This window comes from Microtus oregoni, unplaced genomic scaffold (genome assembly GCF_018167655.1).
Source record: "Microtus oregoni isolate MIOR12 unplaced genomic scaffold, Mior012 000054F_ref0000373, whole genome shotgun sequence".
Taxonomy (NCBI): Eukaryota; Metazoa; Chordata; class Mammalia; order Rodentia; family Cricetidae; genus Microtus; species Microtus oregoni.
The window spans coordinates 489,533-561,621 of NW_024543830.1; the positions used below are offsets into that span (position 1 = coordinate 489,533).

The following is a 72,089-nucleotide window of genomic DNA, read 5'->3' on the forward strand; positions in this document are numbered from 1 at the left end:
AGTTACTTGTCTGCTTCACCACTGAATTACAAAGCAGGAAAATCAGCTTCTATTATGCCAAGGAACCCGAGAGAATATTGACCTGGAAAAATTCTAACCCCAAAAGAGCACCTCCCAGAAGATGACTACAGCTCCTGTAGGAAATCATTTAACCACAAATTCCAACTCCCCTTCACTCCTACAGCCTCAGTCACACATCTCAAAGGGCTGATCCCTTGAATCGTGACAACCTGACCCACATCAGCAACCCAGAGGCCATATGGCAACATATGTCTTTCCAGTCTACTGGATAGGGAAAGGGAGGGACAACCAATTGAATGATTGTATTGAAATCCTATAATTTATGATTTGTCAATAACACTTGCCTTTTGGAGAGTTCTCTTCACCCTTGACAAATTCTAGCAGCTAAAATATATAACTATAGTATAGCCACCTAAGACACCTCTAAAACCATTCTTTGCAGTGAAGAACAGGGACCGTCTGGGGAAAGGGGCAACCTCTATATTAAAGACTTCAAAGGGAAAAATACTTTGGTTCTTAGATTAAAAAGCTAGCTAGTAAATGGGATCAACTACACTGGAATGAACTGGGGCAGAAGTTGAAATTCAAGTACTTTTTGATCAGATCACAAAGTGACATTATTACTCCTGCAGTCATTAAACCACACTGACCAAATAACATCTGAGTTTTGATAAATCAAGTCAGAGAAAAATACTTTCTTGAAACACAGAAAAAATAGCTCTCGTGGTGAAACTGGGTTTTATCAAACATGTACCCAAATTCCTGCATTTAACTTCCTCAAAACCATCTCTGTCTTAGGCTCATTTCTGAGCAAGTGATGCATCCTGGCTCAGTGTAAAGAGGAGGTAGGATGAAAGTCCGGAGTTGCAGATCAGGGTCTTTACTATTGTATTTAGCAGTCACACAACACTAGAACTCCTGGTCTTCACCCACAGTGTGAAAGAACTAGACTACCTCATGGCCAAGAAAGGTCTCACCTAATTCAAGTCACCTAAGTGATAAGGAACTACCATCTCCAAAAATAATTGCTGTAACATTTGAACAATTCAGATGTTGAAAAAAAAATCTTAGACAAAGTTCTCTCTCATGTTCTTGAATTCTACCTACCCTAGCACTATGCACCTTGAGCAAAACTTTTTTTTTTCTGACAGCCACTCACATAACTGAAGACAGATACTGTGCCTCTCATTCATGGTCCAACCATACACCAATCCATCTAAGCCTATTCTCTTTACTACGTCCACCTAATCATGGCATCTGTTTCCTTAGAACACATATCAAGTTGTTCATAGCCTTACTGAAATGTCATCACCAGAAGTTAAAAAAATGTGATAAGCTCCAAATAAAGAGGAACTGGTTAATCTGCTCCTTTTAAAGTAGTCTACCATTGCACTGGCTGCCAGCTGCCATATCATTGCTACCGTCACAATAAAACTTCTTTATTTGTAAATCTGCAATATCCTTGTGGAACTTAACTTAGGACCAAAGTCAGATTTTTACTTTTGTTTCTGTAAAGTTCATTTTATAACATTTCAACCCCTGGTACTTCATGCCAAAAATCTTCTTGGATCTTTACTTTTAAAATATCTGCCATCTTTTTACATATTCATCCAAGTTATTGATGAAACATACTAACTATAACACAGTTTTAAAAGTCAGTCCTGGAACATACCACCAGAGATTCCCCTTCATAGTGATATGAATCTACAAGATTTGGGTCTTCTGGCCACTAAAATCCTATGTCATTGAATGCCTGTTCTTATCACTCTTTTATTTACCTTGCTTTCTTATCCACAATGATCTAATCTTCCAGTTGCATTTGTAATGATTTCCATAAATAAGTTTGCTCAGGACCTGGGGGAACTTATTGAAAAAAATGTGAACTCTACAGCTGGGAAAAGAGGAAGGAAACTCCAAGCAGCATGAGGTGGTGGAAATAGGAGCCTAGGTGACCTGGGTTTAAGTTCTCCTTGCTCACCTTATCACTATCAGTTCTCTCATCTCTGAAACAGGGATGGTAATAATGACCTCACAGTGTTGCTCTGAGGCAGAGAAGTAATGCATTGAAAATCTTAGCACATTCTTATCACACAGCGAGCACACAATAGAGATCAGTCTTATGATTATGATTAGCATGGTTACACCATGCTAAGACACAATAGCTGCTGACACACAAAGACAATTACACCCAAAATTTAAAAAGAAGACCTATGTTCTATGAGTGCTAACTGCTGTTCAAAATGAAAGAGCCAGGGATTTACTGAAATTAGGAATGAAAGCATTGAAATATTGTACTTTTTAACCTAAACAATATTGGCAATCCCCTTGTTTGCTCTTCTTTGCTCATGTTTCAGACATGGTTAACAGGACCCAAGGAGATAAAAGAGGATTCAGAAATAGTCAATGCCAAAATAAAACAGAAACGGAAAATTGAGAATAGGACACAGACACATAAATAAATAAAAATATAGTTTTGTAAGTGGTAAACCGGAGATGGCAAATAAGGTTCTATGCACAAAGTGATGGTTCAGGAGGGTCCTAGAGGAGACTGAAGCTAAAGCTAAGAGACTCTAAACAGTGAGGATAGCATGCATAGACTTCCAGCAGGATTGAGTTCTCTAACATGACTTTTCCACAATACTCGAGGAATAAAAGAGGAGCTTGAAGAATATGAATGCACGCATAATTGTGAAGGGACTTTTATGTCAAGTACAGGACTTCAGAATCCATCAGGCAAAGAGCCAGCACAGAGAATGACATTATAGGCTGAGAGATGAATAACAGAAATGGATGAGTCTGATATTTACTACAAATACCAGATTGACAGATGTTACAGTCCAGAACCCAAACTGTCACATAGGAGATGGAGAATAGGCCTGCATAAAGAATATAAGTCTAAAATAATACACATTATATGGCTAAGCATGGGAGATAGGAAGAAGAAAATATAACCAGTGTGCAGATTTCTGGAAGAGAGGGCCTTGTGGTAGGGGATCAATAGTGAGATGGTTTTCAACAATATGGACTGCGATGACTGTGATCATGACTGATCCACATGGAAGTACAGGTGGTTTAGCTACTAGCATAAAGATCAAAAGAGAGATCCAGGATAGGAGTCTCCTGTAGTTTTCAGGAATAATAGTTTACCCCGTCTTCCACACCTCTTAACAAGCTCCACTTGTGGGTTACACAGAAGGATGCCTCTGCAATAACCTTGAAAACATAACAAACTAATGAATTTTGACCAACAAACATATTTCTAGTGATCACGACTTTGAATTCAAGAGCCCAAATTCTTGCTCCATTTTGAAAAATCAAAATTAATGTGACTGTCTTCTCTCCAGTTATTATAGAATCAATATTTGTCTCATAGTAAGTTCTCTCATGGTTAAAAGAGGCATGAAGGTAGGCATTGAACTTGTAATTAATTTTATATACATGCATGTAGATGCACACATTTATAGAAACAAGAAAGGATCAGTGTACACTTACCAGGTCAAATCGGGAGCTACAAAAACCTAAGTATGGGCATGCATACATGAAACTTTAGTAAAGTCTCTTTCAGAAAATCACCAATACCACAGTATGGTAGGAGGCCACTTGTTTGTTCCTAGGTGCTCAGCCCCGAAATAATCACACTGAAACCATATTATTTGCAATACTGTTTGGCCAATAACTTAATCGTATTTCTGGCTAACTCATATCTTAAATTAACCCATCTCCATTAATCTGTGTATTGCCACGAGACTGTGGCTTACTGGGTAAAGTATGTAAATCCAGATTTGGAGCTTGCTACAACAAGTACACATGAGTACGTGAGGAAGCTGGGAAGTAAACACATGTCATTGGAGAAACAGAGGTGGAGATATGGGTGGTTCTGGGTTTGGTTAAGAATGAATCAGACCATCCCACAGAAGGTGGCTCCTCCCTGGATGGACTTACTGTATAAAAAGGCCATTCACTCAGACTGCAGTACCCAGCAAGCTCCTTCAGCTGTGTTCTATCCACTCTTCCTCCAAACAAGGTAAGTGGGAATGCATTTAATTTGCCAGATTAATACTAAGACAAGTGGACACCTGTATAAATATGCATATCATCAGCCTTAATTTTTTGTTCTCATTCAAACTTCTTGAGAACTATGTTTAAGTTATTGATTTTTTTGTCCTCTCTTTTAATAAAAAACTACATTCATTCTAGCTCCACTTGGCATGGAGTTAATAAATCCAACCAGCTTTGTTAGAATAACTCAACCTATTACATAGATGCTAAAATATATTAGTATCACCATTTTATTATATCAATACACACTAAAATTTCCTTGTATATTTATTCATTTAATTATTTTTCATTCTTTTCTGCTTCTCTGTGTTCCCAAGTAGAATTAGCCTTTAATTTTTCAATTCCAGTATCTACCTCATGATGAGTTTCTTTCCAGTTTGAATATAAACCAGGATAAACTGTCATGATCTTTATGGTTCTGCAGTAACACACTCATACACACACACACACACACACACACACACGCATACACACACACCAGCTATCACTGTTCTCAAAAGAGGGGTTAATCTAAAACAATCAAATAAACTATTGTACAAAGTAAGATTTTAGTAAACAATCAATTTAATCATTTTCTGATTAAAAATTAATAATCTATCACATGTAGAGTGAAATGCATCAGTATTGACCATTTAAAGGTCATCCTACCTGACTCACCTCTATCTCTCACATTAACCTGCATGAATCATGGATTTTATTTCCCCTTCATTTTGAACACTTCAGAAGATTTAAATTCAGTTCTTTCAGGGGATAAAAAATAATCTTGCAAAACTATCTATTCAAATAAATCACAACAAAAGTCAGCAAGCACATTTCATTTTGTCCAAAACTCCAAGGTCCATAATTCTTTAGGTCAGATTACTTAGTCATATCTGACAAATTTATGTTACCTACAGTATTTTTGTTCTGCCTGCTATGTAAGTCTAAAAGTCATCATTGCAATGCCTCTATACAAAACATACTTATGTCATTAATTGATATGCCTACTATTGTCCAGTCACTGAAAAGATAAGCACCTGAGCTTTTTATCCCCCTTCCAGGAAGAACAGTCAGTTCACAAAGAGTAACTACGATGCACAGAGCACACGGAGGTCTAGGAGATTTGTAATCTACTATTGGGAATGAATTTAAAACTCCAAAACAGGCAGTGTCCGATACCAAAAAAAATTACTCAATGTTTTTACTTTGCAGAGAGTAGGGAGAAGTTGTTCATGATCAAGTTTCATTTCAAAAGTGTATTTCTTAAAGAAAGCTACAGGTTTAAAATATAAATAATCATTACAGTAATAAATACAACCTACAACATAAAAATGAACTTTGTTTCATCTTTCTAGGTACATATATACCATTGAAAGATGTCCACTCTCCTGGAAAACATCACTTCCATGATTGACATATTCCAGCAATACTCAAACAATGATAAGGAAACAGAAACACTGAGCAAAAAGGAGCTGAAGGAACTTCTGGAAATAGAATTACGGGCAGTTCTGAAGGTAAGCAAAAACAACCAAGAAAATCAGACTTTCTGTTCCTCCCCAATAATCTAAGCTAAGATTGTATAAAACATTATTTAATTGCATTATGTAATTAAAGAGCCATGACTAAGAAGAGAGAAATGTTATTTAGCTGTCTTTAAATATGTACATATATATTATTCATGTAGTGCTAGCATATGTAAAAAATGAATAATAACAATATTTAATTACAAAATATGAGTGTAAATTAACTTTTCACAAAAGGTTTCCCAACATCAAGAAATGTAAAAGGGGCCTGGCGGTGGTGGCGCACGCCTGTAATCCCAGCACTCAGGAGGCAGAGTCAGGTGGATATCTGTGAGTTTGAGACCAGCCTGGTCTACAAGAGCTAGTCCCAGGACAGGCTCCAAAACAACAGAGAAACCCTGTCTCGAAAAAAACAAAAAAAAAAAAGAAAAGAAAAGAAAAGAAATGTAAAAGGGTTTACTGAGAAGGAAATTAAGTGATAGAGTGAATAAAATTCAGATTCACAAAGTGAGAAAAAGAGTAATTGACCTCAGAAAATGAGAGATGATTCCTAGCTGATCTTTAAACATTAATTTATACATTACCAATATATGTGAGACAAGAATGAAAGATTATAAAAGCACTACAAATGAAAAAATCTAAATGACATAGCACAAATGATGGTACAAAACATAAATTAAAATAGCAATTGAACTATAAAGTTGAAATTAGTTGGTATGAAGTCTACATAGCAAATAATGTAATGGAGTGTCAACAATTCTTACAGAATCCAGATGATGAAGATATTGCAGATGTCTTCATGCAAATCCTGGATGTAGACCATAATGAGAAAATAGATTTCACTGAGTATTTACTGCTGGTGTTGAAGTTAGCTCAAGCATATTATGAATCATCTCGCAACAAAAGTTTGCAAACGGGATCCAAGAGAAGAAGAAAAGAACATTATAAACAAGTAGAGGAGGATGGAGAAGAAGAAGAAGAAGAAAGAAGACAAAGACACAGAAGAACTGACGGAAAGCAAAATAAAGAAAGATCGAAAAGTCCCAGAGGAAGAGGGAAAGAAAGACATGGATCAAGCAGTAGAAAACAGGAGAGGGACACAAATAACCATGGAGAAACAGAAAAACATGGGAAACATCACAGTTCAAATAGAAAGCATCGGGGAGGTTCTAATTCGACGGAAAGAAGAGACAGCAAAGGAAAGCAAAATAGAAGAACAAAGAAAACAAACGAAAAAAAATATGATGTTGTGAAAGATGAAAATACAAATTATGAAGAAAGGGTTAAAAACAGAGGAGATTATTACTACGAAAAAGAGAATGTCCAAGAAGAACAAGAAAATGAAAGAAGCTCAAACAGGCAAAAAACTGGACATCAAGTCTCTACAGACAGGTCCAGGCAGTCCGGCCACAGAGAAACAGCAAGAGGCCATGCAAGTGGACACGAACAGTCTACAGACAGGTCCAGGCAGTCCGGCTCCCGGCAGAGAAGCGAGTCCTCCCAAAGACATGCTGACTCTCCCAGGGGCACCACCAGAACAGGCTCCCGAGGGAGACAGGAGTCCCCAGCTGGCCACCAGTCACCAGATGGACCCAGGCATTCCACATCAAGGAGGGAGAGACACCAGAGGGACAGCACCAGCCAGGACAGTGACAGCGAAAGCCATTCTGAAGGCTCAGAAGGCCAGGCAGTGGGAGCCCGTGGTCACTCCGGGGCCAGACAAAGGCACGAGCAGACATCCTCCCGTGGGGAGAAAGGAACTGGACCCTACAGGGTGTACTACTACTCTGAGGAGGAACACGGCCACTCCGAGTCCGGCCACACACAGCAGCGGTCCAGTGGCAGAGCTCCCCAGGGCGCCCAGCAAGAACAAGGACGGGACAGCGCCAGGACTGGAGGTTCTCACCAAGGACAGACTTCCTCTGGCCACCAGGCAGGGTCCTCCCGTGGACAGACCAGAGACAGTGCTAGAGAGGGTCAGGGGTCCCACCGCGAGGCCGCGAGGGACAGCTCTGAGCACCACCAGTCCAGAAGGGACCAGGCCACCACCCAGGCAACTTCCGGATCTAGCACCAGAAGGGGCCACGAAGACCGCCATGATGGCGCTGGACGCTCAGGATCCAGGCAAGGCCAGAGAGCCTCCCACACTGATAGTGATTCCTCCCAGGGTCAAGTAGGCCACAGGGCCACAGCAGGCAGGCAGCCAACTGGTCGCGAACAGTCTACAGACAGGTCCAGGCAGTCCGGCCACAGAGAAACAGCAAGAGGCCATGCAAGTGGACACGAACAGTCTACAGACAGGTCCAGGCAGTCTGGCTCCCGGCAGAGAAGCGAGTCCTCCCAAAGACATGCTGACTCTCCCAGGGGCACCACCAGAACAGGCTCCCGAGGGAGACAGGAGTCCCCAGCTGGCCACCAGTCACCAGATGGACCCAGGCATTCCACATCAAGGAGGGAGAGACACCAGAGGGACAGCACCAGCCAGGCCAGTGACAGCGAAAGCCATTCTGAAGGCTCAGAAGGCCAGGCAGTGGGAGCCCGTGGTCACTCCGGGGCCAGACAAAGGCACGAGCAGACATCCTCCCGTGGGGAGAAAGGAACTGGACCCTACAGGGTGTACTACTACTCTGAGGAGGAACACGGCCACTCCGAGTCCGGCCACACACAGCAGCGGTCCAGTGGCAGAGCTCCCCAGGGCGCCCAGCAAGAACAAGGACGGGACAGCGCCAGGACTGGAGGTTCTCACCAAGGACAGACTTCCTCTGGCCACCAGGCAGGGTCCTCCCGTGGACAGACCAGAGACAGTGCTAGAGAGGGTCAGGGGTCCCACCGCGAGGCCGCGAGGGACAGCTCTGAGCACCACCAGTCCAGAAGGGACCAGGCCACCACCCAGGCAACTTCCGGATCTAGCACCAGAAGGGGCCACGAAGACCGCCATGATGGTGCTGGACGCTCAGGATCCAGGCAAGGCCAGAGAGCCTCCCACACTGAAAGTGATTCCTCCCAGGGTCAAGTAGGCCACAGGGCCTACTTGGCAGGCAGGCAGCCAACTGGTCGCGAACAGTCTACAGACAGGTCCAGGCAGTCCGGCCACAGAGAAACAGCAAGAGGCCATGCAAGTGGACACGAACAGTCTACAGACAGGTCCAGGCAGTCCGGCTCCCGGCAGAGAAGCGAGTCCTCCCAAAGACATGCTGACTCTCCCAGGGGCACCACCAGAACAGGCTCCCGAGGGAGACAGGAGTCCCCAGCTGGCCACCAGTCACCAGATGGACCCAGGCATTCCACATCAAGGAGGGAGAGACACCAGAGGGACAGCACCAGCCAGGCCAGTGACAGCGAAAGCCATTCTGAAGGCTCAGAAGGCCAGGCAGTGGGAGCCCGTGGTCACTCCGGGGCCAGACAAAGGCACGAGCAGACATCCTCCCGTGGGGAGAAAGGAACTGGACCCTACAGGGTGTACTACTACTCTGAGGAGGAACACGGCCACTCCGAGTCCGGCCACACACAGCAGCAGTCCAGTGGCAGAGCTCCCCAGGGCGCCCAGCAAGAACAAGGACGGGACAGCGCCAGGACTGGAGGTTCTCACCAAGGACAGACTTCCTCTGGCCACCAGGCAGGGTCCTCCCGTGGACAGACCAGAGACAGTGCTAGAGAGGGTCAGGGGTCCCACCGCGAGGCCGCGAGGGACAGCTCTGAGCACCACCAGTCCAGAAGGGACCAGGCCACCACCCAGGCAACTTCCGGATCTAGCACCAGAAGGGGCCACGAAGACCGCCATGATGGCGCTGGACGCTCAGGATCCAGGCAAGGCCAGAGAGCCTCCCACACTGATAGTGATTCCTCCCAGGGTCAAGTAGGCCACAGGGCCACAGCAGGCAGGCAGCCAACTGGTCGCGAACAGTCTACAGACAGGTCCAGGCAGTCCGGCCACAGAGAAACAGCAAGAGGCCATGCAAGTGGACACGAACAGTCTACAGACAGGTCCAGGCAGTCCGGCTCCCGGCAGAGAAGCGAGTCCTCCCAAAGACATGCTGACTCTCCCAGGGGCACCACCAGAACAGGCTCCCGAGGGAGACAGGAGTCCCCAGCTGGCCACCAGTCACCAGATGGACCCAGGCATTCCACATCAAGGAGGGAGAGACACCAGAGGGACAGCACCAGCCAGGCCAGTGACAGCGAAAGCCATTCTGAAGGCTCAGAAGGCCAGGCAGTGGGAGCCCGTGGTCACTCCGGGGCCAGACAAAGGCACGAGCAGACATCCTCCCGTGGGGAGAAAGGAACTGGACCCTACAGGGTGTACTACTACTCTGAGGAGGAACACGGCCACTCCGAGTCCGGCCACACACAGCAGCAGTCCAGTGGCAGAGCTCCCCAGGGCGCCCAGCAAGAACAAGGACGGGACAGCGCCAGGACTGGAGGTTCTCACCAAGGACAGACTTCCTCTGGCCACCAGGCAGGGTCCTCCCGTGGACAGACCAGAGACAGTGCTAGAGAGGGTCAGGGGTCCCACCGCGAGGCCGCGAGGGACAGCTCTGAGCACCACCAGTCCAGAAGGGACCAGGCCACCACCCAGGCAACTTCCGGATCTAGCACCAGAAGGGGCCACGAAGACCTCCATGATGGCGCTGGACGCTCAGGATCCAGGCAAGGCCAGAGAGCCTCCCACACTGATAGTGATTCCTCCCAGGGTCAAGTAGGCCACAGGGCCACAGCAGGCAGGCAGCCAACTGGTCGCGAACAGTCTACAGACAGGTCCAGGCAGTCCGGCCACAGAGAAACAGCAAGAGGCCATGCAAGTGGACACGAACAGTCTACAGACAGGTCCAGGCAGTCCGGCTCCCGGCAGAGAAGCGAGTCCTCCCAAAGACATGCTGACTCTCCCAGGGGCACCACCAGAACAGGCTCCCGAGGGAGACAGGAGTCCCCAGCTGGCCACCAGTCACCAGATGGACCCAGGCATTCCACATCAAGGAGGGAGAGACACCAGAGGGACAGCACCAGCCAGGCCAGTGACAGCGAAAGCCATTCTGAAGGCTCAGAAGGCCAGGCAGTGGGAGCCCGTGGTCACTCCGGGGCCAGACAAAGGCACGAGCAGACATCCTCCCGTGGGGAGAAAGGAACTGGACCCTACAGGGTGTACTACTACTCTGAGGAGGAACACGGCCACTCCGAGTCCGGCCACACACAGCAGCGGTCCAGTGGCAGAGCTCCCCAGGGCGCCCAGCAAGAACAAGGACGGGACAGCGCCAGGACTGGAGGTTCTCACCAAGGACAGACTTCCTCTGGCCACCAGGCAGGGTCCTCCCGTGGACAGACCAGAGACAGTGCTAGAGAGGGTCAGGGGTCCCACCGCGAGGCCGCGAGGGACAGCTCTGAGCACCACCAGTCCAGAAGGGACCAGGCCACCACCCAGGCAACTTCCGGATCTAGCACCAGAAGGGGCCACGAAGACCGCCATGATAGCGCTGGACGCTCAGGATCCAGGCAAGGCCAGAGAGCCTCCCACACTGATAGTGATTCCTCCCAGGGTCAAGTAGGCCACAGGGCCACAGCAGGCAGGCAGCCAACTGGTCGCGAACAGTCTACAGACAGGTCCAGGCAGTCCGGCCACAGAGAAACAGCAAGAGGCCATGCAAGTGGACACGAACAGTCTACAGACAGGTCCAGGCAGTCTGGCTCCCGGCAGAGAAGCGAGTCCTCCCAAAGACATGCTGACTCTCCCAGGGGCACCACCAGAACAGGCTCCCGAGGGAGACAGGAGTCCCCAGCTGGCCACCAGTCACCAGATGGACCCAGGCATTCCACATCAAGGAGGGAGAGACACCAGAGGGACAGCACCAGCCAGGCCAGTGACAGCGAAAGCCATTCTGAAGGCTCAGAAGGCCAGGCAGTGGGAGCCCGTGGTCACTCCGGGGCCAGACAAAGGCACGAGCAGACATCCTCCCGTGGGGAGAAAGGAACTGGACCCTACAGGGTGTACTACTACTCTGAGGAGGAACACGGCCACTCCGAGTCCGGCCACACACAGCAGCGGTCCAGTGGCAGAGCTCCCCAGGGCGCCCAGCAAGAACAAGGACGGGACAGCGCCAGGACTGGAGGTTCTCACCAAGGACAGACTTCCTCTGGCCACCAGGCAGGGTCCTCCCGTGGACAGACCAGAGACAGTGCTAGAGAGGGTCAGGGGTCCCACCGCGAGGCCGCGAGGGACAGCTCTGAGCACCACCAGTCCAGAAGGGACCAGGCCACCACCCAGGCAACTTCCGGATCTAGCACCAGAAGGGGCCACGAAGACCGCCATGATGGTGCTGGACGCTCAGGATCCAGGCAAGGCCAGAGAGCCTCCCACACTGAAAGTGATTCCTCCCAGGGTCAAGTAGGCCACAGGGCCTACTTGGCAGGCAGGCAGCCAACTGGTCGCGAACAGTCTACAGACAGGTCCAGGCAGTCCGGCCACAGAGAAACAGCAAGAGGCCATGCAAGTGGACACGAACAGTCTACAGACAGGTCCAGGCAGTCCGGCTCCCGGCAGAGAAGCGAGTCCTCCCAAAGACATGCTGACTCTCCCAGGGGCACCACCAGAACAGGCTCCCGAGGGAGACAGGAGTCCCCAGCTGGCCACCAGTCACCAGATGGACCCAGGCATTCCACATCAAGGAGGGAGAGACACCAGAGGGACAGCACCAGCCAGGCCAGTGACAGCGAAAGCCATTCTGAAGGCTCAGAAGGCCAGGCAGTGGGAGCCCGTGGTCACTCCGGGGCCAGACAAAGGCACGAGCAGACATCCTCCCGTGGGGAGAAAGGAACTGGACCCTACAGGGTGTACTACTACTCTGAGGAGGAACACGGCCACTCCGAGTCCGGCCACACACAGCAGCGGTCCAGTGGCAGAGCTCCCCAGGGCGCCCAGCAAGAACAAGGACGGGACAGCGCCAGGACTGGAGGTTCTCACCAAGGACAGACTTCCTCTGACCACCAGGCAGGGTCGTCCCGTGGACAGACCAGAGACAGTGCTAGAGAGGGTCAGGGGTCCCACCGCGAGGCCGCGAGGGACAGCTCTGAGCACCACCAGTCCAGAAGGGACCAGGCCACCACCCAGGCAACTTCCGGATCTAGCACCAGAAGGGGCCACGAAGACCGCCATGATGGTGCTGGACGCTCAGGATCCAGGCAAGGCCAGAGAGCCTCCCACACTGAAAGTGATTCCTCCCAGGGTCAAGTAGGCCACAGGGCCACAGCAGGCAGGCAGCCAACTGGTCGCGAACAGTCTACAGACAGGTCCAGGCAGTCCGGCCACAGAGAAACAGCAAGAGGCCATGCAAGTGGACACGAACAGTCTACAGACAGGTCCAGGCAGTCTGGCTCCCGGCAGAGAAGCGAGTCCTCCCAAAGACATGCTGACTCTCCCAGGGGCACCACCAGAACAGGCTCCCGAGGGAGACAGGAGTCCCCAGCTGGCCACCAGTCACCAGATGGACCCAGGCATTCCACATCAAGGAGGGAGAGACACCAGAGGGACAGCACCAGCCAGGCCAGTGACAGCGAAAGCCATTCTGAAGGCTCAGAAGGCCAGGCAGTGGGAGCCCGTGGTCACTCCGGGGCCAGACAAAGGCACGAGCAGACATCCTCCCGTGGGGAGAAAGGAACTGGACCCTACAGGGTGTACTACTACTCTGAGGAGGAACACGGCCACTCCGAGTCCGGCCACACACAGCAGCGGTCCAGTGGCAGAGCTCCCCAGGGCGCCCAGCAAGAACAAGGACGGGACAGCGCCAGGACTGGAGGTTCTCACCAAGGACAGACTTCCTCTGGCCACCAGGCAGGGTCCTCCCGTGGACAGACCAGAGACAGTGCTAGAGAGGGTCAGGGGTCCCACCGCGAGGCCGCGAGGGACCGCTCTGAGCACCACCAGTCCAGAAGGGACCAGGCCACCACCCAGGCAACTTCCGGATCTAGCACCAGAAGGGGCCACGAAGACCGCCATGATGGCGCTGGACGCTCAGGATCCAGGCAAGGCCAGAGAGCCTCCCACACTGATAGTGATTCCTCCCAGGGTCAAGTAGGCCACAGGGCCACAGCAGGCAGGCAGCCAACTGGTCGCGAACAGTCTACAGACAGGTCCAGGCAGTCCGGCCACAGAGAAACAGCAAGAGGCCATGCAAGTGGACACGAACAGTCTACAGACAGGTCCAGGCAGTCCGGCTCCCGGCAGAGAAGCGAGTCCTCCCAAAGACATGCTGACTCTCCCAGGGGCACCACCAGAACAGGCTCCCGAGGGAGACAGGAGTCCCCAGCTGGCCACCAGTCACCAGATGGACCCAGGCATTCCACATCAAGGAGGGAGAGACACCAGAGGGACAGCACCAGCCAGGCCAGTGACAGCGAAAGCCATTCTGAAGGCTCAGAAGGCCAGGCAGTGGGAGCCCGTGGTCACTCCGGGGCCAGACAAAGGCACGAGCAGACATCCTCCCGTGGGGAGAAAGGAACTGGACCCTACAGGGTGTACTACTACTCTGAGGAGGAACACGGCCACTCCGAGTCCGGCCACACACAGCAGCGGTCCAGTGGCAGAGCTCCCCAGGGCGCCCAGCAAGAACAAGGACGGGACAGCACCAGGACTGGAGGTTCTCACCAAGGACAGACTTCCTCTGACCACCAGGCAGGATCCTCCCGTGGACAGACCAGAGACAGTGCTAGAGAGGGTCAGGGGTCCCACCGCGAGGCCGCGAGGGACAGCTCTGAGCACCACCAGTCCAGAAGGGACCAGGCCACCACCCAGGCAACTTCCGGATCTAGCACCAGAAGGGGCCACGAAGACCGCCATGATGGTGCTGGACGCTCAGGATCCAGGCAAGGGCAGAGAGCCTCCCGCACTGAAAGTGATTCCTCCCAGGGTCAAGTAGGCCACAGGGCCACAGCAGGCAGGCAGCCAACTGGTCGCGAACAGTCTACAGACAGGTCCAGGCAGTCCGGCCACAGAGAAACAGCAAGAGGCCATGCAAGTGGACACGAACAGTCTACAGACAGGTCCAGGCAGTCCGGCTCCCGGCAGAGAAGCGAGTCCTCCCAAAGACATGCTGACTCTCCCAGGGGCACCACCAGGACAGGCTCCCGAGGGAGACAGGAGTCCCCAGCTGGCCACCAGTCACCAGATGGACCCAGGCATTCCACATCAAGGAGGGAGAGACACCAGAGGGACAGCACCAGCCAGGCCAGTGACAGCGAAAGCCATTCTGAAGGCTCAGAAGGCCAGGCAGTGGGAGCCCGTGGTCACTCCGGGGCCAGACAAAGGCACGAGCAGACATCCTCCCGTGGGGAGAAAGGAACTGGACCCTACAGGGTGTACTACTACTCTGAGGAGGAACACGGCCACTCCGAGTCCGGCCACACACAGCAGCGGTCCAGTGGCAGAGCTCCCCAGGGCGCCCAGCAAGAACAAGGACGGGACAGCGCCAGGACTGGAGGTTCTCACCAAGGACAGACTTCCTCTGGCCACCAGGCAGGGTCCTCCCGTGGACAGACCAGAGACAGTGCTAGAGAGGGTCAGGGGTCCCACCGCGAGGCCGCGAGGGACAGCTCTGAGCACCACCAGTCCAGAAGGGACCAGGCCACCACCCAGGCAACTTCCGGATCTAGCACCAGAAGGGGCCACGAAGACCACCATGATGGCGCTGGACGCTCAGGATCCAGGCAAGGCCAGAGAGCCTCCCACACTGATAGTGATTCCTCCCAGGGTCAAGTAGGCCACAGGGCCACAGCAGGCAGGCAGCCAACTGGTCGCGAACAGTCTACAGACAGGTCCAGGCAGTCCGGCCACAGAGAAACAGCAAGAGGCCATGCAAGTGGACACGAACAGTCTACAGACAGGTCCAGGCAGTCTGGCTCCCGGCAGAGAAGCGAGTCCTCCCAAAGACATGCTGACTCTCCCAGGGGCACCACCAGAACAGGCTCCCGAGGGAGACAGGAGTCCCCAGCTGGCCACCAGTCACCAGATGGACCCAGGCATTCCACATCAAGGAGGGAGAGACACCAGAGGGACAGCACCAGCCAGGCCAGTGACAGCGAAAGCCATTCTGAAGGCTCAGAAGGCCAGGCAGTGGGAGCCCGTGGTCACTCCGGGGCCAGACAAAGGCACGAGCAGACATCCTCCCGTGGGGAGAAAGGAACTGGACCCTACAGGGTGTACTACTACTCTGAGGAGGAACACGGCCACTCCGAGTCTGGCCACACACAGCAGCGGTCCAGTGGCAGAGCTCCCCAGGGCGCCCAGCAAGAACAAGGACGGGACAGCGCCAGGACTGGAGGTTCTCACCAAGGACAGACTTCCTCTGGCCACCAGGCAGGGTCCTCCCGTGGACAGACCAGAGACAGTGCTAGAGAGGGTCAGGGGTCCCACCGCGAGGCCACGAGGGACCGCTCTGAGCACCACCAGTCCAGAAGGGACCAGGCCACCACCCAGGCAACTTCCGGATCTAGCACCAGAAGGGGCCACGAAGACCGCCATGATGGCGCTGGACGCTCAGGATCCAGGCAAGGCCAGAGAGCCTCCCACACTGATAGTGATTCCTCCCAGGGTCAAGTAGGCCACAGGGCCACAGCAGGCAGGCAGCCAACTGGTCGCGAACAGTCTACAGACAGGTCCAGGCAGTCCGGCCACAGAGAAACAGCAAGAGGCCATGCAAGTGGACACGAACAGTCTACAGACAGGTCCAGGCAGTCCGGCTCCCGGCAGAGAAGCGAGTCCTCCCAAAGACATGCTGACTCTCCCAGGGGCACCACCAGGACAGGCTCCCGAGGGAGACAGGAGTCCCCAGCTGGCCACCAGTCACCAGATGGACCCAGGCATTCCACATCAAGGAGGGAGAGACACCAGAGGGACAGCACCAGCCAGGCCAGTGACAGCGAAAGCCATTCTGAAGGCTCAGAAGGCCAGGCAGTGGGAGCCCGTGGTCACTCCGGGGCCAGACAAAGGCACGAGCAGACATCCTCCCGTGGGGAGAAAGGAACTGGACCCTACAGGGTGTACTACTACTCTGAGGAGGAACACGGCCACTCCGAGTCCGGCCACACACAGCAGCGGTCCAGTGGCAGAGCTCCCCAGGGCGCCCAGCAAGAACAAGGACGGGACAGCGCCAGGACTGGAGGTTCTCACCAAGGACAGACTTCCTCTGGCCACCAGGCAGGGTCCTCCCGTGGACAGACCAGAGACAGTGCTAGAGAGGGTCAGGGGTCCCACCGCGAGGCCGCGAGGGACAGCTCTGAGCACCACCAGTCCAGAAGGGACCAGGCCACCACCCAGGCAACTTCCGGATCTAGCACCAGAAGGGGCCACGAAGACCGCCATGATGGCGCTGGACGCTCAGGATCCAGGCAAGGCCAGAGAGCCTCCCACACTGATAGTGATTCCTCCCAGGGTCAAGTAGGCCACAGGGCCACAGCAGGCAGGCAGCCAACTGGTCGCGAACAGTCTACAGACAGGTCCAGGCAGTCCGGCCACAGAGAAACAGCAAGAGGCCATGCAAGTGGACACGAACAGTCTACAGACAGGTCCAGGCAGTCTGGCTCCCGGCAGAGAAGCGAGTCCTCCCAAAGACATGCTGACTCTCCCAGGGGCACCACCAGAACAGGCTCCCGAGGGAGACAGGAGTCCCCAGCTGGCCACCAGTCACCAGATGGACCCAGGCATTCCACATCAAGGAGGGAGAGACACCAGAGGGACAGCACCAGCCAGGCCAGTGACAGCGAAAGCCATTCTGAAGGCTCAGAAGGCCAGGCAGTGGGAGCCCGTGGTCACTCCGGGGCCAGACAAAGGCACGAGCAGACATCCTCCCGTGGGGAGAAAGGAACTGGACCCTACAGGGTGTACTACTACTCTGAGGAGGAACACGGCCACTCCGAGTCCGGCCACACACAGCAGCGGTCCAGTGGCAGAGCTCCCCAGGGCGCCCAGCAAGAACAAGGACGGGACAGCGCCAGGACTGGAGGTTCTCACCAAGGACAGACTTCCTCTGGCCACCAGGCAGGGTCCTCCCGTGGACAGACCAGAGACAGTGCTAGAGAGGGTCAGGGGTCCCACCGCGAGGCCGCGAGGGACAGCTCTGAGCACCACCAGTCCAGAAGGGACCAGGCCACCACCCAGGCAACTTCCGGATCTAGCACCAGAAGGGGCCACGAAGACCGCCATGATGGCGCTGGACGCTCAGGATCCAGGCAAGGCCAGAGAGCCTCCCACACTGAAAGTGATTCCTCCCAGGGTCAAGTAGGCCACAGGGCCTACTTGGCAGGCAGGCAGCCAACTGGTCGCGAACAGTCTACAGACAGGTCCAGGCAGTCCGGCCACAGAGAAACAGCAAGAGGCCATGCAAGTGGACACGAACAGTCTACAGACAGGTCCAGGCAGTCCGGCTCCCGGCAGAGAAGCGAGTCCTCCCAAAGACATGCTGACTCTCCCAGGGGCACCACCAGAACAGGCTCCCGAGGGAGACAGGAGTCCCCAGCTGGCCACCAGTCACCAGATGGACCCAGGCATTCCACATCAAGGAGGGAGAGACACCAGAGGGACAGCACCAGCCAGGCCAGTGACAGCGAAAGCCATTCTGAAGGCTCAGAAGGCCAGGCAGTGGGAGCCCGTGGTCACTCCGGGGCCAGACAAAGGCACGAGCAGACATCCTCCCGTGGGGAGAAAGGAACTGGACCCTACAGGGTGTACTACTACTCTGAGGAGGAACACGGCCACTCCGAGTCCGGCCACACACAGCAGCGGTCCAGTGGCAGAGCTCCCCAGGGCGCCCAGCAAGAACAAGGACGGGACAGCGCCAGGACTGGAGGTTCTCACCACGGACAGACTTCCTCTGACCACCAGGCAGGATCCTCCCGTGGACAGACCAGAGACAGTGCTAGAGAGGGTCAGGGGTCCCACCGCGAGGCCGCGAGGGACAGCTCTGAGCACCACCAGTCCAGAAGGGACCAGGCCACCACCCAGGCAACTTCCGGATCTAGCACCAGAAGGGGCCACGAAGACCGCCATGATGGTGCTGGACGCTCAGGATCCAGGCAAGGCCAGAGAGCCTCCCACACTGAAAGTGATTCCTCCCAGGGTCAAGTAGGCCACAGGGCCACAGCAGGCAGGCAGCCAACTGGTCGCGAACAGTCTACAGACAGGTCCAGGCAGTCCGGCCACAGAGAAACAGCAAGAGGCCATGCAAGTGGACACGAACAGTCTACAGACAGGTCCAGGCAGTCCGGCTCCCGGCAGAGAAGCGAGTCCTCCCAAAGACATGCTGACTCTCCCAGGGGCACCACCAGAACAGGCTCCCGAAGAAGACAGGAGTCTCCAGTTGGACACCAGTCACCAGATGGCAACAATCATTCCACATCAAGGACAGGGAGATACCATGGAGACAGCGCCAGCCAGGACAGTGACAGCGAAGGCCCTTCAGAAGTCACAGTTGGGCACAGGTATGCTTCTGCGAAACAGGGGAGTACCAGATCTAATTCAGGTAGTCATAGGGAATCCTTAGAGTACGACCAAGCTGGAGACAATTCAGGTCTTTCCTCAAAACGTCTTGAGTTTACTTATTCACAGAGGTATTATCACTACCACTAAAGATCCAATGTCGTGGAATCAACGGAACAAAAGTATAAAATCACCTCATTTTTGAATAGCTGTCTCTTTCGTAGTTTTGCGTTAATTCTTTCCTTTTTTCTTTTTCATTTTTCTTACTTTTTTTGTTGCTTGGTTTATTGGTTGATTTGGTTTGGTTGGTTACAGGGTTTTTGGTTTATACATTTAGAATTTTTAATCCATGCTTTTTTCTTTTCATTTCGCGAGTATTTTGAAATGTAGTTCAGGTTTTATTATTTAGAAAATTTATGGTATGGGGAATTTAATTTTAGTAGTATGAATATTTGGTGCAAGATTAAGTTTATTTACCTTAAAATATTTTATTTTAAATCCTTTAAATCTGGATATTAATTTTTGCCCATAACTTGAAAAATATAACAAAACCTGAGAGCAGTCTATTTGAGGCCCTAATCCTCTGCCTGCAATCAGAATTTAGAATATCTACCCATTTGAATTTGCCTTTTCTTAAGCAATTGTTTAAATTACATTGGACGTATTGATTAACACAGTAACCTCTATGATAAATGAAAAATAAATAATTGGCCATCTAATATACTTTGCCTCTTTCATTCTTTCATGAATTTGAAGACTTCTCTCTGTGTGTCATAACTACATCTTTTCATCTTTATAGAAAAAGTTGGATAACCATATAGAAATATCTATGTTGCAATGGTGAAATAAAAAATTTAAATGTACCCATGTATTACCCCATGGAATCACTACTCCTTTGGTGTTTACCACCTTACCATGCAAAATAGCTTTGTTAAGAGTAGGAAATCATTTATCCATATAATTATTATCTATGTCAAACCAAAATCACAGGAATCTTTGAAGTAAGAACAAGGTTATTCCTTCCAAAGAACATGGCAGACACCCAATGGGAGTAGAGACAGGGTCCTGGTGTTCAGTTCCAGAGGGAAGGAAGAGAACAAGGGCTCTCTGCCCTGGTAGGAAATATGGTCATGTTTGTTATCAGGATATGGGTCAGGGGAGAGTAAAGAACTGGGTAAGATATGCACAACATTCTTTCATGAAAAACTACATCTTTCCATCAAAACTGGAGTGGGATTTTTATCCCCAAATAACAAACTGGAGACATCTATAGGCACACCTCCTCAATTTGCAGATGAGTTTGTCACACAAATAACTTCTTTCAAGACAATATGCAGACATCAAGTCTCCAAGTTCTGAGTCTGGTGGTTTTATAAACAGTATACATAAAAACTACCTTTCTTGCACTTTTACTGAAATGAGTCATGCTGAAGTGAGAGTGACTGTCGAAACTGAAATGATCTTTAGTGGAGACAGGTACTGAATCAAAGGCAGCAAGCAGCTCCGTATTCTATTTAGTCTTGCTTCATGTTCTATTGGATCCGCAAAGACAGGAATGTTGTCCACATATAAAACTATAAAACTGCATATTCCTTAAGTTGCCAGACCTGATAACTTAGCAATGATACCACAGAAAGATCAAGTTTATCCAGTTCCTTCAGGCAGCCCTTCTATACATTTAGTTAGGCCTACATACGGGGCTGGAAGTAAAAACTATGAGCTAACAGTACAGACCTGGACTGCCCAAGGTAGATGTGTTGATGGACAATATAAGAGAGACACAGAGATATGTGTTCTATACAAAAATGAACTCTAACTTTTCTGACACAGCCACAGTCAACTGAAATTGCTTTCTTCTGTATTCCTGCCCACTCAAAGGATTACATTGCCAGAATATCCTTTTTTTCCGTTGACATAAAATCAGTTTGCCGAAAAGGATGAAACAAGGTTCACCAGAAGCATAAGTTCTATCCTCTTGTCTTCATGAAACATTGTCCCTCTTCTTAGTTGACTAACTCTTCAAAGAAAATGATCAGGATCACAAAGACCTAGTATGTGCATGGAAAACAGTCAGAATTGGGCCTGGTATTCAATAACTGTTATTTGTGTTAACGTTTTGGTCATGAGTTAAATAAGATGAAGAATAAAATATTGAGAAAATAGGCTGCCCATAGTTAAATAACAAGCATATGGTAGGTACAAGATTTGAAACCTGGAAACATGGAGTTCAGTAGGAGTTCTAATATGTAGAAACCCTGACTTTAATCCCCAGTACAGGAAACAAAAGCAAAACCAAAGAAAATATGCATTTATCTGAAGACGATATCTTTGTGCTAAGCACAGTGGTGTTTGCCTGGAACTCCAGCACTTTGGAGGCAGTAGCAAAGACAGTGTGTTCAAGGTGAGTCTGGACTATATTTCAAAGCTCCAAACCATCAGGGATATACATGAATAATACCTTGCCTCAAATTAAAAAGAATAATAATACAAAGACGTCCAAACCTAATTTTGTATTTCAAGTCATAGTTCTATCACTAAGAAGTATTATCAACATTCAAAGAGACCAGAAAAATCAAATGAAGAGAAAAATGAAATATAGCCATTGCTTTGGTATCTTGAAATCTATCATACTAGGAAGAGGTATTTCTATAGAGAGGCAGGATACACGGAAATTATTGGAAAGGTTAGGAATGAATGGCTGCCAATGAACCAGATACAATGAATATAAATGACTCCTGTGAGAAAGCAAAAAAAAAAGCTACTACCTAAGCAAATCATTCAGGTTTCTCACATCTACCACAGTGCTAGCCTGTGTGAATCTGTAGTGTGAATCCACATCCATCAGAGTGCTGGCCTGTATGGAGCTGTGGTGTGAGTCCACATCCATCAGAGTGCTGGCCTGTGTGAATCTGTAGTGTGAGTCTACATCCATCAGAGTGCTAGCCTGTGTGAATCTGTAGTGTGAATCCACATCCATCAGAGTGCTGGCCTGTGTGGAGCTGTGGTGTGAGTCCACATCCATCAGAGTGCTGGCCTGTATGGATCTGTGGTGTGAGTCCACTTCCATCAGAGTGTTGCCTTGTGTGTGGAGCTGTGGGGTGAATTCACATCCATCAGAATGCTTCCCTAGTGGATATGTGGGATGAGGATAGGGTAGATAGTTTTCAAGAACTACCTTCTGAGAATTAGCAAGAGGCCAGATGATGGGAAGCCAAAATTCAAGGCTAGACCTCCCTTCTCCAGATTTCTAAAGAATAAATAGCAAATTAAAATAACATGTTTTGAGTATATCATTCAATGTTTTGATATGTGTATCCAATGTGAAATAATCACTACACCTAGCTAAGTTTAATAGATCAATTACCTCACATAGTTAACTCTTCTGGATGTGTATGTGGTGACATTGAGATCTAGCCTCTAAAGAAGTTTCAAAACACAACACATAATTATTAACTATAGCTAACACATTGTACATTGCATTGTCTCCAGTAATCACTCCTCTGGCAAGAGAAGGATTTAATCTTTTGTTCAACGGATTTTTTTCCCTACACTCTCAACCCTGGTAGCACTATTCTACTCACTTTGTTTTCATGAGTTTGACTTTTTTTTAGATTCCACATATGTGAATCATGCAATATTTATCTCTCTGTGTCTGACTTAGAATTATGCCCTCTAGGTTCACCTATATTGTGGCAAATCACAAACCACCCTTAATATTAAGGTTGACTAATATTTCATTGAGTATACAATCAGGAATCCATTAACAACAAGATATATTTTGAAAAATTTCTCATTAAGAAATGCTGCCATTGCATGAACATCTCAGAGTACATAACAAACCTAAAAGGTAGAGATCAACCACTTGACATGGCCTGTTGAGGCAATCAAGTAAACATGAAATGTATAAGGTGTTGCCAACATTGTGTGCCATACTGTTTTACACTAACAATGAAAATGTGATAGGTGAAATATATACACTAGAAATACAGTCACTTATTATCATTATAAGGTATTATATACTGTACATGATTGCATGTGCTTTTTGGAGGTATGGTATACACGCAGGCTTATGTAGATATATGCACATGCATATATGAACTCATGTGCACATGTATGTGTGGGCCAAAGGTAGTTGAGTGTATTCCTCAGTGACTAGTTTTTGAGATAGCTAGAGCTCACCAACTAACTAGACTTTCTGTCTAATGAGCCCCAGGAATCCACCTGTGTCCACTTCCCTGAGCTATAACAAATCCACACTGCCATGGTCAGCTTTTACATGGTTGTTTGGATCCAAATCAAGATCCTCATGTTTGTGCAACAGGCCTTTTACTCCCTTGTGCTATACCTTTGCATAACTGGCCAGAACAGTAAGCTCGTTTGTACTAGTACAATCACAGGCACACGAATGATTCATTGTGCTACAAAATTATGATTGCTCCAATGTCACTGGGTGACAGGAAATTTTCAGTTCTATTATAATCTGACATGATCACCACCATATATGTAATTTATGGGTGTAAATAAAGGAATGATAACCACTTACAAATAAGATGTACATATTCAAGCAAGTAGAGGACATGGGAACAAAATGAATAAATTACAGTCGTGCTGTACACTATTATCAGAGTGTTTCTAATATTAGAAAGAAGTTAGTGGCTTATAAGTTAACAAATAATTTACATATATAACTTCATAAGAAAATAAACAAAATCATCCTTAGCACTTTGTGAAGCTAACTTTCCATTGGTTTCTGTTGCTCTCAAGAACTAATAGCTTCTTCCCAGTACATTTCCAGCCTACCATAGAGGAAGAGGATGGACAAGACACAGTAACTGATGTTCAGGAGCAGGGAGTCTAGTCAGTGTGTAAAGGCCGTTGTGCCACTATCTCACCATTACCAGAGGTTCTCGCCTTATCCTACATTATCTCCCTACCATGGACACTGGCTATATGTCAGACACACCCCACACATCTTCTATTAGAAAGCTAAGGATGTGGATTATATTGGCCAGACTCTAGGCAATGTGGTTGTTGTATGGTTCACCATATAACATGTTTCATCCTATTCTTTAGAAGAACATTATTAAGCATTTAATAACTTTATTCTATTCTAGATATTGTAGTCATAAAATTGGAGAGAGAGACGGTTCTTTCAAGGGCTTGCCGAACAGACCATTCTTGGTGGTATAAAGTATAGTGTGACCAGTTGATCATATTATTGGTAGGAAACAATAGTCCAGACCACTTCCTCTGAACTTGGAAGACATAGTCTAAACCTTACAACTTTAGGAAGCATGTGGTCAGTCTCTAGAAATGTCTGGAAATGTGTTAACTTGGGGAGGAGAGTATCCAAGAGGTTTGCTTAGACATCTTGTATAAAATCCCAAAGACAAGAAAGACGAAAGTGACAAGAAACTGTTAGTAATCCCTTCCAGCCAGCATGTAAGATGCGTGTGAGTGACGTAGGCCAAGATAGCTCCGAATAACCAGAAACCAGATCAAAATCAGCTCTGAAAATGACTCCCCAGAGTTTGGTCTCTATTATCCCATACAAAGAAACAACAAGGTGTTTTGGTAGAGATGTGACATGATCAGATTTGAATTTTTAAAATATTAGTTGGTGAAAGGCAGAAAAGGGATGTGACCAAGTGGTAAGATGGCTGGAAAGGTAGCCCTTGTACTACCTAGCCAAACTCTGGACACCGTAATCACACAAGTTAAAAAAGTCTTAGATGATCTCTCCAATCTCTGGTTAGCATTTCTAAGTATATAAATCATGTATAAAATATATAAATACCTTAATAAATTAATATGCTTTACTGGAACTTTATGAGAAGTCTAAAGTTGAACCAATGGTTCACAGGCTTCAACACATGGTAAATTAACGCATCCATAAGAACAAATCTAGACTACAGATTGCTTTTTTATGTAAATTGGCATGTTATAATGAATGTTGCAGATATGGTCTAATTGGATAACTTCATATGAAACTCAGAAAACTGATTATCTTCAAAACTGTAAGACATCAGGGAATAGTCTCCTGAAGACAGACCATCAAGTAACACTGCCACCTACAGGCTGAACAGATAAGGATCTGTTCCTTTGGTCCTGACAGTCTTCTCCAAGCACATAAGAAAAGTGCCTTACTTGTTTAGAACATCTACCTGCCTGTTTCCCTTAGGCATGTGGCTAAATGCCACCTCCCATCATTGTGGGAATAATGTACTAAATAAATATACTGAAGTTCCCCTCATCACTACTAATGCTCACTTCACCCTGCAGTCAGTCAGAAGAGCTTGAAGTTAGTGACATTACTGTGAAGGTCCACAAACATCAGTCCAAGGCTTAGGAGTGTACATAGGCACAAAAAACACAAATGCGTTATAGAAGGATGGGGTGGGATGGGAAGGGGACTTAGTGTGAGAAGGCTTAGAAAAAGAAAGTTAAGGAGATGGGAAGAGAAGGAAAGAAAAGAAAAGAGGAGAGGGAAAGGATGGGAGAGGAGAAAAAAGGGAGTAGGAGGAAATATGAAAGAAGGGGAAAGGAAGGGGATGGAAGAAGAACTCTGTGTGGGGAAAAGTGAAATTTCCCTTCAGCTCTAGAGAATAAATTTAATGAGGGTGTGAATTTTAATGCAGGTTTCCACAGCACATACTTTACATTTGAAGCCACACAGAGAACACTAGCATGGCTCCTGCCCAAGGATGACATGAGAATTCATGAATCATTCCATATTTTTAACTAAGCTGCAAATGGACCAACGTCCTCAACACAAAAGCTGACTAATTTTTGAGACAGGGTCTCTCTGTCTAGCCTTGTAAATGTTAACTCGATTCATGAAATAACCAGGCCAACTTGAAGATAAACAATTATATTTTTACTTATTATAAGGGAAAACTCACGCCATGAAAATGGGAAGTCCAAGCTTGCTGGGTCCCGCAGGAATCACCCAGAGAGAGTGAGCACCTTGTCCATCCCAGTTTTTCTTCCTGGGCTCCAGGTAGCCACGCCTTAATAAGGTTCCACTTCTTAGAGGTGATTGGTTAACAAAGCTTCCCCCATCACCTCCCCCTTCTGTCTAAACAAGATCGACCCAAACTCAATACAATATATACAATAGGAACAGATACAAAATATAAAATTACAAACAATATAAGCAATATTAAGCCAAGTAACATATAACAAAAGTTTTAATAAACATTCTATTGCATTGGAAATAACCTTGGCTAAATCACGAGAAAGGTAACCACGACTATCTAATCTTCAACCCCATCGAAGATCTAAGAAGGGAAACAACATTACTTGAGTGCAGGAAGTGCAATTAAGCAGCTTCCAAAATGTGCAACAAATGACAGAGACAATTGGCTACCTGGACAATCACCCAAAGTCTCATTTGCAATGTTGAAGCAACCCACTTTGGCTAAGGCCTAAAATGACTGACAGACCATTTTCAAAGGCAAGAAACTTCAAAACTGTCTTACCTGGTCTTGGCAGGATTTGACAGTCCTGTTTTATCAATTTATGGACACTATGTATCTTTGTCAGTGGTTGAGGTATGGGCATTTCTTTGCCCAAAAGCCAGTTCTGCCAAGAAGAAAGCAAGTTCCAGGTGGAGTGCCTTCGGTGCTCAACATTCTTCAGTGCTGCTAGGAGCAATTATGTCTCACTTCAACAGAACACTAAGTTATTTAAATGCCATTTTCTGCAGCTCTTTTAAGTGGTTGAAGATTATCTATCTATGCAGAATATAATCTCTGTGTATCTAAAGAACCTGATAAGTTTAACTATAAGTATGACAAACATAGATGACTATTGGTCTATAATTCTTAATACCTATATAACTTAAGACAATAAACAACTTGCAATAAATGAGGATAATGACCTCCAAATGTAAATAATGTATAATATCTTGATCAGCGGTATAAATGTACACTGCAATATTGTAAATATATATATCAATATATTAAAAATGTTTTAAACAGAGTTAGAAGCATGCATGTATACAATATTCAATATAATTTAACTTTTATCAATATACAAGAATCTATACCAATATAATTGTCTATAAATAATAATTCAAAAGTTTTCACTCCCTTATTTACTATTATTATTAGTGTGAGTAAACTCATACCAATCTATTATCCCATCCAATTTTCCCTTTTTTTAAGGAATCCCTGAGTCTATAAAATTCCTCCCCGAACCCTCAACCATATACCAATTATAATCAACCCTTAAATGAAGTCCCTAACCCTGGGGATAAACTTTGTTGGGAGAGGGGATGTCATCTTCTAGAATTACTTCGAGCTCATGGGGGCAACGTTCTTTCTACAGGATCCTATGAAAGTAAAATGATGGTTAAGTTTCAGGATTAATGTCTGGTATGATTGCAAATAGTCTCTGAGTATTTTGTGAAGGTCTGGTCAGAATGTTGTAAAAGTGTGCACCATTTCAGCTAACCAAGTTGGAACCATATTGTGCAGCTGGTATCCAAAACAGGTCTTGTAGTAGTGCTCTCAGTATCATGACGTCATATAAACCAGGTGGAGTTGTTGTTGTGGGGCCCCATCTTCTTCCTGGAAAGTTCAAAAATTACTGCAGGAAAATTCATTGTTCATTGTGGAAAACTTAAGCATTATTTATATAGACTATATATTGTATTGTCTATATACAATATATAGTCTATATATACAGACATATATCGTCAATGAAAGGTATGATAAAGGCAAAAATAGACATGAAGAAAAGTGAAGATTTTTTCTAATTCTTTTTTCTTTCTGTCCCATATCATGGCTTCTGACACGAGACAGAAACTCTGGGCTTTTCTCTTAACAACAGGCTTGGAATTAAAGAGGTACCAAGCCAGTGTCCAACTCCAAAACCAGCTCTATATATTTATAAATATAAATACATACATTATATATGTATATATAAATGCATATTCTCAACATCTATACTTATGGAACATATTCAGTTTTCTTGATGATCCTTATTGGATAGTTATTTTTCCAACTGTTAGTAATCAAACATTCAGGGTCCCTTGAATTTTTTGAAGATGAGTGTTTTCCTGCAAAGACAAGAACAGAACACTGTCCCCATCCTATATGTTTTTCTTACCACCTGTATGGTTACCACCATTGTGGATGAGCTGCCATTTCTCCTTTTCAAGAGGTTTCTCCTCTTCAAACCGAATCTTTATTAATTTTGATGGTGTGCATAATTTTTTCTTTTCCTATGGAAACAAAAGCAAAACTCCTTCCCCAATGCAGCACCTCTCCTGGCTTTCATTGTGAGGTCAGCACACCCTTGAAATAAACTGGTTGATTTAATTCAGAAGACTTTTCCATTATCCATGACTTTCTGCTGCTGGACTTCCCATTCTCATGGCATGAGTTTCCCCTTATAATAAGTAAAAATATAATTGTTTATCATCAAGCTGGCCTGGCTATTTCATGAACCGAGTTAACATTTACAGTTGGCAGCCCAGAATGGCCAACTAACTCCATGTAAAACCTAAGAGGGGATATACTCCCAGCATACTGCTCTCTCTTCCTACCCTACCCAGCTTGCATCCAGAACCCTCCCCCCCCCCTTTCTGCCTCCCCTCCCTCTTGGGGCGCTGGAGCCGAACTCCCGAAATCCCGAGGGCAACCTAGCGGGCAGGAGCTCCTTTGTTTCAATAGCCTGCCTGCAGCAAGCAAGGTAGGCGCTTTGTTTATGAGCTACCCAACCAGCACAGAGATCTGATCTCGGCACCAGGGGAACCATCACTGGGGTGAGTTTGGGACCTGCGGCAGCAGCCCGGGACAGGGAACTCAGACTTTCCTCATCCTGCCTATACTTCCTGGGCTTCCTCTCTTAAGGAGGGAGGAGGAGGGTGAGTGCGGGAGGGGAATGGAAGGAGGGGAGGAAGTGTAAATTTTTGAGTAGAAAAAAATTTTAAAAAAGTATAAGTCACCGACCCAGGCCAGCTGGCCTTGGTGAGTTCCCGATAGAACATCCTCATTGCTGAACATAGTGGACAATGAGGACTACTGAGAACTCAAGAACAATGGCACTGAGTTTTTGATCCTACTGCATGTACTGGCTTTGTGGGAGCCTAGGCAGTTTGGATGCTCACCTTACTAGACCTGGATGGAGGTGGGTGGTCCTTGGACTTCCCACAGGGCAGGGAACCCTGATTGCTCTTTGGGCTGATGAGGGAGGGGGACTTGATTGGGGGAGGGGGAGGGAAATGGGAGGCGGTGGCGGAGAGGAGGCAGAAATCTTTAATAAATAAATAAATAAATAAATAAAGTATAAGTCTCATTTTATTTTTCCAAGATTTGTTATTCTGTCTTTATGAAATTGCCTCTTTGCACGGACTTTGGTACAGGTCGTGGTGCAGCACCAGCAGGTCTAAATTATGCTTGGGGTGTTTGATCCTTTCAGGCTTCATGAGATCGATTCCGGACTACCTTGCTATGACTAGCACAACTCACACAGTAATGCAGCTTGACAGGGTGTTTGGGAAGCACAAAAGTGTCGGAGACCCTTGCTTCGGATATGTGTCTGACAACAGCAGCCCCTACAATGTTCCAAAGGATGAACGTCTTAATGGCATTGTCCTTGGTCACACAGTGGGTGCAATTCATGCAGCAAATTAGCTGCACATGGTTGCAGCCCCTTTTGGCATGACTGTTGTTTCATTTTTTTTTATTTTCTTGTTATCTTGGAGCCAAGACCTTAAAGAGAAATTGTAGGGTTTTTTTCCTCCCTTGAGAAAACTCCATAGTTTTCTATTGATTTCCAAAGTAACTGCACTAGCTTACAGCTCCAAGCAGGGGTTCTTGTTTTCTTACCTGTAGACTAGCATTTGCATGCTTGTTTGTTTGTATTCTTGATGTTGGGCATTCTGATTGGGGAGAGATAAAATCTTAATTTTAACTTGCATTTCCTTCATAACTAAGATGTTGAGCACATATAATAAATTTCCTAACCATTTTTATTTCTTAAGTCTCCAATTAGTTCAATAGCCCATTTTAAAAATCAGGCTGTTAGTTTTCTTGATGTTTAGTTTCAGTTATACATTCTAGATAGTAATCCACTATCAAATGATAACTGCCAAAGGTTTTCTCCTGTTCTGTGGGTCACCTTTTCACTTGGTTGACATTCTTATTTGCCGTATAAAAACTTTTACTGTTTTTTGAGATCCTCTTTGTTAACTTTTGGTTTTATTCCATGCATTGCTGGAGTCCTATTTGGAAAGAAAGCCTGCTGACAGTGGTGGTGCACCTAGTGGCACACAACTTTAATCCAGCACTTGGGAGGCAGAGGAAGGCAGATCTCTGTGATTTAGAGGCCTCTGGGCTATAGAGTGAGTTCCTATAGAGGACAGCTAAGGCTATGTTACAAAAAGAGGGTCACTTGTTTTTCCTGGCCTCTCAGCTAGCTTACACTCAAAATAACCACACAGAAACTGTATTCATTAAAACACTGCTTGGCCCATTAGCACTAGTGTCTTGTTGGCTAACTCTTACATATTAGTTTAACCCATCTCCATTAATCTTGTATAACCCACATGGCTGTGGCTTACTGGAGATTCTAACCAGAGTCCTTCTCAGCCAAAAGATCCATGAGTTATCTCACTCTGCCCTTATTCCCAGCATTCAATTCTGCCTTCACCTACCTAAGTTCTGCCCTATCAGGCCCAAAGCAGTTTCTTTATTCATTAACCAATGAAAGCAACACATGAACAGGAGAACCTCCTACAACATTTCCCCTTTTCTGTTTAAATAAAAAGGAAGGCTTTAACTTTAACATAGTAAAATTACATATAACAAAACAGGTATCAAATAAGAATTACAGTTTTAATACTTATATTTACTTTATCTTTTATTATAACTAGGGAGAACTATAACTATAAATTCTTCAACTCCATCAAAGACTCCAAAGGATATAATATTACCTAAGTAAACAGAAAGTGCTTTGTAAGCAACTTCTAAAATTCTAGAAATGACAGAGACATCTTGTTCCTTGGACAGTTACCCCAAATTCTTCTATGCCATTGGGGCATCCATCTTCAGCCTTCAGGCCCACAGTATCCAGAAGACTTTTCCATGAAGCAGGAAATTTCAAAGACAGTTCTGCCTATATTAGCAGTTTTCAGTTATGCTCTTCCATGTCCTACAGATTGTCTCACAGACTCTTTCATGAAGCAGGAACCCTAAAGGAATATCTCACCTTTAGGCAAGTTCAGCAGTCATCTCTCTGTGGGAACTTCATGTCCAGTGAAGCAGTCCAGGCAAGAGCAGTTTCTTGCCCAAATAGCTAGCAAACTCCATAAGAAGCCTCTTCAATGCCCATCTTCCTCTTGAAGTAGCTGGTGCTGCCAGGAGCAGATGTGTCTCATTGTCATGAAAAGTCCTAAATTATTAAAACATTTAAATGGCATACTCTGAATGTCTCTGAAAGACTTGAAGAATACCTATCTAACTGAAATATATCTATGCACATCTAGAAAATCTTACTAACATGACTACAAGCTTGACTATTATACATGATATCCATTAACCTATATTTTAATTATACATTACAATTTTAAATGAGCTCCATAAATATGACACCTTAATAAAGAGCAGAAATACATATACATATAACAAAATTGACCTTAAATTTGTATCAATAGATCAAGATTCATACCAATGCAAATTATTCATATCTATATCATATCCCCCATTAAATGTAAACGAACATTTCTAAACAATATTAGGGATAATGGGCAGTTTTTTCTCTCCAAACTGATTCATGCTCTATGGGGGCACTGTTAATCAGGTCTTTCATGGTGTATCCTGTATGCTAGGTTCATCTCAGTCAGCAGTTGAGTGAAGTAAGTTTTTGAGGGTGTTGATAGCAACCTTTCAGGAAGCCTTGGTTCATGAAACCATATTTTCCTGGAGGCAACCAACAGGTTCTCATCGTCTGTGAAAAGAAAAGAAGAACCTCTTTTCCAAAGCACCATGTTCTTAGATCCAAATTTGGAAGTCATGATACCTTTATAATATACATGCTGGTTTAGCTTAGCAGCCCATACAATGAAATGTCTCTCTGTACTTAGCTCCTTAGAGTGAAAAAACTCAAAGAAAACACAATAATATACATAATCCAGACTCTCTGTGAATTTTCCATCCTTACATGGCTTATTTTTTTACTCCCTTTAATCTATGATTATCTGTACTCTGTCCCTTTAAAGACATTACCTTTTTTTAAAAAAAAAGCATTAACTTTATTTTATGACTCTTTATACTCTTTTTCTTCTCTCTCCAAAGCATACGTACATTTATCCAATACTGTGACCCATTTAGAGGACTTTTATATTTGAATCTGTCCTATTGTGTATGTGTAATTATTTATGGTCCAGGAGCACTTCTTAAAATGCTAAACACATCTTAAAAACTTAAGTTGTGCCATTAGTAGGGGTATTATGGTAACCTGTTTGCCTGCCCAGTCTGAAACTTAAGTTGCACTGTTATTATGGTAAATACGGTAGTTCCTGTTAGCTCTGCATAGTCCAGCATGGCAGAGCTGTTCACATCTCTGAGCTGGGCACAGTGACCAACTTCCAGGCACACATCTGGTCCAAGTTGCTATCAAGAAAGCCACATGCAGCATGATGCTCACAACCGCCATCCAAGTGCTTGGTCTCCTGAAAGAGCCAAAGGTTGCACTGGCAGCATAGCCCAGAAAGCCAGGATTTCAAAACTGCTGCAGCTTTTGTACTGCTATGGCTGAATCAGGAAAATCTCTCTAGGAGCTGTGGCAAGGAGCCAGCAAATAGCAAGAAGTTGTGTTAAACTCTGTATTTTTTTTCTAGAATTCATTTTTAAGCCCTCTTAGTTTTTTTAAATTTTTTTTATTGAGAAAAGGAAAAAAAAAGTTTCTGCCTCCTCCCAGCCTCCCATTTCCTTCCCCCTCCTCCCACCCTTCTCCCCCATGCCATTGTCCTTGGCTTCTCATCAGCCCTCATTGTTCGCCATGTTCAGAGAGTCCGGTTTTATCCCATGCTTTTTCAGTCACAGTCCAGCTGGCCTTGGTGAGCTCCCAATAGATCAGCTCCACTGTCTCAGTGGGTGGGTGCACCCCTCATGGTCCAGACTTCCTTGCTCATCTTCTCCCTCCTTCCGCTCCTCATTGGGACCTTGGGAGCTCAGTCCAGTGCTTCAGTGTAGATCTCTGTCTCTATCTCCATCCATCAACAGATGAAGGTTCTATGATGATATGCAAGATATTCGTCAGTATTGCTATAGAATAGGGTCATTTCAGGTACCCTATCCCCAGCTGCCCAAGGAATTAACTGGGGACCTTGGCTTGGGCACCTGGGAGCCACTCTAGGTTCAAGTCTCTTGCCAACCCTAAGGTGGCTCCCTTAACTAAGAATTGTGCTTCCGTGCTCCCCTATCCAACCTTCCTTTATCCCAATCCTCCTTTTTCCCCAAGTTCCCCCCTTCCTCCCCTTCTCCCGTTTCTCTCCCCATCTCCCCTTACCCCTATCCCACCCCATCCTCAAGATCTCAATTTTCTCCCCGGCAACTTTGTCTACTTCCCATAGCCAAGAGGATAACTATATGTTTTTCCTTTGGTTCACCTTCTTACTTAGCTTCTTTAGGATCACCAATTGTAGGCTCCGTGTCCCTTATTTATGGCTAGAAACCAATTATGAGTGAGTACATCCCATATTCATCTTTTTGGGTCTGGGTTACCTCACTCAGGATAGTGTTTTCTATTTCCATCCATTTGCATGCAAAATTCGAGAAGTCATTGTTTTTTACCACAGCGTAGTACTCTAATGTGTATATATTCCACACTTTCTTCATCCATTCTTCCATTGAAGGACATCTAGGTTGTTTCCAGGTTCTGGCTATTACAAATAATGCTGCTATGAACATAGTTGAACAAATGCTTTTGTCATATGTTAGGGCATCTCTTGGGTATATTCCCAAGAGTGGTATTGCTGGGTCCAGGGGTAGGTTGATCCCGAATTTCCTGAGAAACCGCCACACTGATTTCTAAAGTGGTTGCACAAGATTGCATTCCCACCAGCAATGGATGAGTGTACCCCTTCCTCCACAGCCTCTCCACCATAGGCGATCATTGGTGTTTTTGATTTTAGTTATTCTGACAGGTGTAAGAAAGTATCTCAAAGTTGTTTTGATTTGCATTTCCCTGATTGCTAAGGAGGTTAAACATGACCTTAAGAGTCTTTTGGCCATTTGAACTTCTTCTGTTGAGAATTCTCTGTTCAGTTCAGTACCCAATTTTTTAATTGGGTTAATTAGAATTTTAATGTCCAGTTTCTTGAGTTCTTTATATATTTTGGAGATCAGACCTTTGTCTGATGTGGGGTTGATGAAGATCTTCTCCCATTAAGTAGGATGCCTTTTTGTCTTAATGACAATGTTCTTTGCTTTACAGAAGCTTCTCAGTTTCAGGAGGTCCCGTTTATTCATTGTTGCTCTTATTGTCTGTGCTACTGGGGTTATACGTAGGAAGTGGTCTCCTGTGCCCATGTGTTGTAGACTACTTCCCACTTTCTCTTCTATCAGGTTCAGTCTGGTCAGATTTATATTGAGGTCATTAATCCATTTGAACTTTTGTGCATGGTGATAGATATGGATCTATTTTCATTCTTCTACAGGTTGACATCCAATTATGCCAGCACCATTTGTTGAGGATGCTTTCTTTCTTCCATTTTATACTTTTAGCTCCTTTGTCGAAAATCAGGTGTTCATAGGCTTCTAGGTTAATATCTGGGTCTTCGCTTCAATTCCATTGGTCAATATCTCTGTTTTTATGCCAATACCAAGCTGTTTTCATTACTGTAGCTCTGTAATAGTTTGAAGTCAGGGATGGTAATGCCTCCGGAAGTTCCTTTATTGTATAGGATTGTTTTGGCTATTCTGGGTTTTTTGTTTTTCCATATAAAGTTGAACATTGTTCTCTCAAGGTCTGTGAAGATTTTTGTTGGGATTTTGGTGGAGATTGTGTTGAATTTATAGATTGCCTTTGGTAAAATTGCCGTTTTTACTATCTTAATCCTACCCATCCAAGAGCATGGGAAATCCTTCCCTTTTCTAGTGTCCTCTTCAATTTCTTTCTTCAAAGCCTTGAAGTTCTTGTCAAATAGATCTTTCACATTCTTTGATTGTGTTACCCCAAGATACTTTATGCTATTTGTGGCTATCATGAAAGGTAACGTTTCTTTGATTACCCTTTCTGCTTCTCTATCCTTTGTGTATAGCAGGGCTACTAATTTTTTTGAGTTGATCTTGTATCCTGCCACATCACTGAAGGTATTTATGAGCTGTAACAGTTCTCTGGTACAGTTTTTGGGGTCACTGATGTATACAATCATATCATATGCAAATATTGAAAGTCTGACTTTTTCCTTTCCAATTGGATTTTTTTTGATCTTCTTATGTTGTCTTATAGCTATTGCTAGAAATTCAAGCACTATGTTGAAGAGATATTTTGAGAGTGGACAGCCTTGTCTTGTTCCTGATTTTAGTGGCATGGCTTTGAGTTTCTCTATTTAATTTGATATTAGCTGTTGGTTTGCTGTATATTGCTTTTATTATATTTAGATACAATCCTTGTATCCCTAACCTCTTCAAGACCTTTATCATAAAGGGGGGTTTAATTTTGTCAATTGTTTTTTCAGCATCTAATGAAATGATCATATGGTTTTTTTCTTTCAGTTTATTTATATGATGTATTACATTGATAGATTTTGTATGTTGAACCAGTCCTGTATCTCTGGAATGAAGCCTACTTGATCATAATGAATTATTTTTTTGATGTGTTCTTGAATTCAGTTTGCCAATATTTTATTGAGAATTTTTGAATCAATGTTCATGAACGAGATTGGTCCGTAATTCTCTATCTTGGTTGAGTCTTTGTGTGGTTTTGGTATCAGGGTAACTGTAGCTTCATAAAAAGAGTTTGGCAATGACTCTTCTGTTTCTATTATGTGAAACACCTTAAGGAGTATAGGTATCAGCTCTTCTTGGAAGTTCTGGTAAATTCTGATTTAAAACCATTTGGTCCTGGGCTTTTTTTGGTTGGGAGGTTTTTTTATGACAGCTTCTATTTCCTCACGACTTATAGGTTTATTTACATTGTTCACCTGATCTTAATTTAATTTTGGTATATGGTATTTATCTAAAAACAAGTCCATTTCTTTTACAATTTCCAACTTTTTGGCATATAGGCCTTTGTAGTAAGACCTAAAGATTCTCTGAATTTCCTGTGTCTGTTGTTATGACCCCCTTTTGATTTCTGATCTTGTTAATTTGTGTGTTCTCTCTCTACCTTTTGATTAGTTTGGATAGGGGCTTGTCAATCTTGTTGATTTTCTCAAAAAAACAGCTCTTTGTTTCACTGATTCTTTGGATTGTTTTCTGTGTTTCTATTTTGTTGATTTAGGCCCTCAGTTTGATTATTTCCAGTCTTCTACTCCTCCTGGGTGAGTCTATTTCTTTTTTTTTTCTAGAGATTTCAGCTGTGCTGTAAAGTCTCTAATGTGAACTTTCTCCCTTTTTTTAATGTGGGCACTTAGTGCTATAAACTTTCCTCTTAGCATTATTTTCATAGTGTCCCATTGGTTTGGGTATGTTGTGTCTTTATTTTCATTGAATTCAAGGATGACTTTAATTTCTTTCTTTATTTCTTCCCTGACCCGGGGGTGGTTCAGTAGTTGACTGTTCAGTTTCCATGAGTTTGTAGGCTTTCTGGGGGTAGAATTGTTGTTAAATTCTAACTTTATTCCATGGTGCTCTGATAAGACACAGGTGGTTACTAATTTTTTTTTGTATCTGTGGAAGTATGCTTTGTTACTGAGTATGTGATCAATTTTTGAGAAGGTTCCATAAGATGCTGAGAAGATGTAACCGCAACAGCTCAGACATTAAGGGCAACATTGAATAAATGGGACCTACTAAAACTGAGAAGCTTCTGTAAAGCAAAGGACACTGTCACCAAGACAAAAAGGCAACCTACTGACTGGGAGAAGATCTTCACCAACCCCACAACAGACAAAGGTCTGATCTCCAAAATATATAAAGAACTCAGGAAACTAGACTTTAAAATGCTAATTAACCCAATTAAAAAAAATGGGGCACTGAACTGAACAGAGAATTCTCAGCAGAGGAAGTTCAAATGGTCAAAAGACACTTAAGGTCATGCTCAACCTCCTTAGCAATCAGGGAAATGCAAATCAAAACAACTTTGAGATATCATCTTACACCTGTCAGAATGGCTAAAATAAAAAACACCAATGATAGCCTTTGCTGGAGAGGTTGTGGAGAAAGGGGTACCCTCACCCATTGCTGGTGGGAATGCAAACTTGTGCAACCACTCTGGAAAGCAGTGTTTCAGTTTCTCAGGAAATTCGGGATCAACCTACCCCTGGACCCAGCAATACCACTCCTGGGAATATACCCAAGAGATGCCCTATCATATGACAAGAGCATTTGTTCAACTATGTTCATAGCAGCATTATTTGTAATAGCCAGAACCTGGAAACAACCTAGATGCCCTTCAATGGAAGAATGGATGAAGAAAGTGTGGAATATCTACACATTAGAGTACTATGCTGCAGGAAAAAACAATGACTTCTCGAATTTTGCATGCAAATGGATGGAAATAGAAAACACTATCCTGAGTGAGGTAACCCAGACCCAAAAAGATGAATATGGGATGTACTCACTCATAATTGGTTTCTAGCCATAAATAAGGGACACGGAGCCTACAATTGGTGATCCTAAAGAAGCTAAGTAAGAAGGTGAACCAAAGGAAAAACATATAGTTATCCTCTTGGCTATGGGAAGTAGACAAAGTTGCCGGGGAGAAAATTGAGATCTTGAGGATGGGGTGGGATAGGGGTAAGGGGAGATGGGGAGAGAAACGGGAGAAGGGGAGGAAGGGGGGAACTTGGGGAAAAAGGAGGATTGGGATAAAGGAAGGTTGGATAGGGGAGCACGGAAGCACAATTCTTAGTTAAGGGAGCCACCTTAGGGTTGGCAAGAGACTTGAACCTAGAGTGGCTCCCAGGTGCCCAAGCCAAGGTCCCCAGTTAATTCCTTGGGCAGCTGGGGATAGGGTACCTGAAATGACCCTATTCTATAGCAATACTGACGAATATCTTGCATATCATCATAGAACCTTCATCTGGTGATGGAAGATAAAGAGACAGAGATCCACACTGGAGCACTGGACTGAGCTCCCAAGGTCCTAATGAGGAGCAGAAGGAGGGAGAACATGAGCAAAGAAGTCGGGACCACGAGGGGTGCGCCCACCCACTGAGACAGTGGAGCTGATCTATTGGGAGCTCACCAAGGCCAGCTGGACTGTGACTGAAAAAGCATGGGATAAAACCGGACTCTCTGAACATGGCGAACAATGAGAGCTGATGAGAAGCCAAGGACAATGGCAAGGGGTTTTGAGCCTACGTAATGTGCTGGCTTTGCGGGAGCCTAGCCAGTTTGGATATTCACCTTCCTAGATATGGTCGGAGGAGGGAGGACCTAGGACTTACCACAGGGCAGGGAACCCTGACTGCTCTTTGGACTGGAGAGGGAGAGGGAAAGGAGTGGGGGGAGGGGGAGAAAGGTGGGAGGACGGGGAGAAGGGTGGGAGGAGGGGGAGGGAAATGGGAGGCTGGGAGGAGGTGGAAACTTGTTTTTTTTTTCTCATTTTCTCAATAAAAAATATTTAAACAAAAAAAAAGATGCTGAGAAGAAGGTATATTCTTTCTTATTTGGGTGGGATATTCTACAGATGTCTGTTAAGTTCATTTGATTCATTACCTCCATTAGTTCTCTTATTTTTCTGTTAGGTTTCTGTCTGCTTGACCTGTCCATTGGTGAGAGAGGTATGTTGAAGTCTCCTACTATTAGTGTGTGGGGTTTGATATGTGCTTTGAGTTCTAGTAATGTTTCTTTTATATATGTGAGTGCTTTTATATTAGGGGCATAGATATTTAGGATTGAGACTTCATCCTGATGAATTGTTCCTGTTATGAGTATAAGTGTCCATCTCCATCTCTTCTGATTGATTTTAGTTTGAAGTCAATTTTGTTAGATATTAGTATAGCCACACCCGCTTGTTTCTTAGATCCATTTGATTGAAAAACCTTTTCCCAACCCTTTACTCTGAGTAAATGTCTGTCTTTGTGGTTGAGGTGTGTTACTTGTAAACGACAGAATGTTGGATCCTGTTTTCATATCCATTCTCTTAACCTGTGCCTTTTTATAGATGAATTGAGACCATTGATATTAAATGATATTAATGACCAGTGGTTGTTAACTCCGGTTATTTTTTTTTTTTTTTTGGTGATAGAGTTTGTGTGTTTCCCTTCTTTGAGTTGTGCTGGTGGAGGGTTGTTAGATGCTTGTGTTATTATAGGTGTTGTTGGATTCCTTGGGTTGTGATTTTCCTTCTATTACTTTCTGTAAGGCTGGGTTTGTAGCTACGTATTGTTTAAATTTGTTTTTATCCTGGAATATCTTATTTTCTCCATTGATGGTGAAAGAAAGCTTGGCTGGGTATAGTTGTCTGAGCTTGCATCCATGGTCTCTTAGTTTCTTCAGCACATCTATCCAAGACCTTCTGGCTTTATGGTTTCCATAGAGAAGTCAGGTGTAATTCTGATAGGTTTACCTTTATATGTTACTTGACCTTTTTCCTTTGCAGCTCTTAATATTCTTTCTTTATTCTGTATGTTTTGTGTTTTGATTATTATATGGCAAGGGGATTTTTTTTTGATCCAGTCTATTTGGTGTTTTACTTCAGCACTTTGAGGATTACTTCAACACTTTGAGGATTCTCTGTAATTTTTTATGTTGTTTTTATATCAGTTTGTAATCACACCAACAGTGAAGGAGGGTTCTCTTTCCCTTCTACTGCCTCTGGGTTTGTTGTGTATTGTTTTCTGATCTTTGCCTCTGATTGCAGTAAGAGGAAATCTCCACGTGTTTTCAATGTATCTCTTCAACTTGTAGGAAGGATGAACATTTTTTTTTGAGTTATTTCTCATCAATTTTTTATTTCTCTCTTTTAAATATTTTTTTTGTCTTTTTGAGAACTCTCTGTTTAGGCCTAAAGTCCATTTTCAAATTGGTCATATTGATTTTCATTTTTTGTGTGTGAGTTATTTATTTTGGATCACAATCCTCTGTAAGATGTATAGCATTCAAAGATTCTTTCTATCCTATGGGCTTTCTCTTCAGCTTTGTGAAATCCCAATTGTCAATTGTTGACCTTAATTATTGGGCAAATTGAGTGCTATTCAGTAAGTCTTTTCTACACTTTTATCATGTATTGGCATCTTCATGGCAAGCTAAATCCACTTAAAACCTGAGAGAGTTTGAAAAGGAATTCTGAACACAAAAATATAAAGTTTAACACAGCTTCTGACTGTTTGCTGGTGGCGTGCCATAGCTCCTTTTGGGAAGTTTTTTTCTGATTCAGACTTAGCAGAAAAAGAGCTGTGTGGTTTTAAAACGCACCTTATTGGTCCATGCCACCAGTGCAAACTCAGGCTATAGAGTCTTTCAATGGCATTGGTGGTTCTGGGTGTTTGTGTACACACCCCAGGTCAGGAGGAAAGTAGCTGAGACCATGCCCATGGCTCAGTGCTCCCTGCTTCAGCAGGCTGTGGGATCAGGACTGCTAGGCATGCACAAGCAGGAGAGCATGGTGGATTCCTGCTGCAATACACAGAGATATTTCCAGGCCACGCAGTGTGCTGCGTGACGGATTTAGCTTTTACTCAGAAAAAAAGGGTTTATATGCTGCATGATGCTATCCAGAGTTTAGGTGGTGAGGATGGCTCCCACCCAGCTGACCTAGAGGTGAGGTGAACTACCTCCTCCATATTTAAAGCCTGAGAGAGGTGAGAAGTGGATCCAGAACCGAGGGCCACTGAGACCAAGATGCTTAGCATTTTAAGATATGCTTCTTATCAGAAAATTATTATAGATACACAATAAAGACAAATTCAGATGAAAAAGACCTATAAATGATTTATAGTGTTAGATAAATATACATAGGCTTGGGAGAGAGAAGAAAAAAGAGTATAGCGAGTCATAAAATAAAGTTAATGTTTTAAAAAGAAAGTCTTTAAAGAGACAGAGACAGTCATAGATTAAAATGAGTAAAAAAATAAGCCATGTAAAAATGGAAAATTTAAGGGCTGGAGAGATGGCTCAGTGGTTAAGAGCATTACCTGCTCTTCCAAAGGTCCTGAGTTCAATTCCCAGCAACCACATGGTGGCTCACAACCATCTGTAAAGAGGTCTGGTGCCCTCTTCTGGCCTGCAGGCATACACATAGACAGAATATTGTATACATAATAAATAAATAAAATAAATATTTTTAAAAAATGGAAAATTTACAGAGAGTCTAGATTATATATATTATTGTGTTTTCTTTGAATTTTTTGACTGTGAAGGAGTTAAGTACAGAGAGACATTTCATTGTATGGACTCCTAATCTAAACCAGCATGTATATTATATAGGACTCTTGACTTCAAACTTGGGTCTAAGGATATGGTGCTTTGAAAAAGAGTTTTTTTTTTCATAGAAGATGAGAACCTGAGGATTGCTTCTAGATCAATTAGGTTTGATAGACCACGCCCCATGAAAGGTTGCTGTGAACACCCTCAAAAAATTACTTTGCCCAACTGCTGACAAAGATGAACCTAGCACACAGGAAAAAAAAAACTGCTCTTGCCTGGACTTCTTTTTTTTTTTTTTTTTTTTTTGGTTTTTTGAGTCAGGGTTTCTCTGTGGTTTTGGAGCCTGTCCTGGAACTAGCTCTTGTAGACCAGGCTGGTCTCGAACTCACAGAGATCCGCCTGCCTCTGCCTCCCAAGTGCTGGGATTAAAGGCGTGCGCCACCACTACCCGGCTTGCCTGGACTTCTTAACTGGACATGCAGTACCCACAGAGAAATGACTGCTGAACTTTCCTAAAGATGAGATGATCCTTTGGAGTTCCTGCTTCGTGAAAGGGACTGCAAGACACTCTGCAGGATACAGAAGAAAGTGACTGGCAAACTGCCAATATAGGCAGACTTGTCTTTGAAATTTCCTACTTCATATAAAAGTCTGCTGGATACTATAGGCCTGTAAACTGAAGATGAATGCCACAACAGTATGGAAGAACTTTGAGTAACAGTCAAGGAAGCTAGATGTCTCTGTCAATTCTAGTGTTTTGGAAATTGCTTACAATGCACTTCAGTTTACATAGGTAATATTATATCCCTCTGGAGTCTTTGATGGAGTTGAAGAATATATAGTTATAATTATAGTTTTCCTTAGTTATGATAAAAGATAAAGTAGATATGAATATTGTAACTGTAACTCTAGCTTGATAACTTGATATGCAATTTTACTATGTTATAGTTAAAGCCTTCCTTTTTGTTTAAGCAGAAAAGAAGAAATGGTGTAGGAGGTCCTTCTGTCTTTGTGTTGCTTTCATTGGTTAATAAAAAAATTGCTTTCATACTGTTGATAGGGCAGACTTAGGTAGGCAGGGAAGACATAACTGAATTCTGGAAAACGCCATGGATCCACCAGAGACAGATGCTGGGAATTTTACCTGGTAAACCACTGCCACATGGTGATACACAGAATAATAGAAAATGGGTTAAATTAAGATGTAAGAATTAGCCAATAAGAAACTAGAGCTAATGGGCCAAGCAGTGATTTAATTAATACAGTTTCTGTGTGATTATTTTCAGGCTAAGCTAGCTGGGTGGCCTGGATGAACAAGTGCTCCTCCTCCTATACTGTACGTGTTTTCTTCTTCATTTTTTCAGTGTTTCGTGTTTGATCTAGAGTTCATTTTCTGCAAGGTGATAGATGCGGGTCTAGTTTTATTTTTCTTGCAGTTGTTTTCTTTCCTCCTGCTTATGTGCATCTGTGTTAAATGTTAAATGCCGAAGTTAGGTATACTCATGTTTGAATATGAAGGGTCTAAGAACAAGAATATAAAAATGTAGATTCCAGAAACAGGAATGTAGAAATAAAGAAATATAAAGTTGTAAGCCTAGGAGAATGAGCACAGACTGTCAGCAGCTTTCTCAGCAGCTTGAGGATTAAGTATTAACAGTGTGATATTTTGCTTTACAATCAATAACTCTATTTATAAGGCCAAAGCATCTCTCTGCAAACTGAGAGCTAGCCTACAGATATGAGATGAATCAACTTTTAGGAAATAACTAAATGACCTCTGGGTTAGGCATTATCCCTGCTGTGTGAAACTGGTAGCATCAAAGGGGAGAGCACAGGGCTTCAGTAAACACTGCCTGGAAGTACCAAGAAAGACAACAGATTACTAGTTTAAATTAAAAAAAACTCTGTTATTAGAGATTATAAAATAAGACAATCTTTATCTGAGTACTTCCCTAAATGAAAAAATAATTCCTTTGTTCAGACCTAACACTTGGTGCCCCTACTATAAAAAGATGTGATCAGAAACTGGTCTTTGCTACAGCCTTACAATCACCGTCTTTGGTTGTGGTCTCAGCTAGCTAATAATCAGTTTTGGCCCATGGATTTTTTTATTTTATTTTCATTATTATTTCTGATTTCTGGTTTTTGATTTCTGGAATAAAGTTTGCTTCTGGTTTATTAGACATTTGTGGTCTGTCCCCATCTTTGAGCAATCCCCCTGGACCCAACAGAATTCTCTGTTTTACTCCATTGTTGTATGTTTCTGTTGTTGTGTCAATTCAGTGTCTCCTTATTACTATGAGTCTGTTGTCTGAAGATCTGGAATGGTAAGCTACTCAGCATTTTCTTTTGGTCTTTTCTGTAGGGGTCTTTTGTGGTTCCCTATGAATTCTATGTTACTATGTTTTTTTTAAAAAAAAAAAACTATTTTCATTGAAATTAGACACAGGCTTTGATTGAGTTTGCTTTGATTCTATTAAAAGCTTTTGTTAAAATGATCATTTTTACTATATTAATTTTGTCAGTCTATGAGCATGGGAAGAAATGGAATTGAAAATTGGGAGGGAGACAGTGAACAAAAGGGTCACAGAGAGGACATATATACAAGTAATTAAGTAGAAGCTTCTCATATATATAAAGGAATCTAAATGGAATCACCCAATAATGGAGAAGACAAAATCCCAACAAGACATCTTGAGCTAACAGTGCCGGGAATGGGCTGAACATAATTGATTTATTTGGGTTACAAGCCCTATGGAACTCCCAAGCAATTCAGTTGTTTGCTAAGATTATCTGTTGCTTGTTGTCTACAAACTGATGACAAAGCTCTGTTGCCAAAGACAATACCTTCATATCTCATCGAACATGGAGAAATCATGCTGGTGCCTAACTGGAGCCTTCACGGCTCCTGAATAGTGTTCATGGTATTGGAATGTAATCTGCAAGGTACAGAGGAAAAGATAAATACCATCCAGTGATGTATCCTCTAATCTGCCAGGGTGATCTGCTTATAAAATACGCTGGCAGAATAGTAGTAGCACAAAGGTTGTGGAAATATCCAATGACTATTTCACTGAATTTAAGGCCTAGTCCATGAGATAGATCCGATGCATGACCCTGCTTTGTTGGCCATGGGCCTGAGACTAAACAGGCCATGGAACTAGAGAGAATCAAATGCTACTGTATTACTAAAGGAACACTGCAACTAAATGACCCCCAAAGACATTCTTGAGTCTCCATAGATCAGTGTCTCAGTTACCCAGCATTGGAGAAAGTTCATCATGCAGAGACCCATACAGGACAAGTCACTGAGATTCCTCAATGAGATGCCTTTATCAAGCCCCTTCCTCCAGGGTTCAGGGAGCTATGCTGAAGACGACATGGAAAGAGTCCATGAGCCAGTGAGGACAGAAGATGCAAAAGAAACAATCCACTCCAGACTCAACAGCACTGAAGCTCATATGAATTCAGAGACACAATGGTAATAGACACAAGGCCTGCACAGGGTAAAGACAGATGGTTTCCAGCATAGAAAAGGAACATAGACACTACTATGGGCCTGTAAGTTGAAGATGGATGCCCCAACGATACAGAAGAACTTTTCTTGTCTGTCCAGGCAGCCAGATGTCTCTATCAATTCTAGAGTTTTAGAAGTTGTGTATAATGCACTTTCTGTTTACTTAGGTAATATTATATCCTTCTGCAGTCTTTGATGGAGCTGAAGAATTTATAGTTATAGTTTTGCTTAGTTAAGATAAAGTAGATATAAGTATTGTAACTTCAATTCTTGGTTGATAACTGTTTTGTTATGTGTAATTTTACTATGTTAAAGCCTTCCTTTTCATTTAAACAGAAAAGGGGAAATGGTATAGGATGTCCTTCTAGTCATGTGTTGTTTTCATTGTTTAATGAATAAAGAAACTGCCTTGGCCTAGTTGATAGCTCATAACTTAGGTTGGTAGGGAAGACAGAACTGAATGCTGGGAGGAAGAAAGGCAGAATAGGAAAGAGACACCATGGTTCTGCCAGAGACAAACATGCCAAATCTTTCCCAGTAAGCCAATGCCACATGGTGATAAACAGAAATGGGTTAAACTAAGATGTCAGAGTTAGCCAATAAGAAGTTAGAGCTAATGGGTCAAGCCATGTTTTAATTAATACAGTGTCTGTGTGGTTATTTCAGGTAGAAGCTGGCGGGGCAGCCGGGACAAACAAGCAGACCCCTCCTTGTAACACATGCCTCTAAAACAACGTTGTATTTTTTCAATTCTACTTCTCAAGTGCAAAGAAAAGACCATTTTCATTTGGATTCCTTTAGAGCTCTTAATGATTTCTTATATTCCAGAAGATGGGGAAAGTGCCATTAAAAAGCAGAAACATCTAGTATTCTTAGCCCTCAAAATGCCAACAGTTTGCTAGTCATGATATGCACATTGTCTTGAGGCGGTTGAGTCAGTCTCCAGAGGTCACATTCAAGGCTATGTTACTGTTCCAGCTAGCATTACACACACACACACACACACACACACACACACACACACAACTATGCACAGGAGGTGAGTAGACGACCTGGGTGTTGTCCCACACAGAGGCAGAAGTGTGGACTAGCTGGCATCGCAGCCACACAACCCTTGAATCCTAAGGTGAGCTATGTGGAAACCATTGGGAAATCAGGTATCTTGTCCTGACCTCTCCCAATTGCTAAGCCTTCTGGAACAACTGAGGAGGAGACTAAAATAAAATCATGTGAGACAGGGAAAAATTTCACAAGGTCACGTGGACACTCATACCTCAATTTTGCCTCAGACTTCAGGTTCCAATGGGATGAACCAAGGTTAGAAGTATCTGTTTCTTAACTTACATAATCAATGAAGATGTGAGTGAGAGGATTAAACATCACCAAGTAGCTACAGGATGAATGTGTTAAAATACTGCAGATAAAAACAAAAACTCTAAGAAAGGTTGTTAAGGATTTCATTGTGACTACATTAAACATCGTGGATAAAAAATCAAAATGTGGAACTAAGCTGCATTATCACAGAAGTTAAAGTTTGTGGCTTATAATTTAGAGAAAATCATAATCAAAGAACAAAAATTGACATTATTCACCTAAGAACAAATTTGAAAGCAGCTGGGAAAAGCTTCAGACAAAGTAACACTAAGGGCTCCACATTGTAAGATTCTCCTTGTGTTAACTGGTATACAGTCCTGAACAAGTCTTAGCTGCCGACTCTGTGGTAGTTATCATTGGGAGGGTTAGGGTCTTCTATGCTTCTGATGCTGCAACACAGCAAATGGAAGATCAAGGGGCTTTAGGGGCTGTATTTTGAGTTAGAACTTTGAGAATTTATAAATACTAGATGTATTTGAAAGAGAATATGATATTCAAACATGTAGGCAGAATATAGATACACATAATTAGATGATATGAGGTAGAGAAGCACACATCTCTCTATATGAAACTATACATAAATAAATACTCATATTACTCTATTGTATTTTATTTGTGCTCAACATGCTCATGTGTCTCAGGTGCATTTTATTTCCAAGGACTGAGACTTCCAGAGCCCACCAGCATTTAAGAAGAGATTTTGCCAATTTAGTCTGTATTTTCTTCGTATTGACGCTTTTATCTCTTTGAATTTGCTTAATCTCAATGATTCTCTAGAAACATATTATTACATAATGAATAACAACTATTTTTATTAAATACTGAAAATAAAAATATTCAAAATAATCGTTCCTCTATAGTCTATAGACATGTAGAATATGAATGAAAATCAGAGGCACACAGAGAAGACAGAGTGCTAATGACCACAGAAACACATTTTTGTGAACTACTAATCAATGATTTTATTTAAAATAACCCACCTTCTTTAAGTCAGGGGCATAGCCTTCTAATGCTTTAACTCACACGAAGATGTAGACTAATTCTGTTTTTCTATTTCTAATAGGTGAAGAACATGATTCCCTCTACGTCATGTGAACCCTTTTCCTGATTTTCTTCTTAATAACAAGCCATCTGACCTCTCTAGTAACAGCACACTGGTTCCTAGAGAGGGATATGCTGGCTGCTAAAGAGTTTCCAGAAACTGTGAAATGGTAAAGACAAGAGTAGCACATTCCTAAAGCAGGATTACTTGTAAATTCAAGAACTATCCAATATAAAGTTATATGCCAAACAAATTAAAAAACAGACCAAGTGAGGACACCCACTTTCTCTGGTCACAACAATTGAATTTTTATAATTAATGAATAATATATTTCAAGTCTTGGATTTACTTGGGAAATTTTTATACATATCATTAATTGTACATCCCTATATACTTTGTTTTAAAAGATTACATTTTTATTTTTAAGGATGTGCATGTGTGTGTATGTTTGTGTGCGTGTGTGTGTGTGCGAGCGCGCATCTGTCTTTGTACCTTGGAGGTAAGAAGAGGGTGTTAGAGGCCCTCAAGATAGAGTTCCAGGGGCTGTGAGCAGTCCAGTGTAGATGTTGGGAACCAAACTCGGATCCTGTACAAGAGCAGTGTGCATTCTTCACTGAGGAGCATCTCTCCATTTCTGTCTCTAGAGCAGTATACTCACCCTGTATTTAGCAATTTGAACATATGTCTGCTGTAAGCTATGTACCATGATGCTCTATTTCAGTGAGCCACATTTTTACTGATCCAATATTTCATTCATTTTTATAATATTCTATAAATATTCTTCTTAACATTCCACTGTAATAGTTCAATGGAAAATGAAGCAGGAAAGGTAGACTTTCAGAACAATACCTCAGCATAACTTGATACTGAACCAGATGCATTATGCACCTTTTAATAATGTTGGCATCTAAATTGTACCCATACAGGCACAGTTGGGAACTACATGAATGGAAGCTGACATTCAAGGTTTTATTATGTCAATTAGGATATTAGCTGCAGATATCACATGAAGAACCAGGAGAAAAGGAGGAAGCGAGAGGTATGACTGGTTCCCAATGCAGGTACTCTGTGGGTGTGCCAGGTTTAAGGATCCAGGAATCTACTTCCTCCCTTCATGCCTAAACCATGTCCTAAGATAGATGCGGCATGCCTTGGCCCCATGGAGGAAGGCTGTTGGGATCATTTGGTCATCACCAGTCACATAACAATGTGGGTGTCACGAGGCAGAGCCACCCCTATTCACACACTCTCTGACAGGCTGAGACAGAGCCCAGGATCAGAATAAAAGGGCTGAGGAATAGGGTACTTCCATCACTCACCTCCTGAGATACCCACAGACCGTGAGCTGCCTCTCAACTTGGTAAGTGTCCATGGGAGGCAAAAGCAGAGACTTTTCCAGAGGGGTTGCCAGACTAGAGTTGGACAGGAGTCTGGGAGGGGTCTCCACACCTAGAGGACATTGATAGATCATAAAACATAGTGAAGAGTGATGGGCGAGGAAATGGGGTCATGAACACACACAAGCTACAGCTCTGAAAGACTGCAATTCTTGGATCATTCTGACTCTGGAGAGGATGATGTACCTTCACTGTTAGGACCCCTCGGGATGGGACACTGAGCGCAGAGACCTGAGCATCTGGACAGGCTCAGGGGAGAGTTAGCCTGTGAAGAAAATGCTTCCACTAACTCCTGAGAAGAACTGGTTCACGAAAGGTCAACAGAGTCTCACTTAGGCTTGGGAAAGAAATAGAGCCATAGTTCTGGGATCTGTTCACACCCTTCTCTGATCAAGAAGACACTACCTGGAAGACACTGACTTTGTCGACCTCGAGCTGTGGAGGTGGTGATTTGTACACCTCTGAACTCTGTACTCACTACAGGGTTTCATAGTCCCAAGGCAGATTTGAGTGGGTTTGCATATATATTTTTTTAGGACTGGGAGCATCAGTAATATAAAAGGTCTCAAATGCTGACTTTAAACTAAAATCACCTTCAAGTAGTGATTACTCTTTGCTTTTCAATTACTTTTCTTTGAAATAATCTGTATACTGGCACTCGTGTGAGGACTAAGACCAATACACATTTTCAGTTGTCACTAGATAATCATTCAGAGCTTCTGGATACTGGGTGACAATGAGTATCTTATTGCATGGGTTTCTGAGGTTCTGAATTCATTATGAACATATTGTGACATTGTAGGTTATAAAAGAAAGGACTATGAATGGTTGCTTTGGGGCTTATAGGGAAAATTCAGGTAGCAAGAATGTTTCAGTGTCTGGTGTCTGACATGTTTGTGATTCTCTTGCAGCTCCTGAACCCCCACAGCCGAGATGTCCTGCCAGCAGAGCCAGCAGCAGTGCCAGCCCCCTCCCAAGTGCACCCCCAAGTGCCCTCCCAAGTGCCAGACACCAAAGTGTCCCCCAAAGTGTCCTCCTAAATGTCCCCCTAAGTGCCCTCCTGTCTCTTCCTGCTGCAGTCTGGGTTCTGGGGGCTGCTGTGGTTCCAGTTCTGGGGGCTGCTGTGGTTCAAGCTCCGGAGGCTGCTGCAGCTCTGGCGGTGGTGGCTGCTGTCTGAGCCACCACAGGCCCCGCAGATCTCTTCGTCGCAGACACCAGAGCTCTGGATGCTGTAGCAGTGGTGGCAGCAGTGGCTGCTGTGGCAGCAGTGGATGCTGTAGCAGTGGTGGGAGCAGTGGATGCTGTGGCAGCAGTGGTGGCAGCAGCTGTGGCAGTAGCCAGCAGTCTGGTGGTTGTTGCTAAGCTGGTGAGGAAGACTTGACCAAGTGTTGCAGGAAGCAGACTGGTCCAGGCTTGCTGCCCTCTCCTCCTGCTTCGTTCCTTGGGCTTTGCTCTGAGATGCTGACATCTGTGAAAGGTTCTGCATTCCACTCACCAGATAACAGTGCCCCTTTGTCTCTCCGTTACAAATAAAAAAGCCTTGGCGACGAGTCCTGACAAGACTCTTGTTCATTTCTCAGCATTGTCCTCATCCCGTCCCTTAGTCATCTTTTTTCTACTCTCAGAGAGTTGCCCTCTGACCTCTTTAATTATGTGTGTGTTTCCCATAACTTTGTAACAACTCTTCTACTGTATCTGAAAGAACTACAATGGTGTTTTTATTTGTAATCTGATGTGAGGACTTAGAAATGGCAGTCACTTCTCACAGTTTTAAAACCTGAAAAAAACTCATTGTCAATGGACTTGAAGGTCAATGTTCACTGTTAGACACTTACTTGAAGGACAAAAATCAATACTCAGATTAATTGAGGACAAAGAGCACATTCATCGGCCAGTCTTTTCTCTTCACAACTGTGTTTTTCTTCCTCTGTTATAAACAAAGTTTTGAAGAAGACCTACAGAAATTCTCAATGTTTCCATCCCTTTATTTTGCTGCTGTAGCTGAGTTGTTACAGTGTGGGAACTTCTGCCCAGCTGACCACCGCAATGGTCTCCCTCCTTCCCTTCTGCTGGTGGCTGCGTAAATCTTGACATTGAGGAGATCAGTGCTGATGAGTAGATGGTTTGGCAATCTTTGTCTGTGCCTGCCCCATCTTCTGTGATCTGTTTTCAGATCAAGTCAGTGCAGTTGCACTAAGACAATGGTTTCACTGAACTGTGGACACCCTCAGGTCTCTAACTCTGCCCCCTCCCCCGTCCTTAGCAGGAAACAGGCTTTGTTGTCATTTTCCCAGTGTCACTTCACACTCAAGCGGCACCCAAATGCAGTCTTTCGTCCTTCAGCCTTCTGTTTTAAGTTTACATACACATGTGTAATAATATAAAAATGTCCTAAATCATTTAAATCACAGTGTTATACATAATTTAAACACAATGAAATTCATTATTTAAATAGAAAGTTGAATTACCCTTCCACTATAATTTAGAGTTATATGCCATAAAAAGTAATATTGTTTACATTGTGAATATTGTGAGAACTTGTCATTTAATATTTGAGCAATTTATAAAAGAGAATAGTCCTCCTAGAACATACAAATGAAACTGCAGCTGAACATAATTTCAATAAAATTAATTATATGTTATAGAAAGCACCATTGAGCCGGGTGGTGGTGGCGCACACCTTTAATCCCAGCACTCGGGAGGCAGAGGCAGGCGGATCTCTGTGAGTTCGAGACCAGCCTGGTCTACAAGACAGGCTCCAAACCTACAGAGAAACCCTGTCTCGAAAAACCAAAAAAAAAAAAAAAAAAAAAAAGAAAGCACCATTGAACTGATAGAAGATATCAATTTAGAAAAGTATGATGCAAATTACACATTTCTACACATTCACAGGTATTTCAATCTAAACTCCAGAAGTGATTTTAAAAAATGCGCAAGATTTTCCTTCTGTGTTTGATGAGTCTAGCTTCATGTTATGGTTGGGTTCATATATTCAACTGCAAATGACTTGATTTTTGTTAGGACTGAATACAATTTCATTGATTATGCACATCACAGTTTCATTGGCCACACTGATGGTCATCTAGGCTGGTTCTATATGGTGGCTGTTACCAATAATTCAGTGAGAACCAACAGTAGGTAGAAGAAGGAGAAGAATTACAGCTCAAAGGCCCAGAAAATATATTCAACAAAATTATAGAAGAAAACTTTCCCACCCTAAAGAATATTCCTATGAAGGTACAAGAAGCATACAGAACACCAAAAAGACTGGATCAAAAAAAAATCCCCTTGCCATATAATAATCAAAACACAAAACATAAGAATAAAGAAAGAATATTAAGAGCTGCAACGGAAAAAGGTCAAGTAGCATATAAAAGTAAACCTATCAGAATTACACCTGACTTCTCTATAGAAACCATAAAGCCAGAAGGTATTGGATAGATGTGCTGAAGAAACTAAGAGACCATGGATGCAAGCTCAGACTACTATACCCAGCCAAGTTTTCTTTCACTATCAATGGAGAAAACAAGATATTCCAGGATAAAAACAAATTTAAACAATACGTAGCCACAAACCTAGCCTTACAGAAAGTAATAGAAGGAAAATCACAACCCAAGGAACCCAACAACACTCACAATAACTCAGACATCTAACAATCCTCCACAAGCACAATCCAGAGAAGGGAAACACACAAACTCTATCACCAAAAAAAAAAAATGGAGTTAACAACCACTGGTCATTAATATCACTTAATATCAATGGTCTCAATTCACCTATAAAAAGGCACAAGTTAAGAGAATGGATGCGAAAACAGAATCCAACATTCTGCTGTTTACAAGAAACACACCTCAACCACAAAGACAGACATTTACTCAGAGTAAAGGGTTGGGAAAAGGTTTTTCAATCAAATGGACCTAAGAAACAAGCGGGTGTGGCTATACTAATATCTAACAAAATTGACTTCAAACTACAATCAATCAGAAGAGATGGAGATGGACACTTATACTCATAACAGGAACAATTCATCAGGATGAAGTCTCAATCCTAAATATCTATGCCCCTAATATAAAAGCACTCACATATATAAAAGAAACATTACTAGAACTCAAAGCACATATCAAACCCCACACACTAATAGTAGGAGACTTCAACATACCTCTCTCACCCATGGGCAGGTCAACCAGACAGAAACCTAACAGAAAAATAAGAGAACTAATGGAGGTAATGAATCAAATGGACTTAACAGACATCTGTAGAACATTCCACCCAAATAGGAAAGAATATACCTTCTTCTCAGCATCTTATGGAACTTTCTTGAAAATTGATCACATACTCAGTAACAAAGCAAACTTCCACAGATACAAAATTAAAATTTAGTAACCACTTGTGTCTTATCAGATCACCATGGAATAAAGTTAGAATTTAACAACAATTCTACCCCCAGAAAGCCTACAAACTCATGGAAACTGAACAGTCAACTACTGAACCACCCTTGGGTCAGGGAAGAAATAAAGAGACTTATACTTTAAAAAAGAAACATGGAATTTACAGTAGTATATGACCCAGTTAGACCACTCCTGGGCATACACCCAAAGGATTCAATAGTGTATTGCAGAGATAATTGAACATCCATACTCATCGCTGCTCTTTTCATAAGAAGTGTTAGCTAAGTGTTTTGAAGCTGGGCACAAGCTGGTCATCTGGGAAAAGGAACCACAGTTGGGAAACGCCTTCACCAGATTGTCTGTAGGGCATTTTCATGACTAATGATTGATGGGAGTGGGCCCAGGCCACTGGGGGTGGTGCTACCCCTGGCAGGATGTATAAGAAAGCAAGCTGAGCAAACCATGGAAGCAAGGCAGTAGTCAGTGCACCTCCACAATTTTTGTTTCAATTTCTGCATCTTGTTCCTGACTTGAGTTCCTGCCCAGGGTTTTCTTCATGACAGAGTGTAGCTGTAAGATGAAATAAACCTTTTCCTCCCCAGGTTGTTTTGGGTCATGGTATTTATCACAGCAATGGAATCCTAATAAGGACACTAGGAAATGGAAACAGCTTAAACGTCCTTGAACTGATGAATGGATAATAAATATGAGGTGCATGCACACAATGGAAATTTACTCAACTTTGGAGAAAAATGAAATTTTCAGGAAAATGGATGGAACTAGAGACAATAGATGATAGAGGAGAACATAGGTAAGAGAGGGAGAGGAATTTAAGGAGGGGAGGGGTAGCGAAAGAATCAAAACAAAGAGTGTACAAAAAGGTCATATGGAAACCTACTATCTTATATTTAAAACTACAGAAGGGAAATTGAAAGCAATGTTATTCATAGAAACAGAGAATTTCTAAACAACATTCCCAGTACAGATACCTCTATGAGAGTCAGGGCTGGAGAGATGGCTCAGCTCAGTTAAGAGCACTGGTTGCTCTTCAAGAGGACCCAGGTTCAATTCCCAGCACCCACATGACAACTCGTAGCTGTCTGTAACTCCTGTTCTGGAGATTTGATCCTGCCTACATATTTGCAGGCAAAACACCAATGTATATAGAAAAGCTTAATTTTAGAAAAGGTTTTATTAGTCAAGGAGGCTCCAAAGGCCTCCCAAACAATGCAGGCTCTCGTCAGTCCCAGTGTTCCCCTCATAACTAGTGAGCAAATACGACCTGATTGCTGAAGACACCACAAGCTTCAGTGCAAGATGCAGAGAAAGCAAGCCAATAGGTGCAGTGCAGGCAGCAGTGGGAGAAAAGGCACCAGTGGTTTTACCCAGCTGTGAACGCTAGGAAGGTAAGAGGTGCCCACTGGTGTCATCATGGCATAACTACCACAGGAGCCAGCCAACCACACCCTAACTAGATCTGAAGCCTGCTTCACAAATGAAATCTACACCTGGTCAGAGGTCCAGTCAACAACTCATGTCTAGAGAGCTCATAGGCCCAAGAGATAACTATTACTATTGCTTGTTAAATTGTCATGGTATCAAATAGCCTTCTAAACACCTGTGTTTATACTCACAGACAACAACTACTTTCATCCTTAACTAGAGAAGTCACTCTCTAAGTGAACAGTGGCAAATGTAAGGACATATAGATTCCCAAAGTGCTGAGGATAAAACATCAAGGACCCAGCCTTTCAAAGTCTGAAAGTGATTGGTTCTCTCCTAAATTTATGGGCCTTGCTTCCATCCATCCGTCGCCCTGATGATCTTACAAGAAATAAAACTTACATGTGCAAATTTTCTTTTTAAAACTGAGGTAATCAAATATTGTCGTCTACTCACTGAATCAACAAAGATTCTGATTCAACAGAAGGGACAGAAATGGGTTCACTTACGGACAATCAAAAGGTACCACTATAGCTTTAGGCTAAACTTACAGACAAGTCCTATTAACACATTCTGGGTTTGCTATGAGAAGATAGCAGGGTGCATCTGCAGATAGTGATAATTAATTCTGTCTGGCAGGGTTACGGCTCAATCCTTGGGCAGTCTGTAGAGAAAGTAGAGAGATACGCCACAAAGAAAGCTAAGTATCCAATCATGGGAAGCATAAAACACGAATTTTAAAGGTTTGTGTAATCTTTCTAATTCAAGGCCTTATCAGAGCCAGATATCCACTAATGGTTAGTTTAAATCTACGCATAGATGATCCAGATACAACATCATAAACAGTCAAACATCCAGCTACGAACAGACAGAAGACAGCTCTAGACAAATAGTATATTCTCAAGGTCAGATATAAATTCATGGAGAGTTTGGCTCTAGTCACAGAGAAGATGAGTCCAATAGAACCAGCCAGCCATGAACAGTCAAAAGATAGCTACAGATGCCTAAAGACAAGTTCAGTAACAGCTTGTAACCTGTACAAAAAGACAATAACTCTGCCACACTCAGAGACCTACTTATAACGCATGAAAAGCTTGGATGAATGAGAAATAAGACAAGGGTCCATCCATTGTAACGAAAACATGAAGACTGGAGGTCCATGCACACAGTATAAACAGAAAACAAGCATCCAGTTATAGTCAATACAGTTATAGTCAAGGGCAGTTTGGAGATTGAAATGGACTCTCAGCTTTTGTCCATAGTCACTCCGGTATGGCTATAAGCAGCTATGGCTCAACACAGGAGGAAAGAAATGTGCCGGTTACTCTCCAACATCAATGGAGAAGGGTTTAGACGTGTATACAACCACATTTCTGAGAGCATTGATGAGTATATTTCAGAAGGATTTCAATCTATCTCCACATAATGGGATCTCAAGCTGAATAAAATTGAGAAAGCAAGCTGAAAACTAATTCATTTCTTGCCTGCCTAACTACAGACAAGAGGAGACAAGGCACTTTACCTTCCTTACCATGAGGAACTGTATCCTCTCTAATTCTAAGCCAAAATAAACCCATCCCTAAGTTGCTTTTATCAGGTATTGTATAACAGCAATGAGAAAAGTAACTAGTCATGGAAAGTTGGAAAGAGTTGCAAACCTTCCGGATATCAACATGACCAGGAATACTCCAGATCCACACAAGGATATCAGAATCTAGTATAACAACAGCAAATACTGTATCTCAATGCGAACGACCAGACATTCCATCTGCTCACAGACTATCTGCATCTACCTATCTGGATCAAGTATATGCAGATACCCAGAGTCCCAGTGTAGTAACGATACTGACCATAATCAGAAGATTCGTGGAGAAAGTGAACATCAGTCAGTCCATAGCTGGTCTGAACATGATTAGAACAAGTTCACACAGAAAGGTAGAAAACAGATCTCAACACCCAGACTCTTACCAAGAGCAGACACAAACTGGAAGGACTAATAGCCATGAACAGCCAAAATCTAGTATCAGTGCATATGGCTTTTATATGGGCAATCAGAGATGAGTATGGGAAGTCAGAATTAGACACAATCACTGTATACAGTTTGAATCTTTTATAAGCAAGGAGGTTCCAATTAAAGTCATCCCAAGGCTGATGAAGGACAAACAGAAAATAGATAAATAGGCTTTTCCTTCACATAACAAGCCACAGTATGTTATAGAGAGTCTGATCTAGTCCGAAAAGAAGAGGTGTCACCTGCCACAGAAAAGTTAGAAAATTGTCCAGGAATATAGATATTAATTCATAGGCAAACTGTATCTAACTATAGAGATTTTTTTTTGGGGGGGGAATTACAGGGTCACTATTTAATTCCAGAATTTTACATTAAATCACCACATGTATATAAATGGTGTAAAACAAGTACAGTGCTATTTTTAATACAAAATAAACATCTGTTTTATGGAAAACAACTATACTTTATATCTACACAGACAGCCCATCTTTTCCAAACAATAGCCAAAATTAAAACTCTAAAATCTCCACCACGGGAAGCCGCTTTTAAGCTATTCCAGGAGAATGGACCCACAATACACAACAGAGCTGTTCCAAATACTGCGGCTGGAATTTCAATGTTTTAGAATTGTTTTTTTCCCAATGCATTAAATTGTAGTTTGGGGTCATTTTTCTTATTTCAGCAATGATCTCAGATGAGCAAACTAACATTAAAATATTTACAATTAACTCACTGTTCTAAAAATAAAAGCTCTTAATAGTTTGCCCCAGTTATTTTAAATTTATTTACATACATGAAATGTGCTTTTTATTCTCTTAAAAATGCAACTTTCGTGTTACACCCTCATCTGGAAGTTTCCCGTGCTATGCTGCGTGACTCTGACACTTCTAGATAGTAAATACCACTCAGTTCAGCACCGTTCTTTATTGGTCTCTATAAATTTGTCAGTAGCCGCGAGGAGACCCAGAACTAGAGCTGTACTGCGGAAGCAGAGTGACTGTCGGGGGAAGTACTGAGAACACCCTCGTCCAGCCACTCCTGAGTTTGGAGGAGGACCATTTCAGAATACTGCTGTTGTGATTCTTGGCTGCTGTCACCTCTAAAAGTGCTGACTTTAAAAGTTCTACTAAGAAAACTATCCGTGTGGAACCCAGCTTGTTTTTTTATGTACTAAGTCTCTGGTGTAGAAAAACTGGTATGTGCTGTTACCTAGGGTATATAAATATGTCCTGTCAAACACCAAAGGCTGTTTCACGTCTGTGAAATATTTAAAGCAATGGTCCCAACAATGTAACTTCATTTCTAATGACTGTTCAGTTTGTTTTACATAAAAAAGTTCTTTTAATAAAAAGGCAACTGATTAAAACAACATGGCCAGCACCATTATACAATCAATGTTATTGGGTACTGAAGTCCCACAATGTTCTCTAGGTTGGACCCCCTGAGGCAACCCTGCATTAATAACCTTTCTTCTCCCAAACCTGAGACTTCCCCCTCTGGGAAGCTTTCACCCAGGCTCTAACAATCACTTCTTTTTTTTTTTCAAATTAACTTATAATTAATTTTATTTATTTTTTTTGAGAAAATTTCCACTTCCTCCCCGCCTCCCATTTCCCTCCCCCTCCTCCCACTCCTCTCCTCCTCCCCCCACTCCTCTCTCCCCCACTCCTCTCCCCCTCCCCCCACTCCCTCTCGAGTCTGAAGAGCAGTCTTTCTGCCCTGTGGGAAGTCCAAGGTCCGCCCCCCTCCATCCAGGTCCAGGAAGGTGAGCATCCAAATAGGCTAGGTTCCCACAAAGTCAGTTCATGCAGTAGGATCGAAACCCAGTGCCATTGTCCTTGGCTTCTCATCAGCCCTCATTGTTCGCCATGTTCAGAGAGTCTGTTTTTATCCCATGCTTATTCAGTCCCAGTCCAGCTGGCCTTGGTGAGCTCCCAATAGATCAGCCCCACTGTCACAGTGGGTGGGTGCACCCCTCGTGGTCCTGACTTCCTTGTTCATGTTCTCCCTCCTTCTGCTCCTCATTTGGACCTTGGAAGCTCAGTCCGGTGCTCCAGTGTAGGTCTCTGTCTCTATCTCCATCCATCACCAGATGAAGGTTCTATGGTGATATGCAAGATATTCATCAGTATGGCTATAGGATAGGGTCATTTCAGGTTCCCTCTCCTCAGTTGCCCAAGGTACTAGCTGGGGACATCTCCCTGGACACCTGTGAGCCCCTCTAATGCAAACTTGTGCAACCACTTTGGAAATCAGTGTGGCGATATCTCAGGAAATTCGGGATCAACCTACCCCAAGACCCATACCACTCTTGGGAATATACCCAAGAGATGCCCTATCATATGACAAAAGCATTTGTTCAGCTATGTTCATAGCAGCATTATTTGTAATAGCCAGAACATGGAAACAACCTAGATGCCCTTCCAAGGAAGAATGGATGAAGAAAGTGTGGAATACTACTCAGCGGTAAAAAAAACAATGACATCATGAATTTTGCATGCAAATGGATGGAAATAGAAAACACTATCCTGAGTAAGGTAACCCAGACCCAAAAAGATGAACATGGGATGTACTCACTCATATTTGGTTTCTAGCCGTAAATAAAGGACATTGAGCCTATAATTAGTGATCCTAGAGAAGCTAAATAAGAAGGTGAACCCAAAGAAAAGCATATAGTCATCCGCCTGGATATGGGAAGTAGACAAGATTGCCGGGAAAAAACTGGGAACTTGGGGTGGGGTGGGATGGGGGTAAGGGGAATTGGGGTGAGAAAAGTGAGAAGGGGAGGATGGGGGAGCTTGGGGAAATGGGATGGTTGAAATAAAGGAAGGGTGGATATGGGAGCAGGGAAGTATATATCCTAATTAAGGGAGCCATCTTAGGGTTGGCAAGAGACTTAACAATCACTTCTTGTTTTGGACAGACAAAAGGCAAATCCTTTAATCGCTAGGAAACAATTCAATCGACTCAAGTGCTTTATAAAAGTTTTCAACTATATGTGCAGTAAGAAACTGGATATGTTCGTTCTACTCTTATAAATTCAAACAATTCAATAACAGCTGAATTCTCCGGAAGCCTGGTTTCTTACCCTAGACTTTCCTACCTGATAACTGAGTCTCTGCTACTCCGTGTGTGTTAAGTTTCATGAGAAAGCTTTCCCATTCAGACTTGAGTTCAGTGAGCAGCTATAGTGTTTTAGTTAAGACCATGTGTTGGGAGTCCCCCGGTAAGTATTCTATGAAAGGCTAGGCTTATTCCTGGGGGATGATTCTTCTTCCTCATCTTCCTCTTCGTCATCTAGATAGTCCACTAAGCCAACCAAACTCCCCTTAGTGGTTGTCACTGATGTAGCCAAGTTTGCAGTTTTGGAAGAGGAACCATTAGAACTTGCTGGTGGTGTCTGAGCCACCACAGACTTACTGGTTGTGCTGCTGGTTCCATTAGCAGCACTGGGGGGATGGGAGAAAGTAAATTTGAAGCCATCAGAAGACATCCTTTTGGAAAGGTTTTCCTTGTCTTTACTTTCTTTTGATTTTTTTAGTCTCCATAAATTTTTCATAACTATCGGGAAAATCATCTTCGATCTTAGATTTTTCAATTGGTGTCACAACTGCCTTTCCTTCTTCATCATCATCTTCATCAAACCACATTTCTTCATCATCTTCCAAGGCTTTTGCATCTCTGTGAAATCGGTTGCTATGCAATATAGATGGTACACTGTTCAGTTTCTGATTTTGTCTGTCTTTTCCTTGTTCAATCACCACATTTATAGGAAGTACATCATCATTGCTCTGCTGGGCTTCTTGAATCACAAATTCTCAGACCATAGATGGACTAAACTCTACCAGATAAGAAAATATATCTGTAGCAGCTGATCTGACCTGCAAGTCATCCATGCCCATTACAATTTCCAGAGTGGGAAGAATTCTCAATTTTGCCAAGGTTTTGAAGAAAAAAAAAAGCATGTCTGTTCTGAGGTTGTAATGTCTGAGAAAATGCACAAAACTCCTTGAATAAATTAACCAATTCACACCATTTCTCATCATCTGTAGCTTCACCTGTTAACTGTGCAAAAACTTCGGACAAAATCTTCTCACCTTCCTGCAACATGCCGACTATTTCAACTTTACTGAAGAAAATAAAAGATATAAGAGTAGAAGGAAAATTCTCTTCAAAAACAGAAGGTGTGGGCAAAATGATGTCCTGCATGTACTGCACCCTGTAAGTCTGATGTATCTTTTAGTTCCAAATCTATTATTCCGTAAACTTTGCAGTTTTGGTCAGGAATTCTCTATGGCTTTTTGGCTGGGCCAAAGCAGGGTTATATTCAAGGCATCCCACGACATCCATGATACACTCATCAGAAAACATTACCTCAAAAAGAGTTGTCTTATTTAGGAATAAGATTCTTCTAATAATCTCATACAGATGGTGCAAGCCTTCAGTGTTTTCTCGGTCCTCACGAGCTTGGAACAGCTGCAGTAGTTTGTTTTTATATAGCCTTCATTTTCCAAGGCCAGAGCCAGCTTTTCCCTATGGATAGGTGAGGAAAGAACTGAGGTAGCTAAGTCAGCAATCTCTTCAAGTTTGCTGAGTTCACATGTGGGCAGGTCATTAGACGACTAGTTTCTGGCATTTCTTCAAATCGTTCTTCTTCTGATTCATCAGTGAGGTCCTGTGTCTTCTACTGATGGCTCCTTACCTTGAACTACGAAGCTGGGGATGACTTTAGACTCTAATCCTTTTGCTTTTACCTCCTGATTTTTGGGATTGCAGGTGCTTGCCACTATGCTTGGCTTAACCAAGCTAGAGCTGAACCAGGGCCTCCTGTATGTTAGGGAAGCGCTCTACCAACTGAGTTATATTCACAGTCTTGTTCACATTTTAAAAAGAAAAATCTAAAAATGGTAATATTGTTGTTCCTAATTTAAAGTGGAATAATCAGTTACAGCGAGTAAAAACTGTCTGAGACTGGGGATGCAGCTCAGCAGCAGAGCACTTTCTTTATTTGTTGTTTGTTTGTTTGTGTTTGTTTTTGTTTTTTGAGACAGGGTTTCTCTGTGTAGCCCTGGCTTTCTTGGAGCTCACTTTGTAGACAAGACTGGCTTCAAATTCAGAGACCCTCCTGCCTCTGCCTCCCTAGTGCTGGGATTAAAGGTGGCAGAGCATGTATTTAGTATGAATTAAAACCTGGGTCAGATTACCAGCACTTGACAAATTTTTCCCCAGATCTCATCACAGCCAACATTTTCTTGAAAACTTAGAGCCAGATCATAATTTTCAGCTTCTGAACAAATAATTAATGTATCCTGCTGTTTCTGATATGCAGTGTTTGGATTTATCTTTGACTCCAAGACATGAGATTTGTCAGACTCGGCACGGATCAGCAGCGACATCGCCTTGAGCTCCTCACGTGGAGGAGACGTGCCCGGTTCCCAGGTCGTCCCATTGCTGGTCTTTATTCAGGGTGTAGACCTTCATCCTCCATGTATCCGACATGGTTGCTGCTTGGCCTCCGCTCCAACCGCCACCTCGTTCATCTCGCTGGTGGGCCTCACTCCTGTGAGCCCGCAGTGGTTGTGGCGGCTCAGGAGAGGCCCGAGTTCCCTACAGAGAATTTGTATTCAACACAAGAGAAATACGTCGATTGATTCATGGACGATTTATTTTCAGGATCATCTCATAGACATTGAATCCATAAAAAGAAAACAACAGTGATCTTATATAGCCAAGTCAGAGCCATTGAAACACAACTGTCAAAGTGATGGTCAGAAACAACCCATTAATGATGTAATTCCAACTGAAGAAATAGAACTAATCTACCAAAGCTAATTGGGAGGCAATTCCAGCACACAGGGCTGCCTAAAACCACTAGCTCCTGGTCTGGTTCTGCCCGTGAATCATGAGAATGGCCCAGCACAGGAGAAGCAAAGGTGCCTAAGATGAGGCTCTCTGTCGGTATCTCTTCTATCTTCCATTTGCCCTTCAACCCTTTCACATAGGATTTCCGTGTCTTCTTGCAGATTTTCTTGCCTTCTCCCCCTCCATGTTCTTCCTTGCATGCTTTGTGCTTACATATTTTTGTCCCCTAAAATTCAGTCTTCAATTATTTACCTGTTTAAATCTGTTTTATTTTATAAATTTATAAATTTATAAAATAAGATAAAGAGGTGAAATTCACTGCTTATTCAAAATTTGTTATTGGCAATTCTCACTCATTAAGATTGGCTGAAAGAAAAATTCAGAAGTCCTGTCTCTAGGGCCCTCCAATCAGTCACAGTGATCTGATGGTACTGTGAAACCGAATGCACTCTTCTGAGTCTGGAATATAAACCAGCAAAAACTTACTCCTTCAGCTCCATACTTAACAGTTATTGCCAGACAACAACAAAAAATATATATTAACATTTCAACTTACATCACATAAGTACGCTGAGGAGTATTAATACAAACTCTCCCCTAATCATGTCTTGTTAAATGGGAAACAACATGGGAGAAAGAAAATGGACAGAATGTTCTGGATCTCCTCTGTATCCAGTAGATGGTGCTACAGACACATTTCACCTGCTTCCAGATCAGAAATAAGTTTCAGTTTATTTATTTTTTGTTTGTTTGTTTGTTTTTTAAATTCTTTTTATTTTTTTAGCATTTTTTATTGAGAAAAGGAAAAAAAAAACAAGTTTCCGCCTCCTCCCAGCCTCCCATTTCCCTCCCCCTCCTCCCACCCTTCTCCCCCTCCCCCTACTCCTCTCCCCCTCCCTCTCCAGTCCAAAGAGCAGTCAGGGTTCCTTGCCCTGTGGAAAGTCCAAGTCCTCCCCCTTTCGTCCATGTCTAGGAAGGTGAACATCCAAACTGGCTAGGCTCCCACAAAGCCAGCACATTAAGTAGGATCAAAACCCCGTGCCATTGTCCTTGGCTTCTCATCAGCCCTCATTGTTCGCCATGTTCAGAGAGTCCGGTTTTATCCCATGCTTTTTCAGTCCCAGTCCAGCTGGCCTTGGTGAGCTCCCAATAGATCAGCCCCACTGTCTCAGTGGGTGGGTGCACCCCTCTTGGTCCCGACTTCTTTGCTCATGTTCTCCCTCCTTCTGCTCCTCATTGGGACCTTGGGAGCTCAGTCCAGTGCTCCAGTGTGGGTCTCTGTCTCTATCTCCATCCATCACCAGATGAAGGTTCTATGGAGATATGCAAGATATTCGTCAGTATTGCTATAGGATAGGGTCATTTCAGGTTCCCTATCCTCAGCTGCCCACCAAAGAACTTTTACAGCTGATAAACACCTTTAGTAATGTGGCAGGATACAAGATCAACTCCAAAAAATCAGTCGCCCTCTTATACACAAAGGATATCGAAGCAGAGAGGAAAATCAGAGAAGCTTCACCTTTCACGATAGCCACAAACAGCATAAAATATCTTGGGGTAACTCTAACCAAGGAAGTGAAAGATCTATTTGACAAGAACTTTAAGGCATTGAAGAAAGAAATTGAGGAGGATACCAGAAAATGGAAGGACCTCCCTTGCTCTTGGATTGGGAGGATCAACATAGTAAAAATGGCAATTCTACCAAAGGCAATTTATAGATTCAATGCAATCCCCATCAAGGTCCCATCAAAATTCTTCACAGATCTTGAGAGGACAATAATCAACTTTATATGGAAAAACAAAAAACCCAGGATAGCCAAAACAATCCTATACAATAAAGGATCTTCTGGAGGCATTACCATCCCTGACTTTAAACTCTATTACAGAGCTACAGTGATGAAATCAGTTTATTCTTGAAGAGGAAATTTTCAGTTTGGGGAAGCAGTTTTTCTCAGCATCTAATTCTTTTATATAATTAGAAGCTCTGATGTGATTTGAGGTTGACTTTTTAATTTTTTTATTCTTTGACAGTTCACACACACAAACACACACATACATTTTTGTTCATTGTTACTCCCTTTTGTCCTTCCATTCCCTCCTCTCTTCCACTAAAACTCTTCTTCCCACTAAGCCCCCTCTTGCTTTGCTATCTTTTTATCACCTACTAACTTTAATTACGGTTTTATAACTGCTTGTATGAACATAAATTGGACGTTATTTATTGGAACATGGACAACTTCTCAATTGCTATATTATTGGAGAAAATCACGCACACACACACACACACACACACACACACACCACACAGTAACTTCGCATAGTCCCTCAGTGAGGGTGAGCATCATGAGCCTTTCCCCCATGCAGGGTGAAATGGCAACAGGCCCAATCTTGTACTTGTAATCACAGCCGTGATCAGTTCATAAGTGGAATGTCTGAATCAAGTCCAGAAGACATTATTTCATCTCTAAACTCTGTCTCTTAAATTCTGTCTGTCTGGGGAGCAAACTTCTTATAGTGAAACATTCTACTCCCCAAGAACTATCTCCAAAGCTCCAAGCCACAGTTTCCTGCACACCACTTCCTAAGAATATGTAGATTTATGTTTGAATCTGGCTTCATTTAATAGCCAGTTTGAAGTAAGTCACATATTTAATGAAATGTTGTATATAAGCACACAGTGCACTGTACTTTTGCAAAAAGGATAAAATAATGTTTTTTTTCTTCTCCCAACATATCAAAATCACAAAAAACTAGATACTGGCACATACCATAAAACCTTTTCTCATGCAAGGCATGGTGGCAAATTCCCATAATACCAACTTGCAGGAGAGAAAAGCAAGAGAATTGAGATTCAAGGCCATCCTGGATAATATAGTCGACTCTAGGATAGATAGTCTGGGCTATGAAAGCTTGTCACTGACAGAAAAAGGGAATGAAGAGATGGAAGGATCTTTTCTTCTGACACCTGATATCAATGAAAAAGAAAAGCACCAACTCAAATTATAGGGGAGGGGTTTCCTTGCTCCACCTTGCTACTGTGGTGAGCACACTAAGGGGGAACCATGAACCTTGGCGACAACCTGACTGAAATCTCACACTGCTAACATTTACTATAGAAAGAAAGGGCCAGAACACAACTTCTATAGGGATCTTGTTTTATGATATGAATCAGGAAATAATACTTGACAAAATTCAGCATGATAAGGACATACAGAAAATAAAACATTGAATGTTTAAGTAGTTTTAAAAATAAGACTTACAGGACAACAAACTATTTCAGAAAGAACACACTGTCTTTTCTGTTCAGATGTTAAAATGTTCTTTCTTACATAAGGTTAAAATCTATTTCATTTTGTTTGTGTGTGTGTAGTTTCTTGAGTCAGGGTTTCTCTGTAGCTTTGGAGCCTGTCCTGGAACTAGTTCTTGTAGACCAGGATGAGCTCGAACACACAGGGAGAAGCCTGCATCTACCTCCCAAGTGCTGGGATTAAAGGCGTGCGCCACCACCGCCAGGCCAAAATCTATTTCCTTTTTGTAAGTAACTTTGTTCTGCCTTCTTTCCATACATCGTGAAGAGCAGATATGTGTGAGGCAGCAGCTCTGTTGTGCCACACGCTGCAGCCTTCTTCTCCTATGAAACTCTACTCTCCTGGAAAACCTTCCCAACAAGCAAATGAAGCAAGAGGTGATAACTGGCTCTTGGCCTATTGCAAGCTCACCACAGTTCACGTATGGCCACAGATCGTCCTAGCCCTATGACTCTGTAATACCCTCTCATGATGGTGACCCCCACCTGTAAACAGAGATTGCTCACTTGTTTCCTGGCTTCCCAGACCAGAATAATCACACAAAAACTATATTAATTGCAACACTGTTTGGCCTATTAGCACAAGTTCCTTACTGACTAACTCTTACATCTTAAATTAACCCATTTCTGTTAATCTGTATATCACCAGGAGGCTGTGGCTTACTGGTAAGGGTCCAGAATTTGTCTCCTTTGGCAGTTACATGGCATCTCCTTGACTCTACCTACTCTCCCTATATATCTCTGCTCAAACTTTCTGCCTTGTTTTATTCTGTGAAGCCATTGGCCAAATCAGCTTCTTTATTAATCAATGGTAATAAAACATATTTGTAGCATACAGAGAGGAATCCCACATCATCTCCCCTTTTCTGTCTAAATAAAAAGGAAGGTTTTAACTTTAACATAGTAAAATTACATATACAAAACAGTTATCAAGCAAGAATTATAGTTACAATATTTAGTTTATTTACATTTGTCAAATTAAGGAAAATACTTTGTCAACTATCTTATCTTTGTGAGTCTAAAGTTTTATATCTAATTTATACTTTATCACAACTAAGAAAAACTGTAACTATTTGTCTTCAAGTCTATAAAGACTCTAGAAAGATATGATATTACCTAAGTAAACAGGAAGTGCATTGTAAGCAACTTCCAAAACCCTAGAATTAACAGAGACATCTTGCTGCCTGGGCAGTCACCCAAAGTTCTTCTGTACTGTTGGGGTATCCATCTTCAGCCTACAGGCCCATAGTATCTGGCAGACTTTTCCATGAAGCAGGAAATTTGACAATCTGTTTTGCCTTATAATGGCAAAGTTTATTAGTTGCTTTCTTCTGTATCCTGCAGAATGGCTGGAAGACTCATTTATGAAGCAAGAACACTGAAAGACTATCTCACCTTCTTTAGGCAAGTTTAACTGTCATTTTTCTGTGTGTTCTGAATGTCTAGTTTATACAGAATACCATCAAGCAGTCCAGGAAAGAGCACTTTCTTGCCCAAATGGCTAGCAAACTCTATAAGGAGACTCTTAGATTCCCATCATCCTTTTGAAGTAATTGGTGCTTCCAGAAGCAGACATGTCTCACTATTGAGATAAGTCTAAGTGCTTAAAACCTTTTAAATGCCATATTCTGTAGGTCTTTGAAAGATTTGAAAAAACCTATCCATCTGAAATATGTCTCTGTACATCTAGATAACCTAACTAACATGACTACAATTTTGACTATTATAAGTGGCTATTAATTTGTAATTTTAAATTATTTATTACATTTTTAAATGAGTTGTATAAACACAATACCCTATACAAAAGCAGAAATACATATATATACAGTGTAGCAAATCAACCTTATTTGTATCAATAGGTCAAGATCCATACCAATGTAAAGTATTCATCTCTATACCATATCCCACTAATGTTTTTTAGTAATTGACTGTGACCGTTAATCACTTATAATCAATCCCCTTTAAATGAAAACAACCGTTTTGGGAATTTGGGCCCTGTTTATCCAAACTGCTTCCTGCTGCTTTTTGAGCAAAGTATTTTTAGTGTTCACAGACACCTTTTTTTTTTGTGTGGGGTGGGTCTTGTTCCATCAGACCACATTAGCCTAGAAAGAATCCACAGGATTCCACAGGAATCTTTTGTGGAAACAAAAGCAGAACCTCTTTCCCAAAGCAAGACCCAAATTTTGAAGTCAAGATACCTTTATGATGGTTTAACTTAGCAAACCCCAGAATTAAATGTCTCTCTCCTGTCAAAAAAAAAAAAATCAGAGAAAACACAAGAATGTACATAATCCAGACTCTCTGTGTGTTTTTCATCTTTAAGTGGCTTATTTTTCTTTACTCCTTAAATATATGACTCTCTGTACTCTGTCTCTTTAAAGACTTTTATTTTTTAAAACTATTTCTTTTTATAATCTTTTTCTTCTCTCTCCCAAACCTATGTACATTTTTAAAAACACACTATAACCTATTTAAAGGTTTACCTTTGTCTGAATTTGTCTTTATTGCATATTTGTAGTCAATCATTTTTTGACTAGGAATGTCTTCTTTTTTTAATGTTAAATGGACATGGCTAGGACCAACTCCATGACACTTTTTGTTTGCCACGCCCAGTCCAACATGGTGGAGGTATGTTTATCACCTCTGCGAGCTATGCACACTGCCCAGCTCCAGAGACATAACAATTTGTGACACACCGTTCACAGACCCCATTTAATTGCCTTATTACCACACCAATATGAACCAGGAAGCCAGCTCTTAAAAAAATATTGCCTCTATTTGCCTCTAGCAAACAGAATCCATCTGAGAAAATGCTACTGCCAAGAAGCCATGCTTAACTCTGTTTTGTGTGTGTGTGTGTGTCTCTAATTTTTTTAAGCTTTCTCAGGTTTTATGTGGACATAGTTGGACCACATTTGGTACAATTTAGACAGAAAAGGGGAGATGATATGGGATTTCCCTCTGTATGATATGAATATGTTTTATTAACATTGGTTAATAGAAATGTTGTTTTGATCAATGGCTTAGCAGAGTAAAACCAGGTGGGAAATCCAAACAGAGTTGTAGAAAGAGGGTAGGCAGAGACAAGGAGATGCCATGCAGCCGCCAAAGGAGACAGAAACTGGAATGTTACCAGCAGGCATCAGCCTCATGGTAATACACAGATTAATAAAAATGGGTTAATTTAAGGTGTAAAAGTTAGCTAAAAACACATCTGAATCATTGTCCCAGCAGTGTTGTGATTAAAAGAGTTTTGTGTGATTATTCAAATCTGGGTAGCTTGGAATGGAAGAACTGTCTCCAGTTACACGCAACCATGAAGTAATTTCTATGCTACTTCATAACTGCAATTTTAGTACAAATTGTGATGTAAACTCCTGTGTTTTATGACGGCAACTCCTATGAAAAGGGTCATCCAACTCCCAAATGGACTGCAACCCACAGATTGAGAACCACTGCCATAAATATGTTTTTCTACATTTACAACTGGTTGAGAGAGTATATGACATACAGATTTCTAAGATCAGTGTCCACAAGTTAATTTTATCCAAACACAACCTTTTATACAAATATCTATCATCTACGGGGGCTGGAGAGAAGGCTCAGAGGTTAAGAATACTTACCAGCTGCTCTGCCAGAGGACCCAGGGTTTGATCCCCAGCATCCACATGGCAGCTCATAACTACCTGTAACTTCAGTTCTGGAGGAGCCTACACCCTCATCTAGCCTCCATGGGCACCAGACACACGACACAGATGCAGACAAAGCATCTATTTTAAAATAAAATAATTTAAAAATGCAGTATTTACAACCACTTTCATGATAGGCTAGTCAAATTGAATGGCTTCAAGAAAGATCATTTGACCCACAAATCCAGTCATATTTGCTGTCTCGTCAATTATAGAAAATGTGCTGACATCTTGTTTAGGAGAACACTGGCCTCAAAGGCATGTTCGCCTGCAACAGTCCCCTTCAACTCTTTCCTGCCTCTAGAATAACAGCTCTTCACTCAGCAAATTCCACCTCTCTTCACTCCCACAGCCTCAGTCACACCTTTAAGAAGGTCATTGCGCTTATGTAGTATGACGACCTGACCCAAATCAGGCATCCAGGGAATCACAACTGTGGAAGAGACTGACTTTTCACCCTCTGGGTAGTTTCTAGGGAAAAAAAAAACAGGCTAATGATAGTTGACTTTGGAATCATGTAATTTGTCATTTGCCAATAATTGCTGTGACCTCTGCTGACATTTGATGACTATATTACACATATTTTAGATTCATTTAACTTAGGATATCTTCAATGAAATTCATGTTATCCATTCTCAATGGATAAAACTTGAGGACAAGAGCCTCAAGAGCAAGCAGAGACTAGCTTGTTAATTTTCAACACTAAGATTAAACTGATAGTTGTGTAAAATCATGTCTTCTACACTGAATATAACAAGAAAATAGACAGATGCTGGTGCTGAAAAAAAGAATAGGTTAGTCTGCCTATGTAGAAGTCTGAAGACATACCCTGATACTTTTTAAATTCAACTAAAAGTGGTGTTTATTGGAAGACTTTACACACCGAGCAATAGCCTAGATCTCTAGCTGACACAGGGATTAGTAATGTCCAGTTCCTGTTCTGGAAGGAGTCATAGTTTAGAAATTATATAAGGCGTAGAAAAATATGTGTGTACAAGAATAATTAACCAAGTTAGTTGCAAATCAAATAATTAGTGATGGATATTTCTTTCTAGTACATTTGTAGGTACTATGATTTTTCTTTTTTAATTGATTAATTAAAAACATTCCTTTCTCATTTTATATACCAATACTAGTTCCCACTCCCTATTCTCCACCTGTTCCCTCTATCTTGCCCCCATCCTCCTATCCACTCCTCAGAGAAGGTAAAGTTTCCCATGGGGAGTCCATAAAGTCTAGCACATCATTTTGAGGCATGACCAGGGCCCTCCCCACTATATCTTGGCTGAGCAAGGTATCCCTCCAAAGAGAATGAGCTTCAAAAAGCCAGTTCAAGAATTAGGGATAAATCCTGATCCCACTGCCAATGGCCTCACAGACTTCCCCAGCCATACAACTGTCATGTACATTTAGAGGACCTAGCTTGATCCTATGCTGGTTGCCCCACTGTTAGTCCAGAGTTAGTGAGCTCCCATTACCTAAGGCAAACTGTTTGAGTGGGCATCCCCATCATGGTCTTGACTCCTTTGCTCATATTATTGGTCCTCCCTCTATTCAACTGGACTTTGGGCTTCACTGTGGATCTCTACATCTGCTTCCATCAGTTGCTAGATAAAGATTCTATGATGACAATTAAGGTAGTTACCAATCTCATTACAGGAAAAGGTCAGTTAAGTCACCCTTTTCACTATTACTTAGGGTCTTAGCTAGGGTCATCCTTGTGGGTGCCTGGGAATTTCCCTAGTGCTGGATTTCTCCATTGCCCCATAATGGCTCCCTCAATCAAGATATCTCTTTCCTTGCTCTCCCACTCTGTTCTTTCCCCATCTTGACCATCCCATTCCCTCATGTTCTCCTCCCACCTCTCCTTCTCCTCTCCTCCTCCTACAGAACCTGGAAACAACCTAGATGATCCTGAACCGAAGAATGGATAAAGAAAATGTGGTACATTTACACAATGGAATACTACTCAATGGTAAAAAGAAAAATGACATCTTGAAATTTGCAGGCAAATGGATGGAACTGGAAAAAAAAAAAGCATCTTGCATGAGGTAGCACAGACCCAGAAAGACAAACACAGTATGTTCTCACTCATAAGTGGATATTAAATGTAAGGCAAAGGATGAGCCCAGAGAAGCTAGGTAACAAAGAGAACCCTCAGAGAAAATGCATGGATCTCCCTCAGAAGGGAAAAGATCTCCTGAGAAAATTGGGAGCATGGAGTTAGGGAGAGAAGAGAGGATGGAAGGTGATTTTTCTTTCTTTACCAATGTTTTCAATTTTCTAGTTTGGAGACTGAATTAATGGCTGGGTCAGTAAAATTATTAGCATACAATTATGAATATTTGAGCTCAGATTCAGCACCTAAGCCCCTCCCCAACAAAAAAAGACCAGGCATGGGCATAGGGTGCCTGTAATCCTAACATGGGGGAAGGGCAAGATTCCCCAGAGCTCACTGGCCAGACAGTATAGCTGACTTCAGTGAGACCCCGTCTCAAAAGATGCAAAGTCATCAAAGAAGATGCCTGACA

At 43.0% G+C, this 72,089-nt stretch overlaps 1 protein-coding gene and 1 non-coding gene across 2 annotated transcripts; both read left to right on the plus strand.

Moving 5' to 3' along the window:
• Positions 1 to 5,435: 5,435 nt before the first annotated feature.
• LOC121437766 (filaggrin-like) lies at positions 5,436 to 49,898 on the plus strand. Its single transcript, XM_041637842.1, has 4 exons — positions 5,436 to 5,573; positions 6,349 to 19,081; positions 29,467 to 29,654; positions 49,770 to 49,898. The coding sequence occupies exons 1-4, from the start codon at positions 5,436 to 5,438 to the stop codon at positions 49,896 to 49,898; spliced, it is 13,188 nt and encodes a 4,395-aa protein (XP_041493776.1).
• On the plus strand, positions 25,671 to 25,777 carry LOC121438125. Its single transcript, XR_005973067.1, has one exon. It is a non-coding gene; the product is annotated as a U6 spliceosomal RNA (small nuclear RNA).
• Positions 49,899 to 72,089: the final 22,191 nt, after the last annotated feature.

Excerpts from the sequence above, each read along its gene's own strand:
- LOC121437766 (XM_041637842.1), top strand. The coding sequence starts at position 5,436 with ATGTCCACTCTCCTGGAAAACATCACTTCCATGATTGACATATTCCAG. Across the intron at positions 5,574-6,348 it reads AATTACGGGCAGTTCTGAAG|AATCCAGATGATGAAGATAT; the intron begins GTAAGCAAAAAC and ends CAATTCTTACAG. Across the intron at positions 19,082-29,466 it reads GAGTACCAGATCTAATTCAG|GCTTCATGAGATCGATTCCG; the intron begins GTAGTCATAGGG and ends TGATCCTTTCAG.